General features: G+C 35.3%; 1 pseudogene; it reads left to right on the plus strand.

Annotated features, from left to right (window-relative positions):
• Positions 1 to 9805: 9805 nt before the first annotated feature.
• Positions 9806 to 49497, plus strand: LOC120613482 (annexin A10-like; annotated as a pseudogene).
• The last annotated feature ends 22592 nt before the right edge of the window (positions 49498 to 72089 follow it).

Raw genomic sequence — 72089 nt, forward strand, 5'->3', positions numbered from 1 at the left:
AATGGTGACATTAGAAACTGATGCCATTCTTCATATAGGACGACTACTAACTAGGGCTTCAGTGACGTAAAAGTTATCCAGAAGTTAAAATAATTTTAAGCCAAATCCATCCACATTTTTTTAATCCATGCATATTTGTGACCTATCAGCCAAGCGAAGTTTGGTTTATTAAAGCCATAGGGTAAAGAAACACTATGTATTTTAATAAGAAAATTTTATTTTTTAATTTTAGAAATTGCCTCCAGTTTCACTAATTTCACAGTGTATTTTCCACCAAATAAAGAGGGTTATCCAGCTATTACTGCGCTTTGACTAATTAGAAATATCAAATTCATCACTTAGTAATAAATATTCAAATAGCTCTAAAAGCAATTCTGAAAAGTCTTTAAAATATTTGAATGATTATAGTAATATAGTGTGACCTCCAAAATAACTTCTTTTAAAAATTCACTAGACTATTTAATATACAAATGTACGTTGCAATCTTCCAATTTTTAGCAGGAATAAATCACATTGTCCCATCATTCCTTATCACACTCCGTCTTGCCAGCCAAATACTAAGCGCCTTGTGAACAGGAACTGACTCACCTGTTTGTAGTTCTGCTATTGTGCAAGGGCCAGGGACTGTTGTAAAGCTATAAAGAAAAAGGAAGGGAAGTATGGAATATTAAACAACTGAGCTTTCAAACAAGTTAAATAAAATGACAAGTTCCTCTCTTTCAGCTGAAATGAGCCTGTAGCAGAGTATCATCTGGTGATCAGTCACGTAGTAGTCGCAGCCACGTGGTTCTATTTTAAAGAGGACGCTATTATAACTCCCCCTGCAGGTTTTCATTCACTTTGATTTCTGCTGTGCTCTCAGCTCCTGAAAAATCACCTTTAGACCAGTCTAAATGATTGTAATGTGATTGTTCTCTCAGAGCAGGAGGGAGTGCGTGATGGCACCAGTGCTGTCTTTTCTAATGAGTCATGCTAATGAATGGGGAGTTGTTGCCTAAATTATTCAGAACCCAGCTGGTGTTTCACTCAGAGAAAGACGTTAAGCCTTTTAGAATGTATTCTGTGCTATAGAGCATTGCTTCCTCATGATGGGAAAGAAGATTTTTAGAGATTTGCTTTTAAAAATGTATATATGTATACAAATACGCACACACATTTTTTTAAGTGAGAAGGAAACAATTCTGAAAATAATGTTGAAATGTGTAATGACATCTTTATGTATAATCTATTATTTAATTGGTTTTCCATATTTTTCTATATTTTATACCATTAATTCTAAACGATCCAGCTAATACAGAATATTTGTGCAAACAATAAAAAATTAAAGAAACTCTGCTAGTTAAAAATATTTAGTATCTATAATGCTTGCTTTTATATTTAATATTTAATTATAAATAGCTTATTTTTATCTAATATTTTCTTAGAAACATTATATATGACATATATGATGCTATATGTAACCTTATAAATATGACAATATAGAGTAAGATATGTATATTTTTCCATGATGTCTAAGATTGTATCTCATAGGTCTTTTGTTCTCTTAGTTCCAAGCATTTAGAACTATTTAGATTTCTAATGAGAAATAATACAATGTCATGAAAAAGGAACTAATAATGCCAGCCTGTAAAACTGTCTTGGGAAATGAGGTAGAATCTCATGAAGAAATGATATTTCCAAACAATGCAATTCCGCTTGTTGAAATCTAATCAAACATGAAATATTTGCCTCGAATAAAACCTCTTCAAGAAAGCTTCTTTAAATTCTTTTGTCTTTCACTTAAAGATTCTCTTTCCTCCAAATTTTATGGTATTTTGACTTTTATAATTTATCACTCCTGCCTTGAATTACTTGTGTATATGTATGGTAAAACCAACAATAGTATATAGCATAATTTATTATAATTATTGTTTATATTTACTTTCTTCCAAGAATAACTGAATAAATTATTAACTATGATAAGCTACTACATGTAAAGCTAAATCCAATTAATATTTAAAGTACCTTAAATTATGTGGTAAAAACCTGCATAAAATATGAAATTATTTTACCTATGAACATGAAATAACTTACCTAATTATTCAATATAAGACCTAGAATATTTAAATTCTATAAAACTACAGTAAGGATGACCTACAATTATACCAACATACACATATTTTTTTCAAGCTAATCTCATTCTTTCTTATGATAATATCAGTCAATTCTAAAATTTGACCAAAAATACATGACCACTGTATTAAATACTTAGAGTTCAAAACTGAGAAAATTTCTTGTGCTACTGAACTAAATTTCAAGTTTAAATCTTTAGGATATTAAAGATCATTTTCTTATATTCTCGTGTCCACACTAAAAATACTTTTATTTCCCATATAATCTCAAATTTTCCCCTTGAATGTGTTCTTTTCACACAGATGCATTCTCTCTTAGTTGCTCAGCTTTTTCATTCTCCGTTTTCGCCTTCCACTAATAAGCCCATTCTCTAAAATCCATTCAATTGCAGTTTTTTGGATCAGTGACATCTTGACATCATTTTCAACAATCCTAGCTAATTAGTAATATGAGGGTAATAAGAGGAGGGAGCGTGTGTCTGAGATTTGGATTGTCTAGTAAGTAATTTAACTGGGAATCTGCACATAAATTTTAAGCCCAGTCATAATATTATTTAGTGTAGAACTAAATTCTGGTTGTATGAATTTTAAATACTGAGAAATATCTAGAACTGATACTGATATATGTATCCAAATTTCTAGTTAATTTGGTGAAAAAATATGTGTAATCAAAATTCCAATCATCTATTGAAAACTTTGAAAAGACTAAATCAGCAATGATTTCAAATTATATGAGGCACCTCTAATAAAATAACACCATTCAATCCATGTTTATGTTTCTTCCTGTGAGGGCAGAACAAGATGGATATAAAGCCAATGGTAGCAGCATTGTACTGTGATGAGAGTTCAGATCTTCTGAGTCATGCTGGACCTTCCAGAGAAGTGGTATAATGTGAGAATAAAGAGCCAAACTTTGGACTTCAAATTCTTAATCAAATGTCTGTGGGCTATTACTCTCTTCAGTCATCTATAAAATGAGGTTAAAAATACTTAGCCATTTTATGGGATGGATGTGAACCTTCAACAGAATGGAATGCATCAGGTGAAGCCCTGAGGACTTCAGAGTCACAAAGCAGCAGGAAGAAACATAAGCCAGAATCTGTGTGGGAGACGCACACATAAAATTGCCTCACACACCCTGATTATGTGACATGAAGTCCAAAGCCTTCCTCACACTTCAAAATCTTAGCATCTTATATGGTTGTAATCTTTACACTGTATGAACCTCTAAAGCCACGTAAGTTGTTTCTTTTTTCACCTAGACTCAATCCAAATAACTCATAATTTTTCTAGTTTTTACACAAAAAAATTCCCCATACAACACCTTTTAACAAATATCAATGAAAAATTATGAATACCAGGGAGAAACATAAAGAGTAAGTCTACCTGACTATTCACTCTTGTTACTTGTCATATCTCTTCCCAAATTGTTTCCTGGGAATCCAAATAGTCTTACTTTATTAAGGAGAACAGTTCAACCTCCAAATTTACACAACCATTCACATCAACATTCATTCTCTACAAAAAAAAAGAGCCCAGTTTATAGTACTCATTATTCCTAGATACCTGGTATGGGAAATTAATATTTTCTGTTGACGTGCTACTGGTGCTCTAGTAAGATGCACTGCAGTCTGGCCCATCGTTGGAAGCACTACAAAGGGAGCAGACAATTCTACCAGAGGCATCGGACAGGATTCCTTGTAAAAGACAACACCAGAGCTAAAGCTTGAAATTGACATCTCGAATAGATGCTCCGCATTATCATCAGATGGAAGCAAAAAGTGAGAGTGTGGAGTGGGCGGGGAGGAGGAAAATACTCCAAAAAGCTGGAACCAAGTGAGCAGCGCTGTAAAAGTGCCTTTAGGCTGGAGTTCATGGCTGTGTGCACCATGGTGCGGGAGAGAGAGGTTCAGGAGAAAGGAAATACCATGTGAACCCACACGGATCAGAAAGCACCAGGTCATGAAGCCCACTATTTACTCGTTTAAAATATTTGGCCTGACTCACAATTCCTAGTCTCAGTCGTGGAAATGAGTTGCAGTATGCACCGAAAACATTGCCATTAATAGTAATGAGCCAAAGTTGGAATGTCTTTTTCTATTCTGTACAATTCACAAATAAAGTATAATATTTCACTCAGTTTTATCATCATATACTCTGCCGAGTAGGCAAGAACTTCTGGAATGTCATCAAAGCTGACATACGGCGATATGTTCATATACCTTGATGTTCCAGGGATGTGTCTTTCATGTGAAAATCATCCCCACTGTGGGCCAGAGTAGAAAACAAATATAGAGAAGTACTACTTTGAGCATTAAGGATTTCAGGCATGCAAAACTAATGATGAGTTTATCTTTTAGAAGGACCATTCTGGCAGTGAAAACAAATTGGGCCTACTATGCAGCTTATCGGATAGAACCTAAGAAAAAGTGGTAAAAGCCTGAATTAAGGTAGTAGTAACAGAAATTAAAAGAAGGGGAATCACATGAAAGCTATTTTGAGGATAGGACAGGACAGTATTGCGCAGAAGGACACTTTAGTTGTGGAAGGGTAAGAGAGAGGAACAATATGCTTGTTAACCCATCGGTGACTGTTAGTTGTGTTTAAAGCCACAGAAAACACTTTAAAACTCTGATCAGATCAGAACCAGAGGAGATTAGAGTGGCTAAATATCTTCATGAGAGTTTAGGGCATTTGGACCTGAGCCAACGGAGATCCAAGGACCAATGCCCCAAAGGTAAATGCCTGGCTCAAGGGTATTCCAAGATTTCTGTAGAATTTCCTTCCAGACCTCTAAAAATATTAAATTAACTAGAGATTTAATAATCTTCAACTACACTAAAACTAAGGTATTTCAATGGCACTGAATTGTTCATTAAACAGGCAGCCTGTCAGTCAAACTACTAGCTCGCATAGCTAAGATTTCAAAGTCTAAAACTCTTGAGAAACACAAGTTGTCAATATGACTGTGACTCAAAAGCCACCTGAGAAAAAAGACTAAAATGAGTGTAGCCTACAAGAGTTAAATTTGGAAGATATGGGTTTCTGGACCCATGTGCTGAATTAGCTATAAATAAATGAAATATGATACATTTGTTGATATACTTAGTGATGAGATAATGAAAATAATTTTATCAACATCATGAGCAAAATTGTATGATTTTTTTTTAGTCTGGATTCAGTTCCATATAATACTTTTGAAAGTTTTCTGTCTGTTAAAGAAAACCTTTATTTACTCAGGGGATAGATTCTAGAATCAACTTTGAATCTACGAATTACACACCTTCTTCTCCATAGCGAGTTTCTGAAGCAGTTTGTCTTTTAAAAAGGGAGTATTTTTTTATTCCTCTGTCAAAATCTAAATTCACAAAAGACTAGAAGCACAGATTATACTTTGATTACCTTGTGGTAAGAATTCAAATTGAAATGACAGGCATTATAATTTATTTTGCCTTAGACAGTGATATTATGGCTAAATACATCTCATTTCCAAATCAAGAAAAATAAAATACTTTAATCATATATGCATTATATTTTATGTCAAATCAGAAAGCATCCGCTTTTTCAAAATTTCCAATTTGCTCTAAGAAAAGAAAAATAGGAACATGTATATAAGAAAGGACATTGCTCTAAAAGGCATATATGCTGAAAAACACCTGAAATGGCAGTCTCTGACTCTCAAAAGGTTAAACTACAGTTACTTAACTTAAAATATATCTCAAAAATGAGTAAGTTAAATTACATTCAGTTTAACAAACAATCTGCATTTATTAAGAACATGCCATTTGCCTCAGTTCAAATATGTTTTGTATCTCAACTAAGTTTCTAAATTAGCCACCTCGCAACCTCTATCACTTCTTCCTTTTTCACCCTTTATGTTGTATCACGTATAACTACTGGATCTCAGATAAGAGAGCTTCACTCTCTTGCTTAAAAACCTTTAGTTGTCCCTTAGGAATCATATCCGTGCCACTCCTCACTTTCATCTTTTGCTTCTCAAATAAATCAAATTTCAAGCAATGCTGCTCTCCCATTTCTTACTTATGTGCTCACATGTATCACCGGGGAAATTTCCCCTGTCAACTAGGAACATCTCCCCCACTACACTCTCTTCTGGCTAATTCTTATTTGTCTCTCTGATTTATTTGTCTCTATTCAGTTTTCTTAATACAAAACAATAAATATAATAAATTTTTATAATGATTAAAAGAATCTGATTAGTTCATGGATGTTCGATATTTGTAAAAAAAATAATAATAAAAGGTTTTTATTCATGTTAATCATATATAAAGCCCAGTCATTCAGCCAAAAATCTCACTTAAATTTTTTTTTAAAAGAAATCATTTTAGTTAAGTGACATCATCAGGAAATGAAAACATTTTAAAAGGAATTCAAACTACATAGACAATCATGGTATAGATTGAATATACCTTTCTTAGAATAGGGACATAAAATATAATTAGAAAGATAAGAAGTGGAGCATAGAACAACTATTTGGTACAGCAATATATTATAAAACAATAGTGTATATGACATAGTCAAATTCCCAACTTTAAGAACAGGGAGAGAATCGGAGAACATAAAGGTACTAATTATAAATAAAAATGCGGTGAGTTCTAAGGAATTAGAGAGAGAAATAAATGCTCAGTTTAGACTAACTCTATCAGAGAGACTGGTATGGGGCATAGAGGAATAAATAGAATATGGATGAGCATAAATTTTGAAAAAATAATTGAAAAGAACGGTCAAATTAAGGTAGATGACTATATATTTATAGGTATATCATAAAAAAATAATTATTTTTTTCAAACAATTATTTAATTCAAGAGACAGAATTAAAACTAGTAACTGACTGTTTCCATAGACTTCACAGATCAGTTCAGCCAACATGATCATTAAAAGGTTGGTAGTTGCCAGGGGCTGGGGGGTGACAACTGGGAGATGGTGACTAAAGCGTACCAGTTATAATATGAGTAAGTTCTGGGATCTAATGTACAACATGGTGATTATGGTTAACAATACTGTATTGTATAGTGTACTTGAAAGTTGCTAAGAGAGTAGATTTTAAATATTCTCATCAGAAAAAAAAAGGAAACTTTGTGAGGTAATGGCTGTGTTAACTAACCTTATTATGGCAATCGTTCACAATTTAAACATGTATTAAATCATCACGATGTAGACTTTAAACTTACATAATGTTACATATCAATTATATCTCAATAAAGCTGGAAAAATATGATCGTTAGAAGATTCAGCATGCCAATGACAAAATAAGTAAAAAGAATATTGAGTATGTGCCTTATATAAAATAATGTCACTGACTGGAGCTTAATTAAAGCATAATCATTGGCATAAAATGAATAGAATGATTTAATATGCTATAGAAATAGAATGAATGGCAAACACTTACTAAAAAAATTGTTTCATGAATTACTAAACATGTACAATTTTTATTTTTTACTTTTAGTGTTGAATTCATTTCCAAAACCTTTTAGTGTATTATTTTAGGGACAAATAACAAGGAGGCAAAATTTGAAATGGCAAAGAGATGAGAACTATAAAGAAAGAAAAAAGTAATTTTTACATTATACTATAAAAATAAACTGTACCAATTATCTGTACAAAAAAAACAAAACTATGAGAAAAACTGTGGACTCTCTTCTTTCACCTATAGATTGTGTCTGATAAATCACTGTAGACATTTCTAACTTTCCTTTTCTATAACTTTCAGAGCTTTTTTAATATACAAAGGTATAGTTTTATCTTATAGCACTTACTCTGGGAGAAAATGAGGGGGACCCTAGTCTGGCCAGAAATTAAATGTTTTGTGGTGAATATTTGTGCTTAAAATTGCCTACATAACTTACACATATTTAACAATATGTCTTATTGTTTTCAAATACATTTTCTCTGTATTTTAAAACAGCCCTTTGGCTGACAGCATTGAGAAAGATTTGGTGACCGAGGCAACCAATTGTACTGTCCACTCAAAATTTGTCAAAACAAGTCTTTTAACTCCTTAAATAGGGGAAATAAAAGATTTCTTGTCCATGTCTCAAAAAAAATTTAATTTTCCCAACAAACAAAAACTAAGAAAGAACTACATAGACAAAAAAGATTTAGTAGAAGGCAGTGACAAATAGCAGAAAAGAAAAAAAATATCACATGTAATGGTATGGCTGTTCCTTCAAAAGTTTAAATCTTAAATTTCTCCAGGACTGTAAGATGCAAAGGAAAACACTTGAGGTAAGGAGAACTCAGCCTCCGCATTTACATTAGAATCTGCTACCCAAATGTAGTAAGTAAAAGGAGAATTTAAGTGTGTTTTCTTAAGAGTCTCAGCCAATAGGACAGTGAATAAAGGAGATAAAACTCATGTTTTCACCTAGGAAATAGCTTCTAGAATTGAGGCATGGCTCAAGAGAACAACAAACTTGAGATATCAGAAGCAAATTGGACTTTCATTTGTAAATTCATGAATTTCAGCAATATAAAATGCAGATTATGTTATTTTAATGACATGTCTGTCCATATAGGCATTTAAGAAAAAAGTTTCACTCACATGATATGGCCATATCACAATTATTATATATGGTTTCCGGTCTACTTCTACTAGATCACTTCATGTTTATTAATATCAGTCAAATGGAATTCAAACTGAATTTAATTATTAAACTCAAGTGAACATTGTTCTTAATCCTCCAAAAAACTTTTCATAATTATTTTGGTATTGGTATATGTTTACTTCTTAGACTAGAAATTATGATCCAGTCTTCTCATTAATTAATTGATTTTCTACCATAGACAACAGGCACTAGAAAGTTTCAGCTTCAGCAGAAGGGCACAGTTGAATGCCAGAGTGCTCAAGGCCTGGCACATCTGTCTGCTATGAAAAGGCATTTTTTCCCAATGTTTCTGGGCACACTGATAACAACAAACAGGGGGAGACCTCCTCTTCTCAATACATTTTGATTGGCAGTTCTCTTGTGCTGAGTATGGTCGTATGGTGCCTAGTGTGACTGGCTCTGTCTGAAATAATAGATCATGTGGATTCAAAGCCTAGTTCAATGTTCTGCCATCTTATTATTGGAAAGAGAGAGAATGTAAATGGAATTTCAGTCAGGTTTTTATGTTTTCCTCTGCAGCTGCAAGCTTCAGCTAAAAATCATCTACCTTTTCTATATCATCTAGATTATTATGAATCTCATAATCCAAATTCATATTTCAATTTTTGGGGGCCCCTGATATAGAAAAGAGCTGTGGGGGAAAATACCACTTTTAATTCACATAAACAACATGAATTTCCCCAATATAGTTCTCTTTTTACTTTCCATAAAATACTCTCCAATTCCTAAGAAAATTCTTATTGTTTATAAAGAAGATATATATTCATTTGATTCCCACACTTTTCTAATATTGATTCTAGTATCTAATTTCTTTAGATGAATAACAGATGCCAGTATAGTAGAGGACAATGGATTTTTAAAAATCAACCAAATTCACTTTCTGCAATTAATGTAAAATTAACACGTTTAATAGACTTACGTGTATATCTCGGAGTAATTTAAACATATAGAATATACTTTATCTGGAAAAAAAAGTTGAAATATTTTGTGCAAATTCCTGAAATCTTTTTCTCATGGACTCGTCCCACCAGGTGTAAGGAACCATCATCCGGGCTCCCACTTTGACCCATAATGGATGCCCAAATGCTAGGAGGAGCACTCCAAGGATTCGGTGAACATGATAATTTCTATGATCTTTTACTGTAAATTTTTCACTTTACCTTCTTTTAAGATTGTCATATGGGTGTAAATATTTCATGTCTAACAGAAGACAGATTTTTTAAAGCTGGGCAAAGAAGTAGAAGAAAAAAACAAAACAAAACAAAAACAGTAATGGTAAACAGATTTGTGTCTCTCAAGTATAAATTTGATCTTGATGTTTTTTCCTTAAATCCTTAAACTCTTGCTACTAAATAAAATCCCAAACCAAAAATCCTTGATTTAGGATAAAATATCCTTCTTTGCCCTTGTTTTTTCAGACTGTTTCTTTTGCTACTTACACTTCCGGCTAACTCAAACCTCCTGATATTCCCCCAAATGGATCTGCTTTTCGACATCTCTGGAAACTGGCCCAATAATCCCCCTGGCAGAAAGGCTATTTTCTTCTCCTGTCTACTTTGCATTCAAATTCTCTTCCTTCAAGAATCTCTTTAAATGAGCCTTCCTCTTTAAATCCTTCTTTGGGCACTCCAAACTCAACCAGCTATGCCACCTCCTCGGCACCCTGCTTCTACATCCATGTGTCTATAACCTCATTCTCACGGTGCTTGTTCTTTTTTATCTCACTTGCTCACTGCTCTGTGAGCTCCCAGAGCATGGAGTCTGGCATGTGGCTGTTTAATGAATGGATGTTCAATGAATTAAACTAGAGATTAGAAAAGGGATATATAGAGAAGGGAGGAAAACTTTGGATTCTTTTTTAAAAAATTTAATCTTTATGATATGATATGGTGCTATTAAACATCTCTATATTTTTGTTATGTAAAAGCTGTTTGAAAAGACTGACTCACAAATATTGTGCACAATTTGGTGATGGACAGAGGTGAGGGGGTTTGGGAAGCTGGGAAAATGGGGTGAAGGGTTAAAGAAGTACAAATTAGTAGTTAATAGTTGGTCACTGGGATGGGGAGCACAGCACAGGCAATGCAGTTTTCATTAATATGATGGCTAGTTGGAGGGCCAGAGGAGGGAGGGAGCAATTGGAGAGATCGTTTTATGAACTATATAGATGTCTAACCAATGTACTGTATACTTGAAACTAATTGAAATAAATTTAAAAGAAATGACTCCTGGTGAGTATGAAGGTAAACACTGACAACATAAAGGACACGTTTGTATAAAACACGCAAAGCCTTTCATAAGAAAGGAAGCTCTTAACTTTAAAGACAAGGTCGCCTTTATGAGAACTACTCTGTGTGTGTGTGTGTGCGCCTGTGCATACACACATTTATTCACTTTGTGTTTTATACACTAGTAGAATCCCATAGGAAAACAATAATGGACTTTAAATATGCTCTCTAAAGTCAACTTTAAGAGTTTGCAAAGCTTTCATGCCTTTTAAAATATCAATGATCACTAGTAAAATATACAGAGATAAGGTAACAAAAAGTTATAGAGATAAGGTAACAAAAAGGATTAACTTTTTCTTCAGGAGTCATTTTTGCTTTTAAACTATAGATCAGAGCAATCTAGTCACTGAAAAAATTTGCTCCAGTTTCAATTTTTCTGTCATTGTAATTTTAGGGACAGAATATGTTTTCATTTTGACCACCGTTATTTTCTGGCAGTTTTTTAGGCTGAGGAAATTTAGGAGGTTTTTGTTTTATTGCAGTGTCCACTTTAGCATGTCAGAGCAAAAAAGCAGCTCAAAATCTTCAAAAGTCTATCCATCATGATGACCCTGGTAAATGCAACTGAAAAAGACAACTGCTTATATTTTCCTTGACAACTATTTTTTTCCAGTTTTACTGACATATAATTGACATATAACACTGTGTAAGTTCAAGGTGTATAATGTGATGATTTGATATATGTATATATTGCAAAATAACTAACACCATAAAGTTCAGTTAACTCATCCTTCACCTCACATAATTACCATTTTTGTTGTTGTAGTTATGGTGAGACATTTAGATTTGCTCTTAACAATTTTCAAGTATACAATACAGTACTGTTAACTATAGTCACCATGCTGTACTTTCGGTCCCTAGAACTTATTACTCTTATACCTGGCAGTTTGTACCCTTTGACCAACGTCTCCCTATTTCCTCTACTCCCCAGCCCTTGGTGGTTTCTATGAGTTCAGCTTTTTTAGTACAATATAAGTACAATCATAGAGCATTTCTCTTTCTCTGATTCATTTCATTTAGCTAATGCTTTTATGATTCATCCATGTTGTCACAAACAGCAGATTTCCTTCCTTTTTATGACTAATATTCCACTGCGTGTGTATCTTACATTTTCTTTATCCATTTATTTGTTGATAGATACCTAAGTGATTTGTATATCTTGGCTAATGTGAATATTGTTGAATGTGGAGTACAGTATCTCTACAAGACAGTGATTTCATTTCATTGAGATAAATATCCAGAAGTAGGATTGCTATATCATATGATAGTTCTATTTTTTAATTTTTAAAGGAACTTTTATAATATTTTCCACAATGGCCATACCAGTTTACATTCCCACCAACAGTGCACAAGAATTCCCTTTCTCCACATCTCTTATCTTTTTGATAACAGCCATTCTAGCTGGTGAAGTGATTTTTCATTGTGCTTTTGATTTTCATTTCTGATAATTACTGATGTTGAGTACTTTTCATGTATTTGTTGGCCATTTTTGTCTTCTTTGAAAAAAATGTCTATTCAGGTCTTCTGTCCACTTTCTAATTATTTGTGTTTTTTGTTATTGAGTTGTATGAGATACTTATCTATTTTAGATATTAACTCTTTATCAAATGTATGGTTTGTAAATATTTTCTCCCTTTCTGTAGATTACTTTTTTCATTTTTGTTAATTATTGAAATAGTGGGGGGAAAAAAAGAAAGAAAATTCATTGATTTATTCATGAAGCTGTCTAGAAAATGCTAAAGCAACACCTATTCTATATTACGAAGCTATAGAAGAGCAGATAAATCTGTGATTCATGAGATAACTGATAGTAATCGTGAAAAAGAATGTAGTGGTCAGCTTTCTTTTGAAAGTAGTGCTGGCTGGCTTGCATGTTTCAAAAGATGATACAGCATAAAAACTGTTAAACTTTCAGGTGAGGCAAGTCCTGCAGATCAGGGGGCTACAGAAGAATACTTCGTTAAGGTATTCTTTAAAAATACCTCCTAAGTTTTATACAGCAAATGTAGAAGAGAGGATTTTCAAAGCTGATGAGACTGGCTTGTTTTACAAAGACACTGACAAACATGTATAATGTAAATGGCATTTCTGTTGACAAAAATGTTGTGACCAGAAGGTCAAAGAAACCTAACCCTATATTTTCCCCAAGAGCAATAGTGCAGTATTTACTAATTCAATGCTCATGGTGGCTTTACAGAAAACTACCATGAATAACAGGAATCAACAGTACATCATAAAAGACTATAAAATATATATGGTTCATTATACTAAAAATTAAGAATTATCTAGAAATTTCTGTCCTAATGCAATAGGGAAAGAGAAAAACATGCAATGATTCTAAAGAAGAAATAAAAATATTTATTATTTACAGAGAATATAATTATATATCTAAATATCTAAGCTAATCAACTAAAAAGTTATTTAAAATTATGAGGTTCAATCATTTTTCTGAATATATGGTAAATGTAAAATTCAATATCAGTTATTTAAGCAATTATGTGTTAAGAAACAAAATTTTAAAATGAACAGAAAGGCAAATATAAATAACAAAATAAAGTTTCCTGTCATTTGCAAAAATTCTATAAATCTTTACTATCTTTTAGGGAAAGAAACCGTGACTAATTCAGCAAATATATCATGTTAGCGACAGAAAGACAACTCTTCTAAATTGATTCCTAAGATTATAGTGATTACAATTTAAAATTTTTTAATTTTGAGATTCATATAAAATTATTCTGAAATATCTCTGGAAGGATAAATGAGCAAGAATTGCTATGAACACTTTGAAAAACAGTAATTCAGAGAGGTGGGTTGTGGATAATCTCAATAGAATGACGACAAAAAAAAACGAAGACTAACAATTACACAAATGTGATGATAGTAAAAATAACAATGGATAGAATTGAAAACTCGTCTATGTATTATTAAAATATGTTAGTTTTGGAATGCCCATTACACAGCTAACCGACTCCCTGGAACTCCTTAATGTCCTTTGAGTCCAAGGCCTTAACCAGGCTAGACTAGCCCCATGGTATCATGTTACTCTGTGCCTATTACTGGAGGCTGCCTTTTTCTCACAAACCATAAAGTTCAGTCTTTGGAGCTGATTCTATTTCTCCCTCTCTCCATTTTACAGCTTTCACACCATTTCTCACCTACATAAAACACTCTGCTCTTCCTTTTGTTTCTTCGTTAGCAAAGTCATCTATGTAAATCCTAGCCACTTGCCCTCAATCACTGGAATGAGGACCGGATTCCATCCAGGCTTTTCTGTGGCCCTAAGGCTTTCATTCCACCACCACCTTTCCCCGCAAAAAAGATCAGCTTCATTTTCAACTCATTTCCATTAAATATTTCCTTTTGTCAAAGAAAATTTGCACCACAAAATATTAAACAAGCAAGGAAGAATTTATTCAGTATTATTGCAAATAAGGATCAAGATTTTTGCAATAGAGGAGAGAGACTGAACTCTATTTCTCTGAAACAAAAGGTGGGAGAGTTTTTAAGCATTGGGGTGTGCTGGTGGAAAAGTATTGGAGGACGCTGGCATTCGGGGGCACGATCGCTGTGATTAGCCATAGGTATCTGCTAACTGGCACTTGTGGAAGTTAGGTTTCTCCCTCCAACAAAGACTGGGAGAAAAGGACTCTATGATTATATTTTAAAGGATGGCTCCAAGTCCTTCGGCTGTAAAACTGGCAAGTGGTTGAGAGAGAAGATTTATGCCTCAAATGAGTCAAGAAAAATTTACAATTATACATTTTTCCAAAGTAAATGCTCTCAGAAAATGAAAATCAAGGAAATGTCTAAATTTGAGTTAAGCTGAGGGAAATGTTAAGGCCTTCGTGAACACTCTGTGACTATAATTTCAGCTAAATTCATCTAAATTAGTTGTGCATTCAGATGTTACATCAGTTCAGTGAGTTGGTATATGAGGGAGTAGAAGCCTCACAGCACAGAAACAGCCTCTGTTATGAGAGAGATAGAGAGAGACCATGTTCTACACAAATGAAGGGAGGTTCACAGCATCCCTCAGCAGGATGCACATCCCTGTACTTTCATAGTTTCCTTCTCTTTCTTCTTTCGGAAGTTCTGAACTACAGCAGTTACCTTTGTCTTTAGGCATGTTCACTGTAAATCATATCTCCAACCACAAAATGAAAAAGATATTGTGCCCATTTAAACACTAATCAGCTTGAAGTTCAGGGAAGCCTTTTCTGGTGGGAGAGATGATCGAAGAAAGATTACTTTTTACTCTCCTGCATTTTTTTATTGGATCTTTTAAAAAGAAAATCTGTAGCGATAGCACCAAAATTAGAGATAGGAAGAATGCAGGCTTCATCAAGCGTTACTCTGTGATGTTCCGTCTTGTTGAAGTGTTCACTGCTTTAAAGCTCTGTCAGGGACAAAGCTTGCACACTGATTGTGAACTTTAGCTAATGGATTCTTCCTAACTGCAGAGCAGTAACTTTAATGATCTTCAATTATTATTCTTTTCCAGGCTGTGACAAAGACATGCTGATCAGCATTCTAACTCAACGCTGTAATGCACAAAGGCTGGTGATTGCGGAGGCATACCAGAGCATGTACAGCCGGGTAAGGTCTCTCTGCCTTGACCTCTGTATTTCCAGGGCAAATTCCTGAGAAATGACAACACTCTCAGAGAATAAGTACTGTTATTCTTTTTAGTCTCACAGATTACAAAGATTTCAGACATCATGGTAGGTTCCTATGTCAGTAACATGCTTCAAGGAATATAAGAAAGATATATCATCAAAGGTATCTACGTGTGAAGTATGTTCAGGCTCACAGTGACTCCACCAATCTTTCTCAAAAATCACTTGGCCTCATAAAATAAAAGATCTGCTAGCCTTACACTGCTGGTTGGTCCAATTAGGCTGAAAACGCGACACCAGAAATATCCCCTGTAACAAGCTTTAGGGAAGGCGCAGAAAGAACTAGTGATCACTGGGTCAAAAAGTAAGACCTTGTCCTGTAACTCTCCACCGGTCCTCACGCCGCTCTCAACCAAAGCGAATTCTCTACCAGCTCTTCTTTTCACAGCATGCAGTTACAGAGACCATTAAAAACGAATGGCAGTTAAAAAGTTTAAGGCAACAAAATTATCCTTAATGTTTTAAAGTAACTGCCTTCTAATTTCAAGCAAGTATCATTAAAAATTCCTTTCTTTTATTATGCATTTAAACCACAGATTCAGAACAAAAACTTTTCAGGCCGAAAGGGCCTGAGATAGCAATTACTTTGTCCACTGAGCATTGTCAATGAAACGCTATCATGGAACTCTTCTCCGTTCAGTTAGTCCATATAAACTTACTCCATTTCTAAGCCTCAATCTTTGAACAATTATAATATATAAAATAAAGCATAGCTTTCTGTTTTTGAATTAATTAATCATCCAAAAGCCCCAACTACTAGTAAAATTAGTGGAATTAGGCTATAAAAAGAAACCAGTTATGCTTTTTTTTTTTATCAAGGTGAAACTGTTCGCTTATGTTCCTATAACATCAGTGCTAGTTTTCTTTTGAAAGAGAATATAAAAACTATAAAAGTTATAGCATCAGTAATCTAATATTGTTTTAATATGCATACTGCTATAAGAGAGATCATTTTTCAGTATTTTTTTAACCAAAAGGCTTATAAACATCTTTGCTTTCTATACATTAGGTTAATCTAGGTTAAAACATTATTTTATCAATTTTTACATTATATTAAAACAGATTAAAACAATTAAGAATTAAGAGTGCGGTACTTACACTCAAGGAATGTAAAATCCATTAAACAATTTATACTCTGGTGAAGCACCTTCCACTATGTACATAAGATCTCAGTGTTTGCTAAACTCTGACTTTGCCAGGTAATCCACACCATGTGCGAAAGCGTGGCTCCTACACTAAACTGCCCCAACTGGAGGAGAGGGCGTCATGCGGGCGCCTTTCTTCTGAAACATGTTGTCATATAGTCAGTCATCAAGTCTTGCAAATTATTTTTCCTCTCAAATTTCTTTTTCCCTCCCTTGCACAGTCTGGACTCAGGCCTTCATTGTTTGGGGACCGGACTGACAGGGAAACCTTGCTACTCACAGTCTGGACTCAGGACTTCACCGTTCGGGGCCCAGACTGACAGGGAAACCCTGCTACTCCCAGTCACTTCTCACCCTGTTCTGGCCACGCTGTAGCCCAAATGACTCCAAACTAAATGTCCACTTTCCCACTTTAATCCCTGCATGTTTATCCTACTTCTTGCTCACAAATATCCATGTCAGTGGAATATATCCAAATGCCTGCCAAGGGCATACAAGCCTTGCTTGCCCTGTTTCTGCTCACCTCCCTCTTCACACACCCTCAACGACTTCGAGTCCTACAAATGAACCCATTCGCACTCCCTCACTTTAGTCATAGTGTTTCATCTACCATCAACAGCCCAATTCTCCACTCCACGTGCCGCACACCCACTCAGCTTCCGAGAACTCGATCCTTTTTCCCATGCCACTACTCCCTGAGCAGAGTGGAACTGACTTGTGCTGCTACCGCATCCCTTACATAACGCGGTACCTGATGACACATTAGTGAGCTTTCTACATCAGTTTCCCTGTACCAGACCCTAAATCCTAGAAAGCTAGAATGCATCTTGTTCATCCCTGGAGTTTAGCACAGATGTCTGTCTCGTAAACCGAGATTCCCTAACTAATGTTTGTTGAATAACAATGTGAAGGCACAGCTAACAGCAACTTCTCCTACGAGCAGTCAGTTCTGGGCTGCTCCTGGTAACCTTTCCCACATGTCACACCTGCTCTGGGCTAGCTGCTTCTTGCTGGGCTCCTAGAGCTTCTTATGCATGATGCTATCCCACGGGGCTGTGTTGGTTTTCTGTTATCTCTTGCTGACTGGACTGTCATCTAGAAAATCAGGGACTGGGTTATTTGCTGCTATCCCTCCAGAGCTCAGCCCAGGGTCTGACACAGAAGAGCACTTTACTTATAGAATAAGGGAATCTCAGGAATTATATTCTCCATTTACTTTTTTCTTTAAAAAAGGGGGACATCTTTTTTATTATCCACTTTATAAAGTGAGTTTTTATAAATTGTTTAAATTTCCCTTTTCTCTCATTTCCTGCTCCAGTGGCTCCCAGGTGAGTCTGCCTGACCCTCAGGCAGGGGTATCTGCCCTCCCCTGCTGCTCACTTTCAGAATTACTTCTGTTTCACCAGGTGTACCTTCTGCTACTTTCCCTGTCTGTGATATTTTTAATTTTTGTTAACATGGATAATCAAGACTTGACAGAATTGTTTTCTTAGCTGCTGAGTAAAGTGCAATTCTAGGCCTGCTCCATACTTATTACTTGATATTTAACATTAGTGAGGAGTTGCTGAATTCCATCCACAACTTTGCCTCATCCAAAGCAGAAACTAATCCCTAGACTCAAACAAGAAGCCCTCTGGAATGCCTTTGATTGACGTGCCCATCAATATAATCAATGAGGTCACCCCAGATCTTCCACACCAAAGAAAGTCTATTCTGTTGACTGTGTAATGGAAGCAAGGGAACAATGAAATGCCTCTGAGGCTAGGGAGAGGGACCGTCCATACCTGATTAAGTGTGGTGATCAATGATTCCTGAAGGAGTTCAAATTCAGCATTGAAGCAATTTGTTTTCCAAGTTTTCATTTAAAAACGGGGTGATCCACTCTGAAACACCTGGCCTCTGGACTTCACTCACCCCATGGTGTTGGTTATATAATTAGTGTAGAGGCTGACATGTACGCAATGTGAACCAAGGTTATCTGACTCTTAATCAAGTCTTCTGAAGCTTCTCTGTAATGCTTGTTGTTCTCAACTGAATAAACGCCAGATTTAACAAGGGCAAATGTCTGTACTGCTAATTCCCTCACATCCTTCAAGGCTTTACTCAGTGTCAGCTACTCAAGAGCACCTGAGCTGACTGCTCTATTTAAAACATCACGTGCCCCAAAGCCTGTGTTAGCGTGTCACATCTCTCACCTGCTCTTGTGTTTTTCTCCATAACTCTTACTACCTTCTAACATATCACATAGTTACATATTATGATTAATATTTAGTTTGCCACCTCCCTCTAAAACAGAACCCTCAGAAAGGGAGAAATCTTTGTTTTGTTCACTTATGTCACCCCAGCACTTAGAAGAGGTGCAGGCACATAACTGTTGTTACCTAGTGGCTGAACTGTGTCCCCTCAAAACTTATATGTAGATGCCCTAACCTCCAATGTGACTGTTTGGAGATACGGTGCTTAAAGAGATGCATCAGGTTAATTAAGTCATAAGGGTGGGGCCCTAATCCAATAATACAGGTGTCCTTATAAGAAGAGGAAGAGAGAGGTACCAGGGGTACATGAACAGAGGAAAGGCCAGGTAAGGACACAAGAAGACAGCCAACCGTATGCTAGGATGAGAGGCTTCAGTAGAAACCAGCCTTGCTGGTTCCTTCATCTTGGACTTCTAGACTACAGACTGTGAGAAATAAATTTCTGTCCTTTAAACCACCCAGTCTGTGGCATTGTTATGGCAGCTCCAGTAGACGACTAGAGTTGGTGATCAGTAAAGAGCTGTGAAGTATGTAGAGTTCAGTTTCACTCTTCAGATGCATCTTGTCCTCATCCCCATCACCTCTCAGCTCCATGGTTGAAAATACTGATCTTGAAATATCAACACACCTAGAAAGTGCGAGCTATACAATTTACTTATCTACTTTAGCAGAAGAATCGTCATGTAGCACCAGGAAAGGAATTGTGTCTTTTGCTCTATCTTCACTTCAGTTTAGAAGTCACAGGGTAGATGTAGTTTTAGCCTCAAAAGCTGAATCTTATTATACAGTTTAACATGGATCAATTTTATAAGCATGAATTAAATAATTTGAAATGATACAACTACCTTATCTTTCAAATATATAATGGGTTAAATATACTCCTCTTGGTGAAACTGGGAACTTAACTACAAAATAAATTATTTATTTCAAAAAGAATTTCTATAGAACCAATCAAAATTTTATAGAATCATATAAACCCCTATGTACGTTTGTTACAACCTGAACAATTATTTCTCTTTGACATAACATATATCATCTCTGACAGGGACGGAGGGAGGAAGAGTTAGTGGGAGGAAGGTAAGAAGCGAGGGAAGAAGGAGGGAAAAAGAAAATTTGATGCTGCTAAACCAGGCCTCGTTAGGCTTCAAAACACTCTTTAAAGCATTTCTATAAATTTACACTCCCACATGCAATATGTAATGGATCCCATTTCCCTTAAATTCTCATAAAACTTCTTAGGTTTTGACCAATCTTATAGATGTAAATGGAATCTCATTGTGGTTTTAACTTGCATTTACCCTAATAACATGTAATTCTGAGCACCTTTAGAAAGTTTTCTTTTACAATCTGATTTATACTGCTGTTGATTTAACTCTTTATGTCCGGTGTATTTTTCTTTCAGTAGTTTCTCATTTATTTATTAATTTGTAGTTACTTATATAATTTGGACATTAGTCCTGTGTGTGTGTAGACTTAAAATATTAGCTCTAAATATGTGGTTTAATTTCACACTGCGTTGTACAATCCTGTGTCAAGAACTGTGAAGGGTATGAGACTTTAAGGTATTTACAAGATAGCAAGTTAACCAGCCAAGATGACATAGATATCAGTAGAAAACCAAAATATTGGTAGGAGACTCCTGGGTCAAAGACAGAAGACAGCTTATCACTCACAGTAATGGTTGTAGCCAGAGTGAGATTTTCTGCACTAGTTCCACAAGCCTCAATGCCACAGGTCAGTGCAAAGATGACCAGATAACACCTGCACGTGCAGTGGGCTGCACCACAGAAGAAAACCCAGGAAATTAGAAATCTGAATCACTTATAATGGGCAGAATGCATAGGGAGACATTATCTCTTTCTTTTGAAGCTATTCACTATGTAAACACCTTGGAAAGGTAGTCCAGAGCAAAGGGCTGTCGGTGCTCACTCTGCATGTCATTCAGAAACATGAGACCTTCTTAAAATGTCTCCCCAGCAATATCGCCCCTCATTTCTATGCCACTTTCACTATTGACTCTTTTTTTCTACAAGCACACCAATCCCTAAGCCACTTCTATTATTCTGACCAACAAAAGCTGAGACAAAATCCATCAATTTGAATCAGACAATATTTAATTATCAAAGGGACTCCAAGCAGCGGGAGGAGGCCACTTGATAGTATTGATCCCAACCGTGCCCCCTCAGGGGCCTGCAACCAATCAGCTAAACAAATCCCATAAATCACCAGAGTCTATCTGAAAAAACCAAGTGGCTTTCCCTTTATGTTTTAGTAATGACCTTTCCATTTGATTGACATTTTCATCTAGGTACTCTAGGATGTATTAGTGATGGCATAGACTTCACCTCGCCCCACGAGGACAGAGTCAAGGCTAAATCCACAACAGTCTTGGCCAGTGAATGGAGGCTGTCCTGGACACCTTGTAGGGCCAGACAGTGGTGTGATTGGACATTCCCTCCCCAGGAGCCAACAATATTGCTCTTGCTCCACCACTAGAAAATTTCAATTATTCTAATAGCTGTAGCTTCACCATTTTTCCTACTATTTCCAACTTACATCCAGAACATTCTTTTGGAAGGGTCAGGTGCAGAACGGACAATGGCATCTAAATAAAACTTCAAGAAAGTCATCATATCCCACACACAAGCAGTGTACTCAACTATTCATTGTTCTTATGACCTACAACTATGAGAGTGCATGATAACTTGGGTGGAGGAACCAGAATGGCCTAAAGTCCAATGCCCACTTTTGGGTGGCTGCCAGCCACAGAGTAATCCAACCAGTGAACCCTGAGCCTGACAATGTTAGGAGAAAGAATCACCATGCCCAGGAATGGTCAGGGTAGAATCCCAAATCTTCAAAATATACCTACATAACTAAAAAAAAGGCCTGTTTCTGTCTACATGTACACAATCCAACTCTTCACTTCCGACACCAAATGTGTGGAATTCTTTTTCTCAAATTAAACAATTCTCATACTAACAACCCAAAGTTACCACAGACACCACAGGTTAAGGGCACAGTCTCTCATGATGCCTCTCACTTCAGATGCCAACTGCAAGTCCCAGATTGTCATCCGTCCTTCCACTGACTGGCTATAAATCAGGGGTTTTGCAACCCTCTCCTTGCATTCGATAATGTGCTAGAATGGCTCACAGAACTCAAGAAAGTGTTGTCCTTAAAATTATTGGTTTCTTATAGAGGATACCACTCAGGAAGAACTAAAGGAAAGAGTTGTATAGGGCAAGGTATATGGGGAAGGGTGCAGAGCTTTTGTGCCTTCCCCTGTCAGGTCACCTTTCTGGCACCTTGCTGTGTTCACCAACCTGGAAGCACCCCAAACCTCTTTAGTTGCAGTTCTTAGGAGGCTTCATTACAGAGCTTTAACTCCTTGGTCATTGGTGAGTAAGTCTGTCTCCACCTCCTCTCTCATCCCTACAGATCAGGGACAGGGCTGAGGGTTCCAACCTATAACCATACAGTGATGGTTCCTCTGGCAACCGGCCCCTTCCTCCAAGATGATCTCATTAGCATAAATTTAGGTCTGGTTGGTAGGGGCTAATTATGAATAACAATAGATGCTCCTCTCCCTCGTATCTGAAGACCAAATATATGTTTTTATCATGTCACAGCAACTTTCTCCCCTCCTCATGGTCATTATCCAGGAGGGACAACTGCATCCAGTGACCAAGCTGCCTTACTAAGCTGTGTACATCAGAAGGAGGCGAAGGAGTCAGAGTCAGAAATCTTATTGAGTTTATCAATTATTACCAGTACCAGAAGCCTATGAATGGTGGGGAGCATCAAATACCTTAACTATCAATCTACTGTTGAGTAGCTTTGTAATAAAAACTGTACATGGTCAGACTGTGAGTAGTCTGGAGAGCCAAACACATGCCACAGATAATTTCTAAGACCATCTTCCAGGGCTGTGCAGGAGCAATGCCCTACGAACTGTGACTTTCTTTACCATGAATAAGGCAAGGCAACTTCTGATGGGCTTGCAAATCTGGCAGGCAGTGGTAACCTTGGGTCGGACACATAAAATGCTTTATACATAGCCAGAGTATGATGGTTTATGTGTTGTGCTGTCCAGTATGATGATGGATCTAGGTAACAAGGATGTTATCTGGACACGCAGGCTTGATCAGCAGCTGGATGACAGTTGGTCTCCTCAGGCAACAAGCCCTTACTGTAGAGATCTACAAGAACGACACAAAGTTCCTACCGGCAGCCACAGTTTGTTTCCACCGGTTACAATCCCAAAGAAATCCCCCTTTTCATATATGATCTGTAGTTTCAAAGTGTTAAATCAAAGGGATAAGTCTAACAACCCAAAGTCAGTCAAAAGATAAAAAGGTTATCAAAGGTAGTGAGTACTGGCTAGAACTATGAGAACAGCCTTGCTTTCTGCACACACAACAAAAGTTGTCCATGCTCGGTCGGTTCTACGTGGCTATTGCTGAGTTGAACAGCCACAACAGCCCGGAGGACACTATATGGTTTCTGTGTGTCTGAACCATCAGTGCAACAGGTCAAGGTGTTTAGGGCAACTGACTGAAGACTCCAGTGACTTAGCAGATTTTTCAACTTGCAGAGTTGGGGTTAAAGTCTTTGAAAAGAAATAGCTGCCATTTTTCACGTAAAGACAGATGCTCCTGTGGTTGGGCCAGTTGTTTTCTTCAGTGTGCTATTTCCATTGGAAAAGTGAGACTTGTTGATTTCTCCCCTACTTGTTAGTCACTGAGTCCAGTTTCCCCACAACAATGGCACTATCAAGCACAAGAGTCACAAGTCTCCACAGATCAGACATTGAGTTTTAACAAGAGTTCAGTAGCAAGCCAAGAGCAAATAGCAAGCTGCTTTTCAAAAGTGATGTCCCTGGAAGTTGTATGAGAAAGACAATGAGTTTAAGACACCAAGAGACACTTCTGGGAGGCTGCCACCTCTCACCGCAAGTTCTGCTCAGCAAAGCACATGCCACAGAGACTTGAGCAGAATGTGACCACTGGGATAATGGGGCCTTCCCTATATGTGGCTAAGGTAGAAGCACTTCCCTATATGTAGCTCTTTTCCTATCACAAGCATCCCTTTTGGTACTTATAAGCCTTCACAGTAGAAACGAATAAAACATAAACACTAACTATATTCAATAATAGAAGTTAGTATAATAGTAGCATCAATCAGCCCCAAAGAGCACCAATCTCAAGTTCCTTTAGCTTCCCTTCTCCCACTGCAAACCTTGCCCACATCCATTATTTGAATTTGAGTTTCCCAAAATTCAACCAATAGGCCCCCCAAAAGTGGTGACTTGGCAGCTATGTCCAACAAATTCTTAAAAACTTGAGACCTCCTACCCCCAGTGTCCTTTAGCAAGTCAGAAAATTGTGAATGTCCTTTGTCCACAATGGGACAGAGTGACCTTTGTCTCATCCCTATTATTTCACTCCTAAAAGCAGCAGAGGTGAAGGTAGAAGGGAGGGAAAAACATGACGGGGGATAGAACATTAGCATCAATAAGCAAAATATGTTTTCTGTGTTTCAGCTGTACGCACCTCAGTAAAATAAACTTTGATGTTTTGGGGCTACAAAAGTCCTATATCAGGTAGCAAGTTCATCACTGCCAACACCATAAGTCTCAGCTTTGTACACTCTTGATTCAGTGGCAGAGTCATGTTTCTTTCTCGCCACAGCCTGGGGGTTAGCACCTTTTGACTGATTTGGAGTGGGCTCATATTTAAGTTTTAATAAATTTGTCTTTGAAATGGATTCTGTAGCATTCGCTGCCCCATCTTCATGATGATACCTCTTCAGTTTTTACCTGGCATTAAGATAAAGGCTAGGGGAATTTTCCAGGCAGCATATTATTGTTATTGAATATTGTTATTCTACCTTGTTTCATACTCCCCAAAATAATCATTAGTTTGCTGTTTTAGAATGCTCCCTTAGTTTTACTCATAACTTTCAACTTTGTTATTTTTCTTCTAATATCCCACTCCATATTTCTGAGGTCAATGTCATTTTTTTCCAAAAGGACAGTCCCTTGTGTTTTTTTTCCCGGAAACAAAAAATAATTGTTGTTATTTCAGTCTCTTCCTTAAAAATATGTTCATTTTTTTCATTGCTGAATATTAGTTGAGATGGTTATAGAATTCTAGGCTTCATTCTAGTTATTTTTCCTTAGGTCTCTGCAGATATAATTTTAATTTTTTTCCCCCTGATCTCTTTAGATGCTTTAACTTCTCTCATTAAGAATATCCTTTGTAGGTTACTTGTTATTCTCTGGTTGCTTTTAAGATCTTTACATTATCTTTGGTATTCTGCAGTTTAACCATGTTGGTGTACTTTTCCCTAAATAGCTAAGAATTCCCATATTACATGGTATTAGAAATAGCATCTCCTTGGCAGTGTCTACATTCTCTCCTGCTATAAATCCTATTTGACAAAAGTTTGTTCTTGTCATTCAGTCTTCTTAGTCTCGTAACCTTATGTTCATATAATCTATTTCATGTCTGTATCTGTGGAATTTCTTGTCATTTTTTTCACATTTTTTTTGTAATTTACTAATTCCATATTTACTTGCTTATTAGTTACTCTTTAAAATATGTTGCATTTTAATAATTCTAGTTAGTTTTTAATTTACAGAATTTTATTTGCTTCATTTTGAAGTCTTATTTTTTTTTCATAGTGTTCAGACTGTTATTGTCTCAATTCACGGAGTTCGAATTCTACTATTTGTAGAGTCCACCATCTATCCCTCTGGACAACTGATTCTAAGTGTATATCTTAATATTCTCATTATGAGACTTCATAAAGTGGGGCTAATTTTCTTCAGTGAGAATCATTTTTTTTTTTTTTCCTGGAGAGTCGGAGAATTTCTCTAGATTTATTTTTCATTGGCATCTTCCTGGTATCCAAGAGAATCACTAGCTCACGATCAACTTTCATGATTTCTCTTCATGGAGGTCTCAGTTCATATGAAAATTCAAGCCCAAGGGAGACACAGGTTTATTATTTTGAATTCTCATGGAAAACATTCAATTCAAAATCCAGGTAATGAGAAGTGAGCTTTCTGCCCATCTCCCAGTGCTGAACGGTACACATGTCCATCTGCAGATGGGAATCTATGTACAGGGAGGGCTGACTTAAGTTATATATGGACTCGCCACTGTACAATGAGCCCTGCCCCTAAGCCCTCAGCCTGTTCAAGGATCAGTTGTATTTTTTTTCCTAGCCCACACTTTTACTGAGAGTATAATCCTTCGAGGGTGCCAACCTCATATAGGTTTCAGACTTAGTTCTCTGTGCTACATTGGCCCCGTAAATGTTCTTCTGTACTCATGTAATGTCTCACATCAAGCACTAAAACCCACAACAAACAGATCTCAAATCAACCCCTACTCTCCCCAGTCACCTGCAAGGTCATTGCTAAGGTCAGCTCGTTTGCTCATCCTCTGGTGTTCATTAATCTCCTTGTTTTGACACATAGGGATTTCTCTTTCTTCTGAGACCAAGTGTACTTTCGATGTATATGAACTTTTGTTATATTTTATTGTTGTTTTGGAGGGGAGAGTTTCAGCTTTAATACACTGATTCTCCAGAAGACCAAAATATTATCGTTATTATCAGATGAAAAGTAATCATTCAAATTTCCATTTAAATGTGAATCATTCATAAATGGTGAAAACATCTGTAAAGTGAAGCTGTTCAAAAGAATATTAACTTATCACTGCCAAGTGAGAAAGCAACTTGCACAAATGTTTCTATAATACGTTATAAAATTGTGCAAGCAGTTATATAATAAATGTTTCGCTGAGTAGAACTAAGACAAATTCTGAGTTATTCTTTATATGGGCCTACATCATTGAGTATTTCAACAGCAAGTATTAATTTTATGATAATAGGCAAAGGCATGTAAGTTAAAAAGCATATAAAACTGTTCCCCTGAGCATATCCAGATATGCAAAATGTTAGTCCTATTTTTATTCCTTGCCCCTGATTACACATAATTAGATAAAAGAAAGAGGAACAAGGAAGAAACTGCCATTTTAATTTCAGTTTAAATGGAGTGGTCAGAAGAGCTGCAGCATGGGGAATCTGCAGTTTAGGCAGCAGCACAGAACAGCTCAATTTAAAAAGCAAGGACTCATTAGTTTAATGCAGGGCCAAGCTGTGATCCCCACAGAGTCCCTTTAAGGCAAGTCTTTGGCAAACAAGAAAGCAGAGGCGGTCAGGCTGGGGAAAGTCACACTCCAAAGGTTGCCTCTGCAAAGCTATTTATATAACTCCAAGTGAGAACTTCAGACTCCGATTAGAGAACTTATTTTAAAGGCTCCTCATTGAACTAGTAACGTTTAGCTCTTTAAACATACAATTCAATATTTATCTTCCCAACTGAAAGGAACATCTCCTGTTAGATGTCCTGATAATATATTATTTCCACCGCTATGGCACTTAGCACTTTGTGCATTGCAAGGAAATTGTAATTCCTGTGTTTCTGCCTCCTCTGCTAAATAAAACTGCTTAAGGATAGGGACGGTCACTGGTTTATCTCTGAACAACCAAGAGTGACTCCAAATCAACAATCATTGAATTACAAGTGATCCTCATTCGTTCCTTTATTTTATGCCGATTTTGTGCTTACTCTGCAGCAGTCACAGTTCTATGGGTCAGTGAAGGAGCCACGAATAGAACAGGCCAAAAGCCCTGCCTTAATGGAGCTTACATTCTACTGCGGTGAGACAGATAAAAATTAGTAAAATGTGTCAGGTTAGAAGGTAATAAATGCTGTGGAAAAAAAGAAGTGTGGTGAGAAATGTAGGAGGAGTTGGGGGACCAGCTGTAATTTTAAACAGTGTGACAAAGGCAGGGCTTCATGAAGAAGGCAGGGAGGGGCGAGCCATCTGAATATCTGGGGAAAGCACATTCAAGGAAGAGGAAAGGGCAGAAGAAAAACCCTGAGGTGGGAGCAGGTCTGCTAGTCCAGAATCAGCAAGAAGCCCAGTGTAGGTGGAGCAGAGAAACCAGGAGCCAGAAGAGGAGCAGGAGATGAGGGCAGAGGAGTGACCCAGAACATGTCACGTATCTTGAGAACTAGTTAAGGACTTGGACATTTGCTTTATCCTCAGAGCAACTACACAAAAGTCATTGTCATCTATCGTGGAGTTCAGAGTGGGACATGGCATTTCAAGTAGAGGAATGACTAACTTGTTTTGTATTTTACAGAATCAGACTGTCAGACATGTTGAGGGGAGACTGTAGGGTGAAGGACAAAAGGGAGCCTCATGTGAAGGCTATTCCATTAATGTAGGAGAGTGATGGTGGTGGCATGGACCAGGGATGTAGCAATCGAAGTGGTAAGAAAACATTAGCTTCTAGATGTATTTGTAAGTTAAAGGCAATAGAATTTACTGACAATTGGATAGTGTAAAAGTTGTGAGAAATACAATTTAATAGATAAACTTTTCCACTTCTGAGTTGGAAAGAGAGGGATAAAGAGAAAAGAGAGATAGAGAGATAATCTAGTATTAGCCATTTTTGATCTGCAGAAAATTATTTAAGTTTTTGGAAAGAAAACAGACATTTATGACTGCCTATACGCACCAGAAATATTTTAAGAATTTCATCTAAGTTAAAGATTTTAATACTTAGATCAAGTTTCTAAGGTAGGTGCTGTTATTATTTTCACTTTACAGATAAGGAAGCAGACACAAAGCGGTTAAGTCTCCTACTTGCAATCCCACAGCTGGAACTTTGCACAGCCAGGATTCAAACCTAAACGCTCACCTCCAGAACCCGTACACTCTAATGGCTTTAGATGATATCTGATACTGTTTCTTTCACTTAAATTATATAATTTTATTGAAATCTTTTATAAATTCAGTTTACGATAGCCATGCACACACGCACACACGCACACAAAAACACACACACATGCAAACAAAGATATACTGAGGCCATCTAGTGGCGGTGCTAATCTCAGTCTAGAGTGGAATACCTACAGAGATATTTAGTATTTGTATACAAAGTAAATAAAGTTGTAATAAACATTTGGGAGGGACAGTGACCAAAGAAATATGACTAAAGATTAAATAAAAGACATTTGCAATGCCCAAGTAACCTTCAACTTGAACATTTCCTTTATCCTTTAAATGTCAGTAAATTAGGGGTTTTCTCCTCCACATTCGCTCATTCATTCGTTTAATCTTTCACTTGTTTCGACATTTAACTCTATATTAAACTTTATATTCTGCACATTTTGTGTACTCAGCACTGTGCTTCAGTTAAATGATGAATTTAAAAAAATTTATGAGAAAGTTCATGTCCTGATAGACTTTTGGGGAAAATAAATGTGAATAATATGGTCATTAAAATCTAGTGTAATAAATGTGAAGACAGAGCAGTGCTGGCAACGGAATAATCAACTTCACTTAGAATTAAAGAAAGTCTCATAAAAGAAATGATAATTCTAATGTTTCTACCTTTCCATCAACTGCCAAGTACCATTGATCTGTTTGCATTTAAACCTTTAGAGTACTGCCATTAAATTTGAATGTCCATAAATGTCACATTCACCACCTATGTGTTATGTTCATCACCTTGCTGATATAGGACTAGTAGCTTTCTATGGCCTATAGGATAACTTTAAAATCCAGGCTCCATCACTTGATGAATTATATGGAACTTGCTACTTAAACTCTATGTGCCACAGTTTTCTCATCTATATGTGAGGATTATAGTTCTTAAGTCATAAAGTTTTTATAATGAATTGTTGCAGTTATTCCAATATTCTGAATTCTGTCCAACAGATAGTAAACAGTTCATATTAGTAGTTAATATAATCATCACACTCTTCTTCCTGACCTATTGAATTTCCATTATTAGCGCCTCTCCACTCTGAACTAGAAGGGGCAGAGCAATAATTGACATCCAAAGTCTCTTTTAAAACATTTAGGTTTTAAATAAATTCAATGTTTATTCAGAGCTAGCTTATCCCTTTCATATGCACAGTCTACTCTATCCAGACCAGAGCCTTCTCCATCCTTAAATATTCTCGTCGATATTGCCTATATCTCTACCTGATTAAATCCCACCTCTTCTTCCAAGGCCTAGCTCATGTCTACACTTTCCATGAACTCCATTTTATTGATATCATCTTTTTTAATGAATTTCTATAATTCTATGAGTCTCAGTACACTGCCCATAAGATCCTTTATTTTTCCCTTTAATACAATACTAGATCATAGCTTTAAGTGTGTATATACTGGTTTTTTTTCACTTCGGTGATGTTCACTTGGAGTAAAAGAACAAGCATCCCACCTCCAAAAAGGATATTATATTAAACTCATATAAATAACTTTACAAACTCTTCATTGCTCCTAGAATTTCCACATGGCCCCCATCCCCAGCCCTATTAAAGAACCATTACTTCATGGCACCGATATTAATGTTGGTTTTATAATCTTTCTGAGGTATACTAGTATGGGAAAAAATGCTAAAAGCTACTAAATTGAAGACATCTGATTCCTTTCAATAGCTTTTTCAAAAAATTTTACATGAGAGAATCCATTAAGAAATGTTTTGTATCTTAGATTTTAAAACAACAAAGTAACTAACTGAAAATTATGTAAGGAAATAATTCTAAGGGCACAAGTCTTTTCCTACACAAGAGACATCACATTTTTGGAAATTTAGAAGGGGTAGACAATAAAGTTAAAATAGCTAATATTAATTAAGATCCCTATCTCTGTGATGAATAGCGAGAGAATCATTTCAAGAAGCCATAATAACTTAGTGAATTAACAAAACATAGGCTTACAGTTCCGTTGTCACCAAACACCGCCCTGGTTCCCGAATTCCCACAGGAGCAAAGGTCCACAATCATCACACAGTTCTGTGCTGTAAGTCTGACTTAATACCAGTCTTCTCCCTAGGTGGGTCTTTCAGTCTCTTCAGAGTGATTTACTCACACCACAGATGCAAACACACAGACACAGGATTACCCGCGACCCTACACTTGTCTTTTACCCACTGACTTGCCTTCTTGAATGGCGTACGGGTCATTCCACAAATACCTAAAGAACAGAATACGTACAGGTATCTGTACATGCTTGATAGACGGCGTGAAACAGACTTCTGACCGAAGAGCAGGAGACAAGGGGACGCCGCACGAGGTAGCCAGGTGTTTCTCATAACAGGAATCACCTGCGGTCCTTCAGTCCCGCGAGATCCTCATCCACCCGGAAGAGTGAGTTGACGCACCTGCACTGCAGGTCAGGCCTGATTCCGCCGTTCTCTGAGCGGCTCTTGATACTCAGCGCAACTCAGCGCATCTCAGCGCGTCCACTCCCGGCCCCTCCACATAGCAAAAAGTCAAACAAACAAACAAACAAACTCAATATTGCCGCCCTCTCTTCTCTTCATTTTACATACTATCATATACATATATATGTATATGTATATGATAGTATGTAATATATATATATGTATATGATAACAGAGAGAGGGACAGAGGGGGAGAGACGGAGAAAAGGAGAGGGAGAGAGGGAAATTTTAAGCCATTAGCTCGGGGTGTTGTACAGACTGGCAATCTCAAAATCTGTATGGTTTGGGCGGGCTGGAGACTCAGGGGGGAGCCACAGTTCAGCCCCAAAGGCGGTCTGCAGGCAGAATTCTCTCTTCTTGAGAAGAGGTCATTCTGTTTCTATTAAGACTTTCAACTTACTGAATGAGGCCGATCCACATTATGGAAGATAATCTGCTTTACTCAAAGTCTACTGATTTAAATGTTAATCTCATCTAAAAATACCTTACAGAAATATCTAGAATAATGTTTGACCAAATAGCTGGATACCATGGCCTAGTCACGTGGACACATAAAATGAACCATCACAAATGGCTTCTCTATCTCCTATCATAATGTTGCTTGTTCTTTCTTGTCTAAATATGTTACACTTCCCTAATCATATAAATCCATTTTAATCTCTTATCTGAATTATTTTAACCCTCTTGTACTACTGCTTTAGGATCTTATAATGTGAAAAAATTTGATACTGAAAGTCTTAGAAACTATATTAGCTCACATTGTTATCTGAGTTTGTGGAAAATAATCTTGAAAGCAGAGAATCTATGTCGTATTTCTCCCACACTTACTACCACATCTGGGAAACAGTATTAAATAAAAAACCTGTTGAGTAACTGCAAGCCGTCATTCAAAAATCATTTATTGAGCTTCTGTGTACATGAGAATATAAACCCTACAAGCTCTTATGTTCATATCTGTTTTATTTCTTGCTATAGCTTCAGTACCTAGAAGAGTGCCTAGCTCATAATAGCACTTAACAACTATTTGGTAAAGGAATTAGAAAAAATCAATGGCAAATAATGACAGAATTAAATAGAACATAAGCTCCATAAAAGAGGAGATTTTATGCTTCTTTTTTATATTCCAAGTACCTGACATAACTCTGGACATAATTGCTCATTAAGTGAATTGCATTGACCCTAGCAAAAATTCAATAGATTCTCTGTATTACCAATTTACCACCATGTGGATAAATGCTTTTATTTGCTGAAAGAGAAAATCACTGTATGGGAAAGGTGCTGTCAGATTCTACTAATCAAAATAAAAATTATAACTATTTTGTTTTTATTCTATTAAAGCTTATTATGCCTTACTAAGATCTTTCAGTTGAATTCTATTATTGAACCACCTCAGATCTAAAATATTGCATATTTTAAAGTAAAACTGAATATACTCTATACATTTTAACAAGAAATGATAAATTTTAAACATTTTTTAGATAACTTTGTAACCCTACAAGAGATAAATTTAACATATATGTTTTAAAATATCCACTCTACACTAATAAAATAAAAGTCTGAATAAGATTATTATCAATTTCACACTTTTATATCTGTCTCCCAAAGACAACAAATCAGCATGCTTGTTTTTTTCTATAAGTGTTTAACTTTCAATATTTAAATGAATGTATTAATGTGGCTATTTGAAGAAAGTACTAAGGTTACTTAGATTATTTACACAAGATTTTTGGAAATAGTATAACCAGGAAACCCATGCTAAGAAAGACTGATGTAAAATAAATAAAATAAAATACATATTTATTTAAGGACTAATGTTTCATTAATTCTACACAAGAAAACTAAGAACTTCTAAAAACTAAATGTTTTTAGGTTATAACTTTTATTTATTTTTGTAATGAGGTCAAAAAGGATTGGGGTTGAGATTAGGGAAAGACTATTGTTCCATATTCGTATGATAGAGTGTCCATGTAGATGATATAACATCTCATGGAAAGATGTGATTACCTCAGTCATTTTTCAAACTCTCAAGTCCATCATCTCATGTAATCCATGGATATATGTGTGAATCAAAACCAGACTTGTTATTATGTGAAATGAGATGGAAAAGGACATTTTACTAGAAGCCTTTCTGCAATTATTCCATTTATCTTGTAAAATTGGTAACTGATATAATGAAAGTATTGACTTTTTCCTTCATAGGACCTGATCGGTGACCTGAAGGAGAAGCTCTCAGATCACTTCAAAGATGTTATGGTTGGCCTCATGTACCCACCGCCATCTTACGATGCTCACAAACTCCGGCATGCCATGAAGGTAGTGGACTGATCCAAAAATATACCTGTAACAGGTACAGGCCAATATTTTGGTAGAGAGGGAACTGTCCTGTGGTTGCTACCTGTGATCAGGGAGGAGGAGGGAATATCTGAGAAGAGATGAAATAACAGAGATGTTGTGGCCAGGGGAAGAGACCCTGTTAGAAAGAGGGGGACTCTGGAGATTAGCTTAGTTTTCTTGTACAAACTCAGACTCACTGGACCAGTTAAGCTACCAAAAGAAAAATGTAAATAAGCTTCGGGGGCTGTTCAGATTTGTCTCTCTTTGGTATGTATTCGTGTATGAAGGGAAAATGTTGTCGTGAACCTCTTTAAATTATTTGTAAAATTAAGTAAAAATAGGATAATGAGTCAGATAAACTCTAGATGACATCTTTATTTGGATATTTTTGTGGTCTTAAATTAGTCCTTTACAAAAAGTATTGCTCAAATGTATCAAAATTTTACTTCTGAGGGTTTAGAACCATTCTTCCTCACAGGAAAGTCATTTCTATGAAATAAATTGACTACAGATTTGTTAGAGATTTTGTTGGCTAGGTATGGAGGACAAAAGCCTTGTACATCTTTTCAAATGTTGTTATTAAACACCTGCAGAACTGTTGAAATCCTTCCAATACGATGCCTGCCAATGACCAGATTACCACAATCTGTGAACAATGCGTGACAGGAAAGAGGAAAGGAGAAAAAAATTTAGGGAACCTGGATTTTGATCATCATATATTTGCAGATCAGAATAGGCATTGTATAAAATTCACATGAGTTTCAACTAATAGTTTTATTTTTAAGTTGTATATGTCAATTTCTACCTCTTGCAAAATTATGCGACTAAAAACTGTAAGAAGGAAGTCATAGGTTACCGTTTAGATGAAACTGGAATATTTTATAAAATATCTCATAGAATGGTAAGGATTATTGAAATTTTCCAGAAAAAGATGTGTTGTCTTTAAAATCACTAACAGGAAAGAAAATATGCATATGGCTGTAACAGACAATAGAAAGTATCCAGTCCAAATGTTTAGGCAAATGGTACAAATTCCACATCTAAGGAGATGCAAGATGAGGTCCCTGAAACATTATTGAGAAACTAGAAGACTCAGGTTGTATTTTCAGCTTTCCAAAGAACTGATATCCTAGCAGCAAAAAAAAAAAAAAAAAAAAAAAAATCATTTTCATGAACATTGTTTAAACATCTTTTTTCCACATTGTTTAGAAATGCCTATGCTGTTTTACTCTAAATGAAAGAACAGAGTTTTGGATAATATTATCTTTCTCAGGATCAAACAGCTGGTAAATAGTAACACCAGCAATAAATTAGGACTATTTTGATTCCAAATATACTTAGTTTTGCCTCTGCCACCTGTCAGAATTCCAGGAATGCTGTATCCATTTATACTACATAAGGTGCACTATTATTCCCAATACAAATACTCTCGTAGTTCTCTCTTGCTCTGTCTTTCCAGGGAGCAGGCACCAAAGAGAACTGCCTCAGTGACATATTAGCTTCAAGAACAAATGGAGAAATTTTCCAGATGCAAGAAGCCTACTGTTTGTGTATGGAAATATACATATGTACATATATTTTATACACATATAAATTTCATATTTTTCAAGTAACACAAAAACATTCCAGTTTATGTATTTTAAGGAATTGTCTAAGATACTCATATTTGAAATATCACTTACTCAAGACTAATTAACTCACTAAGAAAATTGATGGTTGGGGTATTAAAAATGAAAGTTTCCCAGACAATCAATTAAGCAAATTTTCTAAGAAAATAATTACAAGTTTCTATGAGGTGAACTTTTACATTAAGATAGGCAAATGCTCAGCACAAGGGTTCGGGGAGCATTATACCTCTTACCCAGGAGAGACCAGGTACGCAGACAAAATAAAGCGAAGCACAATAAGCAATCAGCAGGTTCTACAAATACGGGTAATGACTTCAGGTCACATAAATTTCATGATCACTGTAATCTACCTCAAAATCAGATTCTTACACATTTTAAAAATGGAAAGGCTATTTTCATTTGCAAAAAGGTATAATGCCTTATGTTCCATGCCATCATGTATAATGTGATATTGAATGTCAAGAAAGTGTTTCAGACAGTCAGCTATATTGCATTTGAACAAGAACAAGACTTTCCCAAGAGGAATGAAGTAAGAACCTTCACTTAAAATATTAAAATGAGACAAAGCACTTGGGAAAAGCTCTGGGCTGAGCAGTACTCTATGGTAATAGAATGTATAATTCTGAATTTTGGGAATTAGAGAATGTGGAATGACTCCTAATGTGGTTTTTCAACTTTGGAATAAAGATAATTGTTTTAAAGAAAATAGACACATGACTACATTTCTGTTAGGTGTCAGATTTCTTTGGTGAACTATTTATTGGCTTCATCTGAGTAGAAGGTAGTAAAAGACAAAGAAATGTCAACAGATTGATTTTATTACCTGTATTTTCCAGTCACGATTGGAGAAGTAGCATTAGTTATTCAAAGCACATTGATATATGGTTCTGTAATAAGTCATACCTTTAACATGGATGTTTTCTTATTCAGAATACAGCAGCAAACTTCAAGAGGACATTTACTCAGAGACCTCAGGACACTTCAGAGATTCTCTTGTGAACTTGGTCCAGGTAAGATACACCAATTTCCCACCTAAAATAGATATGTTTCATTTTCAAAAAACAGGACAGAAAACTTCAGTTTATTCTATTTTAGCAGTAAATTCTATAAAATAACACTTACTGGATATTAGCTAAATTCAAGACACCGTAATAGAAACATGAGCTGGGTATAGAGACAAACAAATATGAATAATATACCATTTCTATTTTGCTATCTTCCTCGTCTGGGGTAGATTTACATGTCCAACCAAACACAGGAGATGTGGTTTCCTTTAATGTGTTTAGTGAGATTAAAAACTTCATACTGTACTTTACATATATTTTGTATGATTTAACTAAAGAATGGATAAATATGTTAGCCAGATTGGAACACAAACTAACAATTACATTTCTTGCCAGGAAATATGGATGTTAATTCTGTGTGTGTGTGTGTGTGTGTGTGTGTGTGTGTGTGTGTGCGCGCGCGCGCGCGTGTGTGTGCTCGCACGCGCGTGCACGCACCCCAGTCATTGTCAGTGTAGAATTAGGAATAAAGAAATACAAAAGAAAGCACTGCTGAGGAAGCCAGGTGTTAAGTGCCCTACATCGACGGGAGTAGTAATTTGTGCTGATTGGAGTCCTACAAATAGTTCAGTTAAAAAAAGTGCCAGAGTATCAAGCAAATCCACTGACTTTTCGATTAAATTAAAACTTTCGAATTTTAAAAACAAAATCAAGAATTTGCTTGATTGTGTTTGGTTTCAATTTGTTTTGATTTGGATTTGCATGATTTGGCTGCATAGTTCATAAACTGCTCATATCACCAATCTCAATTTATGAAGTCCTATTCTGCGGATTCTAATCTCTAGGATTATAACATCGGTTTATCATTCCAACTATTAGACTAGTGCCACTTACGTGACTATCAAAAAATAACAACATGAGAGCAGATAGTTTGGTTCCTTACAATCCAACTTGAGATTCTGTGTAAATCATAGAAATATGCTTATTCTAATTTGTACGAAGTTAAAGTCATTATAAGAAAAATTTTTAATAAAATTATTATTTAAAAATAATCTCGGCCTATTAATTGAATCTTTTCTAACTTAAATGTCATAAGATTAATTTTAATTAAAACATTCTCTCAACTTAGAAGGGTCATTATTTTTTAATTATCAAGTAATGATGCTACGTAATATAAATTAAAACAACACTTTCCAGTCAGAAATTCATGTTGATACTGTTAGCCAGATTGTACTCCTCTATTCGGAGCAGTTCGTACTGCTCCGAATAGAGGAGTAAAGCTAACAGTCCCATTGTAAATCCATGAGCTGCATTCTACTATCATACAAGTTTTTATTTTCTTAACAGCCAAGCAGAAATTGATTTTAATTATTGAATAAAAATATGTTTGTCTAGTAGGGGGGAAAAGTGTGTTTCATTAGGACTACTTTGCATTCTATCAATTCAGCTTCTCCTTCTGCCAAATTCTGCTTCTCTTCTCTCCCTCTCATAGGTGTTGATCCCAAGAACATTCCATAATAAACAAGATGCCTGCTGATCTGCATCACAGTCAGCTTCCCAGGGAACCCAGCTCTCTCTATGCCTTCCTTATGGAGATGGGGAACTGAAGTCCAGAGAAGTTAAATGGCTTGCCCAGCAATGCATATCTACTGAATGAGAGGGCTAATATGAAAATACCTAATGACGCCGTCCTTCCACTGTTCAGTTTAATTACTCCTACCTCCAACCCCGTTTGATTCCATTCCAGTTCTACTTCTATTTGGTAAAACCTCAATGACTGATACACAAACAACCTCTTAGAATCTTAGAATAGGTTGAGCTATAAGCCACCTAAAAGTAACTGACATTTAAGAATCAGGATCACAGTGTATTTTCAGAAAGCAAGCATTCTTGTATTTCAGGAAAAGAAACACACTTCTGAAAATTAAACATGAGAGAAAATAAATCAAAAGGGGGAAAAAAATCAATGAACAATGTTTTCTCTTGATGTGCTAGGACAATCGATCTTGTTCATAATTGCAGTTCCTTTTTTTCTGCAATTAAACAATAGTGATTTATTATTGATAGAGTATATGAGTATGTGTTTGTATTAATAGTATTATCTGCATAGACACATATTTTAAAATAACATGCAACAATTGATTTTATCACTAGGTTTTACCTAATTTGTATTACGACTTAACAGGATAAAGTATAACTTCTTAAATTGCATTTCTAGAGGTCGAATCTTAAGTAAGTGTTCGTGTTTATTCTTAACACAGCTTTCCAGTGTAGTAAAATTTTCCTTTCAACATAGAATATCAAAAATGAGGGTAAATAGAGACCTAGATTTTATCAGAAGCCAAGGAAAATTAATAAGGGTTACTTAAAGGTTATATAAAGTTTCACACTATATTTCCCTTAAAATTTAAAACACAACTTGCATATTTAAAATAATACATATTTCAGAAATTACTTCACTCGTAGTAGAAAATGGAAGTAAAAAACTTTTGAAAGGATGTATCTTAGTATAATCTCCCTTAATAATAGTCTTTTTGAAAATTAAAAGTCCTATATAATTCATACCTCTTAGTAAGATGTATAATTTATCTTAAACTTTGAAATATTTTGAAGATTCCTCATTGACTCTTGACTTCTACACAAATGGCTCTCAGGAGTTTAAAACTCCTGATTTAGGATTTAGATCAGTAAATTTAGAAGATTAGAAAAAGATATAAAGTGAAACAGGAAATTGGAAAAGTTCATCACTTCTGACCACTGTCTGTGGCATATGTCACTTTAGAGAGAATCTGTCTAAATATTTTACTAAAAGGAAATAGAATTCCTTCCTAAAGGGTTGTGAAATTGAGAGCTGAGGAGTTCCAACTAGACAACTGAGAAGTGCTGCAGGGTAAACAAATCTCTTCCATCCTCTCACTGGGATTATTATTCTCTCTGTCCCTGTCTGTCTGTCTATTATCTATCTATCATCTATCTATCTAGATTTATAGATATATAGATAGCCTCTGTAATACAACAAGGTGTGTGTGTGTGTGTATATGTATATATATGTATGTATATGTATATATATGTACACACATACACACACACATATGTTTTTCTTGGCTATGTTATAAGTCAGTTTTATGTCCTTGAATTTATCATTTAACTTTCTTGTGATTCAGATTAGAGGTTTATTCCGTAATTAAGGTATGTGAACTCATTCTTTTCTCAATGCCCTCCCCATACAAATATTCTAAAATTCTTCAGTTGTCTTAATTACATTCTCTACCTCCCTCTGCATGGTCACTTTCAGAATCAAAAGAGACTGTCCATGGCTTTCATCTTTTTCACATCACAGATATTAAGACACACCTCTTTTTGTGAATTGATAGAGACTGAGGGAATTAGAGCACTGGAGAATGCAGGTATTCATGAAATGGTAAGTGGTGAAAATTACTGTCATATTTTCTGGGAGAGAAGATCTTTCACTTAATCTATATTTTCCTACAGGACTATTTCTAAGAAGGAAACAACTCAGCCAGAACACATTCTTCTCAAAAACTAATACCAATCATTACTCTGGCTCACAACATTTCCTTTGTGCTTTTATTAAACTAGATTTACAAGAGATCTAATTATCTGTCAAATAGTGAAAAATTAGTCACTTAGAGATTAATTAATCAATATGTGCAAATCACACTGGAGTTGATAAACGTTTTCACAGAGAGAATGGAAACTACTCACCTGAATGCTTACTCCTCATCTTGGCTATCAGGATTCTCCTAGGACAGTGAGGCCTCTGGGGATGTTATTGCCAATGGCTTTGGGGTCACCCGTAGTCAACTTACCTGCTCCAAATGTTTTCAGCTGGACTTTAATTCCCTTTATTTCTTCCTTTCACATTTTTATTTTGCCAATTCCGTACTCATTTTATACCATTTCTTGGACATGTACATCAATTACACACACTTTGAAACTATCTTAAGCTTTTTTTTAATGACAAAATCAGGATGACTCTACCTTGGTTGAAAAGCCAAATCACAAACTTATTCACATTCTTTTAATTTACCAGTCTGCTTTAAGTGCACTTGGCAGTTAACGAAGAAATAAACGGATGGGCACCATTTCAAGTCCAAAATCTTATCTTTCAAAAAAATTTTCAGATACACAGAACTGCAGAAAATTCTTAAATGTTTCTCACAAACTTTACAAGGACACATATATACTTAGCTATATAGTTTGATTGGAAATCACTAAGAAAATGTGAATGATTTAAATAAAGCCACATGCATAGTTAAGATTAACAAGGGAAGGATTGTAGATACAGACAAGAACAGAATCAAAAGTTGAGTACTACGACTTTCCGGTATTAAGAGATAGAAGAGTAAAAGGGGGAACCAATGCACACGATTGAGAAGGACTAACCAATGAAGTGGAAAGAAAGAAAAGTGCAAGATGGAAGCCCAGTGACGAAGGTATAGTGAGGGAGAGAGAGATTGCTTTGAATCCTACTGATAAGTCAAATAAGGTGAAGACTAAGAATTACTGTGATAAGTTTATGTTATTATATAAATGGCACATGTCCATAGAATGTATAGCATATTAATCGCTTTTAGTAATTTGTTGCTTTGTGTAAATTAAAACCATAAGAGAGTGACTACAGGAGATTGTCTGAAAATAATGAGTTCTTTTGGCTAAGAGTACACTAACCAAATCTCAGAGATAGAAATAGGACTGAAATCAAATAATCATCTTTTTCTAACAATCGAAGTTTGGGTAATTGACTTATTATCTGTAAGCCCATTTAGTTCTTTATCTTTAAGGAGAAAAATATATACCTCAACACTTCCATAATTTGAAAATCAAATACCACCATGATCCTACCACTCAATAAAATTATGTTCACTCTAAACGTTGTCTTCTATTATATATATAAAGCTCATATATATATAAAGCATATATATATAGAGAGAGAGAGAGAGAGATACATAAATAGACTTTAAAAATAAGAATTGCATGTATGCATTCTTAGTCACCTGACATTTTAAGGAAATGAAATGAAACAAAATAAATACATCTGATAGACATATCAATTTCCCCTTATCTCTCCAAATTTAGATGATTTAAATGTGGATTATTTATCTCCATAATGGATCTATATCTATCTATATCTATATCACCTATATCTATCTATATCTATGTCTATGTCTATATCTATATGTATGTATGTACATATCTATCTATCTATCTATCTATCTATCTATCTATCTGTCTATCTATAACATATATCTCCTACCCTCTAGATATTGTCCCAAAGAAAAGGTTAACTGTCTGATCACATATCTCTCCTACTTCTTTCTCCCCTTTTGTCCTTATAATCCTTAGGGACCAGAGGGTCTTGCCTTGGCTAGTCCTCCTTCCCACCTTCCATCCTGTTTGAAATAGACATTCCTTAGGTCAATTTGGCCACACCTAACCTTTATATAATAAATAGATGGGGTAAAACAAATTTATAAAATATGATCACTCACAAAATTGGGATTTTATGATTATTTTATTGTTGCTAATACCCTATTTTATAATTCATAGACTGAATATTAACTCATTTTTTTTCTCTCTGGACTTTTACTCTTAACAATGTTAAATCCCATCTTACCACCCACAGCCAGGCGGTGGATGCCTTTTTTGATAGGGGAAAAGATACTGCACAGGGATTTGGAAAAGTGGAAAATGTTTCAACATCTTTGAAATATTACCACTACTACTAAATAAATACAAAAAGAACTCACATTAAAAAATATATTTTATAAAGCATTCAATAAATGGACTATCCAACTCTAAATAATGTTTGAACTCTCTTAGGAATTACCAGTGTGTTTGGTGGTTCACAGATTTTTGTCCCAATAATTCTATACAGGTTGTCAATTAAGAACAATTACAAAGGGAAACCTGTGCTATTTTACAAGGAGCCAAAGAGGAAGGATATACAGACCCTGCTATGGCTGCTCAGAGAGCTGTTAACTAGAACCAGCTCTCAAAATGACTCTAAAGAACCTTAGTTAAAGTGGTCTGGAGCCATTGTGGCACTAGTGCCTGTGCGTATGATGTTTCAGGTCCTGTGGGAAGCCGGTCAGTAAAAGATGGAACACAAAACCATCCTACAAATGATCCTAGGCAAGAAGAGTTATCAACAGCTGTGGCTAGGTAATTATTAATCAGGTTTCTTTGGGGATACTTAACTAATTATATAATAAAAAAACAAGCACTTATAGGGCTGGGGGAATGTTACATAGAGGAAAGCTCGTTATCTCAAAGGTACTGATTTTGAATTATGTTGGTACAGACATGCCTCAGCTAATGACATTACTAAGGAATAAAGTTTCCCTATAATTTTATTTTTTCTAATAACTGAATTATATAGCCTTTAAATACTGAACCTTTTAAAACTATCTCTGTTTTGGATGGAGAATTTACTCAAATATATTAGCTATTTCCTATTAGGCATGTTATATGTTGCCTCGAAAAGAATACAGTAAACATAGCTTGATCAGTCCATAATGGGGCAAAGTCATTATTACTGACATCACAATTGATGGGAAACTGTCTTGTTGGTCTTAGAGGTGCACTCATATTTATCTGAACTGTGACTGTCTCCAACTGCTGCACCTTTCTGTTTCTCTTACTTAATTTTTTTTCCGACATATGTAAAATACACAAAAGTCTATTAAAAAAAATTAAAGATAATCTACTTCAACCCAACCCCGCCCCTATGCTTTATTTACCTTCACCATGTACAACAATTTAATCAATATTTGTATTTTAGATTTATAATATTTACAAAATTTCCATTAATTATATCAATTCGTTAAAGTTTTTCAGGAATCTAAAAATGTTTCTGGGCAAGACATAGTAGATGCCATTAATGAATGTTATGATGGATACTTTCAAGAGCTTCTAGTTGCAATAGGTAAGTAATGGTTTATTTGGTGTACACCTGACCTTTTAGTGCACAGCAAATGCTGACTGGCTCTAAAGAGGCATGGGTAAGCTCTTGATTGAGTCGCTCTCCCCTGAGTGTAATTACTTAGAAAGGATATTAACTAGACTGAAGACAAGTACTGATCCAACGCACTAACCTGGCAACCTGATAACTTCAGTGAACTAACACCCTTCCCCGAAAGCTGGTTCAACTTGCGTACCAGAAAACATTGAGTTCTCAGATGCTCTCTCTTGGGTAATTGGGATCTCACACCTTTAAATTTATTTTATATATACTGACTTCCAGTCCCTTGTTAAAGAGCAGATAAATGCTAGTGACATAGATTCCTTTTCTCCATGAGAAAAAGAAGTTTTTTTGTTTTGTTTTGTTTTGTTTTTTGTCACCTTCTCTACTAAATTTGCCCTTAGGAATAAGTCTTACTATAAAAAAGATTTAAGTTGTTACTTTAGTAGTGATTGCTGCAGGCTATTGTGGAGAGGTATGCCTTCAATATCTTCCTAAGTAAGAAAGGTATCCCTCTATAAAAGGGAAAACAGTAGGAGCTATTCATAAAAACTACTACTGAACTACCCATGCTTTACCTTGTGCTGTGCTCTGACTTGACAGCACACATCACAGGGAGTGCAAATGAGGGGTTATTGTGAAATATCTCCATAATAGGCACACATCAAATAATCACTTAGATATTTGCTGAATAAATGAATATTATGACTTTTCCATTCCTAGAATGACATAAACCTACATGGGAGTGGGAGCTGAGAGATAACAGAATTTTTATAGTTTATTTTGTAAAGGAGTTTTGAGGTAGGATTTCATATAAAGGATTTAGTGGGTTCTATGAAATCTCTAAAAAAGTATACAAAATATGAATATCTGTATATTTATTCTGAGAATGAAGTGCATATATTTTGGCAAATTCTCTTTCCTGTACAGACGACTGCCACAAACAAAGCAGTGGGCACGAGAGAGGAGAGAGTGGACATCAGAAATCCCAGAAAACAATTGAACTGATTTGTTCATTCATTCAGTAAACATTGAGTATTTACTATTCTGGTTATTGATTTAGGTGCTGCAGATGGGACAGTAAAACAACAATAACAAAAGCAACAACAAAAATCCCTGTCCTTTTATATGAGACATTTATATTCTAGCAGCAACTCAGGAGTGCTTACAGGGTCCACAGTTATAAAGTAAAAGATGAAGACACGGTCTCACAATCTAAAATAATCACTTGAACTATAGAGAAAACATTGTTATAATGATTTTATTTTTGCCTAGAAGTATAACTTTGCATACATTACTCATTCATTCATTAATTTATTTACTTATTTAAATAAACACTATTGAATGTCTGTAATCACCAACTGACTTTCATCAAGGACTAGGCTCTAGGCTGTTCTAATGCTGTAGTGGTTTGGGTAGATGACTTATAACACTGGGACAGACCTATTATGGTTCATTCAATTTCTCTTAAGAGACCTCAGAATTGCTCACAAGCCTACAAAAAACTAAAACTAGTGTTTGGGAAGATGAACCATATTCATGAGACCGTATCACATTGAATCTTACAATAATAAAAATCTATAATAGTGGTGATAATCTGGGTCTTTTGAAGCTTTTTTAAAATTTTTAGTTAAGAAGGACATATTTTTCTTCATTAGGCTATATGAAGGAACTAAGAGAGTAACAAAAGGTAGAGATAAATAAAAATCTGAATGAATCATTATAATTGTTGCTTTATATTTTTATGTATGTTATGGTTTCACCACTATTCTAAAGGTTGAAATTTAATACAATGAGGGAATCTCATATAGAACTCACAAAGTATCACTCTTCCAGGATTGTAACAGAAAAAAAAGCATTTTCATTGTTTCTCAAATTTTAAAGAAAATGTATTTTGTCACTCTTAAACATTCTTCTTTTCTCTATGATTTTTTCCAGTTCTCTGTGCGCGAGATGAGTCAGCCTATTTTGCTTATAGACTATATTGTGCAATCCATGTAAATATGGCTCATATATATTAAAAATTTCTCCAGAAATCATGTCTACCCTCTCAAAGAGCTAGCTTTACTTCCATTATTTAAATACTGATTTTCATTTTTGCACTCATATGCAAATATATTCATTTAAGGAAAAATATGCTCAAATATTATACGCCAAAATGAGACCCATCACATAAAAATAATGCTCTGCTTTCTGTATCAAATCAAGGTACCTAAGAAGTATGATTCCTTGGGGCCTATCTCCCCCATGTGCTTTAGTGTTTCTTAGCAACTGAAGGAACCAGTAAATCCAAATTCTTTTGTATCTTGCCAAATACTCTCACCTCATACCTATGCAAGTACAGAGCATATGGTATCAAACAGAAAATGTCAAAACATTACAAACTCTCCGTAGGAAATTTTGATGTTCCTGAAGTTTTAAAACACAAAATAATGTCAGTGGTTTTAAATATAAGGTGTTATTTTTTAAATAACACTTTAAAAAAGATAGACAACAATAAACTCTAAGCTAAATTTGTAATCAAATCAGAATGTTTTTCATAATTTAGTGTGATTGCCTATCTTACATACTTTGTTACATTCATTCGTAAAGAAACTAACACTTAAATGCCTAAGACAATTCACAACTTATCCATAACATACATGAAATATATTTAGAAAAAGAAGAGATCTGATACAAATCATTAAGAATGTCATAGTCTTGAAAACTCACTGAAAAATGTTAAAAACAATCCCCTAATGCAGAAATTTTAATTGTCAGTGTTTTATCCTCAAAATTTTTTACAGACGAACATCGTAAAGTAGCCAGCATACTGTAATAGTATGCAACCATCAAGAATATTTCTGTTATATATCTGTGTAAAGAGTATTTTTTATTTATGTACAAGAACCTATGCATCCTCAGTACACAGAGGGAAGATCAATGCTCATTGTCCTCCGTTTCTCTTTTATTCTATTTCCAAGCAGGAAAAGTTGATTTGATTAGAAAATTATCTAAAACAGTGTGTTGGTCAGTGCTATTGGCTGCCTTCAGCCATTTCCTTCTCCCATGAGGAATAAAGGTCCCCTCGTGGGTGGCCTCAGGAAAAAGATCACAACAATTGCTCTGATTCGTCATACCCCAAAGGGTCTAGTTATTCTAGTAATAAGTAAACGCTATATCCCTGCTGTGTGTGTTGCAAAGCAAAAAGGAAGGTGTGTGTACTCACAAATGGTTTGCAGGTAAAGAGGAAGATTGTATATTCGAGTATTCAAACTTTTAATATATGAGGCCGTTAAATGTAAAATCTCGGTCAAAGCTATTTCACCACTCCTAATCAAAGAAAATCTCTGTGTTTTCCTCCAGTAGACTCTTAGCGAATGATATGCAACTTAAATATGGAAACTTGGGTAGATCGTTCATTTTAATCACCTCAAATAATGAAAAGCTTGTTAGCGGGTCTGCACCTAAAACATTTAGATATCAAATAGTTTATGCTTTCTGGCCACTAGATGTCACAATTACTCCATTTGAAAAAAATTTGAACTTTATTCGTAAAGCAGCATCCTTTCTGGAGCTAGTACACGGAAATTGTTTTCGTATTTTTTAGGATTTGAGTTTAAATCAGCAAATATTTCAAGTACCTGGAATTTGTATTTTTACACTTTTTAATAATAAACAGGCAATACAGCAAAAATATAATTGTTGTCTAAGACATATCGATATTCATCTAACAGAGTTCAAAATCCCTCCTACTCCCCTTCCCTGCCCCCGCCACTAAGAATTTTTATGGAAAGGGAGCAACTAATGATAGAATCAAGGTGAAACGATAAGGGCCAGCATCAAGACAGTGACACCGGAAATAGAGGTTACAGAGTATTTAATAAGTAAAATAGGTAGAATACTTCATTGTACTACACAGTGAAAGAAAGGAAGACAGAGGTGACTCTGAGAATCTGACAGGCCCTCCCCAGATGGTGAGGCCAATGTTTGAGGAATACAGGACTAGAGCAAATTGCTATGTAGAAAAGGTGATGAATCTGTTTTAAACAGATCGACTGTAAGGTACTGTTTTCTCATCCCCCCTCTCCACTTTCTATATCTTTTAGGACTGTAGTTTCCATAACAAAACCTTAATTAGGATCCTAATTGCCAGCGTGAAATTAACCTGATGACCATAAGGAAACAATACAAAGAGAGATACGGAAAATCCCAATTTCATGATATCAAAGTAAAGCTCTCACACATGATTTATTTTGAGCCATAGTTTTTCCTTTTTGAAACTGAAATAAGACATTTAATTTAAGTAACTTCATGTTAGAATTTAAATATTAAGTGTTCTGAAGGGGATGATCTACTTCACACAACCTTTAGAGCATCAACAGCGCTGAGGAAACACCCTCACGTCAGTGACAGAACTTACTCCTCCTTCATGTGTTTTAAGCAAAAATCGTTGACATAGTCACGTCAAACATTCATCCCCTACTTGTGTAATTGTGCTTTATGAGCTAGATTCTCAAGTAGAATCAGCACTGAAAAAAAATACATTTTGTAAGAAGACCACATTAATTGTGAAGAGGCGTCTTAGACCACTGTGGTTGTCTCTCATGTTTTCATGGATGGCAGGGTAGATGGTCAAATCCCATAAATCGTAATTTAGAGGAACTTAACATTATGATAGTTATGTAAAATTCTATATAACCCTATCCCTTTAGCCCTTGAAGGGCAAAGAACAGTGATTCATAAATAACTAAGCCCGTTTCATTATTCTGACATGTCTAAACTTTACCCTGGATTTTGATAAAACCTAGCAAAGCATTATCAAAATATATAGAACCACCTATGAAATATTTGATCCCTTTTACAAGAAAATTATAAAGAATTTCAAGATGGCACCAGCAGAACATTTAACCAGGCACAGGGCCCTGAAAATATAACAACTTCTATTTTGCACATACCTATGCTGTTATCTTGCTCACATTGTTTTCCAATGAAATTTTTAATTGCATAAATAGCTTTTTAGTTCATTGAAAGGGTGGTTCAGAGGCAACTCGACAACCCAAAGTCAAAGAGACCACAAAAACTTCAGAATCCTAAACTTTTGGTGATGATAAACATTTATCTTTGAGCAATGCATGTCGTTACTCTAACTGAATGAATACACTAATTCTAATACATTTGCTGCAAATAATTTACTGCCTCCTCAAAGTCTACTAACATTTACATAGTAATGCAACTTTACTATGTGGATTTAAAGCAATAAATTATAATTACATGGCTTTGTATAAGAGAACATTAATATGATAGTTGAGTTTTAACGAAGTTTTTAGAATTCCATTTATTTATTACTATCATTGTTTTAAAAAAAACTTAGAAACTATGGAAGACCATGGAAAGAAGATAAAAATTACCCTAATTACCACAGATAACCAGTAATAAAATTTGTTGTAGGTGCTTTCTGTCTTTTTAAAAATATATATATACATTAATATGCTTTACTACGAAAGGAATTTTTTATTGTATAAGTTGGAAAGCACATAAACTACCCTGCATTATTATATGTTGCTTTTTAACTTTTCACTATTATACATAATATTATGGTGTATTTTTTTTAGAATAAATCTTTGTGCTCATTAATAATTGATAACTATTTCCCTAGGATATATTTATTAAAGTAAAATTACTACACTAATGAACATAAATATTTTTATGTCTTTTTAAGTCATATTGCGAATTTGCCCTCTAGTCACTACACTGATTTATAGCAATATTAAGACACCTCTTTCTGAAGTTATAGAGAAGATTTAATTCTACTGTAATTTATTCTTCTTATAAATACACATTAGAGTTTGATCGACTTTATACAAACCACATTCTATTGACTATAACCACGGTATTATTTTTTAATAACTATCACTAAAAATAGTTCTTGGGACACATTAAATCTTTAGATGAAGAAGTAAATAATTTTGGAAAAGCTAATGACCCATAAATCTTTCATCTGTAGTTCAGAGGAATTATGGTTCTTTTTAGAAATACTATGACATTTTATTTCAAATAAATTTTTTTTCAGAATTTTGTTTCACAGCACTACGAGAAAGCTCTGCTTGCCATCTGTGCTGGGGATGCTGACAACTACTAAATCAAGGTCAGGCTCTGGAGGACTGGCCACTCCTCTTTACACATGTCAAAATAGAGATTTTGTCATAAATTTGCATTGTTAGTGGCATTATAATAAAACTATAGAATATTCTATCTTGAAAATTTTTCTAAAGCAATGAAAACTCTATTGACAAATCCAATGAGACTGAATTTTCATTTACTATCTAAATCAACAATTCATTAAGTTGTGTATAATGGAATAAAAAAAATTATTGCATTGAATTAAAATTTATTTAAATGTGAGCTATCAACTCCCTCTAACAAGAGATTGCTTATGGCTGTCCTTAGCATGCTTCAGGAGAAAACAGTGCACGGCCATCCTCCATAGAAGAATTTTAAACAAGACTCTTGCACAAATGCAATAAAGCTAAAGTGAACATCTAAGGCCAACTTTAAAAGAAAATAAAGGTATAAAACAGCAAAATGTAGTCAGATACATGCCTCGTGCGGCAGCCCCTTTCCCATATTCGTCAGTGAGTAGTCTGGTTCACGCTGTCTATCAAGCATGTACAGATACCTGTACATATCCTGTTGTTTATGTATTTGTGGAATAACCGGTACGCCATTCAAGAAGGCAAGTCAGTGGGTAAAAGACAAGGGTAGGGTCGAGGGTAATCCTGTGTCTGTGTGTTTGCATCTGTGGTGTGAGTAAATCACTCTGAAGAGACTGAAAGACCCACCTGGGGAGAAGACTGGTATTAAGTCAGACTTACAGCGCAGAACTGTGTGATGATTGTGGACCTTTGCTCCTGTGGGAGCTCGGGAACCAGGGCGGTGTTTGGTGACAACGGAACTGTAAGCCTATGTTTTGTTAATTCACCAAGTTATTATGGCTTCTTGAAATGATTCTCTCGCTATTCATCACAGAAATAGGGATCTTAATTAATATTAGCTATTTTAACTTTATTGTCTACCCCTTCTAAATTTCCAAAAATGTGATGTCTCTTGTGGCAAGAAAAGACTTGTGCCCTTAGAATTATTTCCTTACATAATTTTCAGTTAGTTACTTTGTTGTTTTAAAATCTAAGATACAAAACATTTCTTAATGGATTCTCTCATGTAAAATTTTTTGAAAAAGCTATTGAAAGGAATCAGATGTCTTCAATTTAGTAGCTTTTAGCATTTTTTCCCATCCTAGTATACCTCAGAAAGATTATAAAACCAACATTAATATCAGTGCCATGAAGTAATGGTTCTTTAATAGGGCCGGGGATGGGGGCCATGTGGAAATTCTAGGAGCAATGAAGAGTTTGTAAAGTTGTTTATATGAGTTTAATATTATAATATCCTTTTTGGAGGTGAGATTCTTTTAATCCAAATGAACATCACTGAAGTGAAAAAACCAGTATATACACACTTAAAGCTATGATCTAGTATTGTATTAAAGGCAAAAATAAAGGATCTTATGGGCAGTGTACTGAGACTCATAGAATTATAGAAATTCATTAAAAAAAGAGATAATATCAATAAAATGAGAGTTCATGGAAAGCGTAGACATGAGCTAAGCCTTGAAAGAAGAGGTGGAATTTAATTAGATACAGGCGCTGGCAATATCAACAAGAATATTTAAGGATGGAGAAGGCTCTGGTCTGGGTAGAGTAGAATGTGCATATGAAAGGGATAAGCTAGCTCTGAATAAACATTGAATGGATTTAAAATCTAAATGTTTTAAAAGAGACTTTGGATGTCAAGTATTGCTATGTGCCTTCTAGTTCCGATTGGAGAGGCCCTGATAATAGAAATTCAAACAGGTGAGGGAGAAGAGTGTGATGATTATAGTAACCACTAATATTTATTGTTTACTATCTGTCAGACAGAATTCAGAGTATTAGAATAACTAACAATTCATTACAACAACCTTATGAATTAGGAACTATAATCATCACACTACATATAGATGAGAAAAATGTGGCACTTAGAGTTTAAGTAGCAAGTTCCATATAATTCAACAAGTAGATGGAGCCTTGATTTTAATTTAACTGTTTTAACTGTCTTTTATATGTTATCATGTAGGTCATAGAAAGCCACTAGTTCTATATCAGCAAGGTGGTGAGCATAACACATAGGTGGTGAATGTGGCATTTATGGACATTCAAATTTAATGGCAGTAAAGGTTTAAATGCAAAATGATCAATAAAGGTACTTGGCAGTTGATGGAAAGGTAGAAACATTAGAATTATCATCTCTTCTGTGAGGCTTCCTCTAATTCTAAATGAAGTTGATTATTTCGTTGCCATCACTGCTCTATCTTCACATGTATTACATTTTATTTTAATGACTATTATTCACATTTATTTTCCCCAAAAGTCTATCAGGACATGAACTTTCTCATAAATTTCTCTAAATTCATCATTTAACTGAAGCACAGTGCTGAGTATACAAAATGTGCTGAATATAAAGCAAAAAAAATAAACAAATGAATGAGCAAATATAGAAAGAGAAAACCCCTAATTTACTGACAGTTAAAGGGTAAAGGAAATGTTCAAACTGAAGATTACTTGGGCATTGAAAATATCTTCTATTTAATCTTTAGTCATATTTCTCTGGTCACTGTCCCTCCCAAATATTTATTACATCTTTATTTACTTTGTATACAAATACTAAACATCTCTGTAAATATTCCACAATAGACTGAGATTAGCACCGACACCAGATGACGCCAGTATATATTTGTTTTGTAATAGTGCGTGTGTGTGCATGCGCGTGCACATCGCTATAGTAAACCGAATTTATAAAATATTTCAATAAAATTATATAATTTAAGTGAAAGAAACAGTATCAGATATCATCTAAAGCCATTAGAGTGTACAGGTTCTGGAGGTGAGCATTTAGGTTTGAATCCTAGCTGTGCGAAGTTCCAGCTGTGGGATTGCAAGTAGGAGACTTAATTTCTTCGCGTCTGCTTCCCTACCTGTAAAGTGGAAATAATAACAGTACCTACCTAACAGGCTTGATCTAAATATAAAATATTTAACTTAAGTGAAATTCTTACAATATTTTCGGATGCGTATAGGCACTCGAAAACGTCTGTTTTCTTTCTAAAAACTACTAAGTAATTTGCTGCAGATCTAAAATGGCTAATACTAGATTATCGCCCTGTCTCTTCTCTATTTCTCCCCATCTCTCCACCTCAGAAGTTTACCTATTATATTGTATTTCTCACAACTTTTACATTATCCAGTTGTCAGTAAATTCTATTGCCTTTAACTTACAAATACATCCAGAAGCTAATGATTTCTTACCACTTCGATTGCTACATCCCTGGTCCATGCCACCACCATCACTCTCCTACATTAATGGAATAGCCTTCACATGAGTCTCCCTTTTGTCCTTCACCCTACAGTCTCCCCTCAACACGTCTGACAGTCTGATTCTGTAAAAATACAAATCAGGTTAGTCATTCCTCTGCTCAAAATGCCATGTCCCACTCTGAACTCCACGATAGATGACAATGACTTTTGTGTAGTTGATCTTAGGATAAAGCAAATGTCCAAGTCCTTAACTAGTTCTCAAGATACATGACATGTTCTTGGTCACGCCTCTGCCCTCACCTCCTGCTCCTCTTCTGGCTCCTGATTTCTCTGCTCCACCTACACTGGGCTTCTTACTGATTCTGGACTAGCAGACCTGCTCCCACCTCAGGGCTTTTCCTCTGCCCTTTCCTCTTCCTTGAATGTGCTTTCCCCAGATATTCAGATGGCTCGCCCCTCCCTGCCTTCTTCATGAAGCCCTGCCTTTGTCACACTGTTTAAAATTACACCTGGTCCCCCAACTCCTCCTACATTTCTCACCACACTTCTTTTTTTCCACAGCATTTATTACCTTCTAACATGACACATTTTACTAATTTTTATCTGTCTCACCGCAGTAGAATGTAAGCTCCATTAAGGCAGGGCTTTTGGCCTGTTCTATTCGTGGCTCCTTCACTGACCCATAGAACTGTGACTGCTGCAGAGTAAGCACAAAATCGGCATAAAATAAATGAACGAATGAGGATCACTTGTAATTCAATGATTGTTGATTTGGAGTCACTCTTGGTTGTTCAGAGATAAACCAGTGACCGTCCCTATCCTTAAGCAGCTTTATTTAGCAGAGGAGGCAGAAACACAGGAATTACAATTTCCCTGAAATGCACAAAGTGCTAAGTGCCATAGCGGTGGAAATACTACTATATTATCAGGACATCTAACAGGAGATGTTCCTTTCAGTTGGGAAGATAAATATTGAATTGTATGTTTAAATAGCTAAACGTTACTAGTTCAATGAGGAGCCTTTAAAATAAGTTCTCTAATCAGAGTCTGAAGTTCTCACTTGGAGTTATATAAATAGCTTTGCAGAGGCAACCTTTGGAGTGTGACTTTCCCCAGCCTGACCGCCTCTGCTTTCTTGTTTGCCAAAGACTTGCCTTAAAGGGACTCTGTGGGGATCACAGCTTGGCCCTGCATTAAACTAATGAGTCCTTGCTTTTCAAATGGAGCTGTTCTGTGCTGCTGCCTAAACTGCAGATTCCCCATGCTGCAGCTCTTCTGACCACTCCATTTAAACTGAAATTAAAATGGCAGTTTCTTCCTTGTTCCTCTTTCTTTTATCTAATTATGTGTAATCAGGGGCAAGGAATAAAAATAGGACTAACATTTTGCGTATCTGGATATGCTCAGGGGAACAGTTTTATATGCTTTTTAACTTACATGCCTTTGCCTATTATCATAAAATTAATACTTGCTGTTGAAATACTCAATGATGTAGGCCCATATAAAGAATAACTCAGAATTTGTCTTAGTTCTACTCAGCGAAACATTTATTATATAACTGCTTGCACAATTTTATAACGTATTATAGAAACATTTGTGCAAGTTGCTTTCTCACTTGGCAGTGATAAGTTAATATTCTTTTGAACAGCTTCACTTTACAGATGTTTTCACCATTTATGAATGATTCGCATTTAAATGGAAATTTGAATGATTACTTTTCATCTGATAATAACGATAATATTTTGGTCTTCTGGAGAATCAGTGTATTAAAGCTGAAACTCTCCCCTCCAAAACAACAATAAAATATAACAAAAGTTCATATACATCGAAAGTACACTTGGTCTCAGAAGAAAGAGAAATCCCTATGTGTCAAAACAAGGAGATTAATGAACACCAGAGGATGAGCAAACGAGCTGACCTTAGCAATGACCTTGCAGGTGACTGGGGAGAGTAGGGGTTGATTTGAGATCTGTTTGTTGTGGGTTTTAGTGCTTGATGTGAGACATTACATGAGTACAGAAGAACATTTACGGGGCCAATGTAGCACAGAGAACTAAGTCTGAAACCTATATGAGGTTGGCACCCTCGAAGGATTATACCCTCAGTAAAAGTGTGGGCTAGGAAAAAAAATACAACTGATCCTTGAACAGGCTGAGGGCTTAGGGGCAGGGCTCATTGTACAGTGGCGAGTCCATATATAACTTAAGTCAGCCCTCCCTGTACATAGATTCCCATCTGCAGATGGACATGTGTACCGTTCAGCACTGGGAGATGGGCAGAAAGCTCACTTCTCATTACCTGGATTTTGAATTGAATGTTTTCCATGAGAATTCAAAATAATAAACCTGTGTCTCCCTTGGGCTTGAATTTTCATATGAACTGAGACCTCCATGAAGAGAAATCATGAAAGTTGATCGTGAGCTAGTGATTCTCTTGGATACCAGGAAGATGCCAATGAAAAATAAATCTAGAGAAATTCTCCGACTCTCCAGGAAAAAAAAAAAAAATGATTCTCACTGAAGAAAATTAGCCCCACTTTATGAAGTCTCATAATGAGAATATTAAGATATACACTTAGAATCAGTTGTCCAGAGGGATAGATGGTGGACTCTACAAATAGTAGAATTCGAACTCCGTGAATTGAGACAATAACAGTCTGAACACTATGAAAAAAAAATAAGACTTCAAAATGAAGCAAATAAAATTCTGTAAATTAAAAACTAACTAGAATTATTAAAATGCAACATATTTTAAAGAGTAACTAATAAGCAAGTAAATATGGAATTAGTAAATTACAAAAAAAATGTGAAAAAAATGACAAGAAATTCCACAGATACAGACATGAAATAGATTATATGAACATAAGGTTACGAGACTAAGAAGACTGAATGACAAGAACAAACTTTTGTCAAATAGGATTTATAGCAGGAGAGAATGTAGACACTGCCAAGGAGATGCTATTTCTAATACCATGTAATATGGGAATTCTTAGCTATTTAGGGAAAAGTACACCAACATGGTTAAACTGCAGAATACCAAAGATAATGTAAAGATCTTAAAAGCAACCAGAGAATAACAAGTAACCTACAAAGGATATTCTTAATGAGAGAAGTTAAAGCATCTAAAGAGATCAGGGGGAAAAAAATTAAAATTATATCTGCAGAGACCTAAGGAAAAATAACTAGAATGAAGCCTAGAATTCTATAACCATCTCAACTAATATTCAGCAATGAAAAAAATGAACATATTTTTAAGGAAGAGACTGAAATAACAACAATTATTTTTTGTTTCCGGGAAAAAAAACACAAGGGACTGTCCTTTTGGAAAAAAATGACATTGACCTCAGAAATATGGAGTGGGATATTAGAAGAAAAATAACAAAGTTGAAAGTTATGAGTAAAACTAAGGGAGCATTCTAAAACAGCAAACTAATGATTATTTTGGGGAGTATGAAACAAGGTAGAATAACAATATTCAATAACAATAATATGCTGCCTGGAAAATTCTCCTATCCTTTATCTTAATGCCAGGTAAAAACTGAAGAGGTATCATCATGAAGATGGAGCAGCAAATGCTACAGAATCTATTTCAGAGACAAATTTATTAAAAACCACTTAAGTGTGAGCCCAATCCAAATCAGTCAAAAGGTGCTAACCCCCAGGCTGTGGCCAGAAAGAAACATGACTCTGCCACTGAATCAAGAGTGTACAAAGCTGAGACTTATGGTGTTGGCAGTGATGAACTTGCTACCTGATATAGGACTTTGTGTAGCCCCAAAACGTCAAAGTTTATTTTACTGAGATACGTACAGCTGAAACATAGAAAATAGATATTTTGCTTATCGATGCTAAAGCTCTCTCCCACCTCATGTTTTTCCCTCCCTTCTACTCTAACCTCTTCTGCTTTTAGGAGAGAAATAATAGTGGTGATACAAAGGTCACTCTGTCCCATTGTGGACAAAGGACACTCATACTTTTCTGACTTGCTGAAGGACACTGGGGAGTAGGAGGTCTCAAGTTTTTAAGAATTTGTTGGACATAGCTGCCAAGTTACCATTTTGGGGGGGCCCAATGGTTGAATTTTGGGAAGACTCAAATTCAAATAATGGGTGTGGGCAAGGTTTGCAGTGGGAGAAGGGAAGCTAAAGGAACTTGAGATTGGTGCTCTTTGGGGCTGATTGATGCTACTATTATACTAACTTTTATTATTGAATATAGTTAGTGTTTATGTTTTATTCGTTTCTACTGTGAAGGCTTATAAGTACCAAAAGGGATGCTTGTGATAGGAAAAGAGCCACATATCGGGAAGTGCTTCTACCTTAGCCACAATTATCCCAGTGATCACATTCTGCTGCAAGTCTCCGTGGCATGTGCTTTGCTGAGCAGAACCTGCGGTGAGAGGTCGCAGCCTCCCAGAAGTGCCTCTTGGTGTCTTATACTCGTTGTCTTTCTCATACAACTTCCAGGGACATCACTTTTGAAAAGCAGCTTGCTACTTGTTATTGTGACATGATAAAAATATATATTTGGTCTTTGTCCCCAGTTCCTGGCACAGTATCTAAAACTTTGTAATTTACTGATAGGAGTAAGAGGAGCTTCTATTGTTATTCATATAAGCCCCTTCCAACCAGACCTAAATTTATGCTAATGAGGTCATCTTAGAGGAAGGGGCTGGTTGCCAGAGGAACCATCACCGTATGGTTATAGGTTGGAACCCTCAGCCCTGTCCCTGATCTGTAGGGATGAGAGAGGAGGTGGAGACAGACTTACTCACCAATGACCAAGAAGTTAAAGCTCTGTAATGAAGCCTCCTAAGAACTGCAACTAAAGAATGTTGATAAACATAACATGGTGCTGGAAGGTGACCCGCCCGGGGAAGGCACAAAAGCTCTGCACCCTTCCCCACATACCTTGCCCTATACAACTCTTCCCTTTAGCTCTTTCTAAGTGTTATCCTCTATAAGAAACCAATAATTTTAAGGACAACACTTTCTTGAGTTCTGTGACCCATTCTAGCTAGCACTTTATCGAATGCAAGGAGAGGGTTGCAGAAACCCCTGATTTACAGCCGGTCAGAAACACGGATGACAATTTGGAACTTGCAGTTGGCATCTGAAGTGGGAGGCAGTCTCGTAAGACTGTGCCCTTAACCTGTGGTGTCTGGTAACTTTGGGTCATTAGTATGAGAATTGTTTAATTTGAGGAAAGAATTCCAAACATTTGGTGTCAGAAGTGAAGAGTTGGATTGTGTACATGTAGAGAGAAACAGGCCTTTTCTTTTAGTTATGTAAGTATATTTTGAAGATTTGGGATTCTACCCTGACCATTCCTGGGCATGGTGATTCTTTCTCCTAACATTGTCAGGCTCAGGGTTCACTGCTTGGATTACACTGTGGCTGGCAGCCACCCAAAAGTGGGCATCGGACTTTAGGCCATTCTGGTTCCTCTACCCAAGTTATCATGCACTCTCATACTTGTAGGTCATAAGGACAATGAATAGTTGAGTACACTGCCTGTGTGTGGGATATGATGACTTTCTTGAAGTTTTATTTAAATGCCATTGTCCCTTCTGCATCTGACCTTTCCAAAAGAATGTTCTGGATGTAAGTTGGAAATAGTAGGAAAAATGGTGAAGCTACAGCTACTGGAATAATTGGAATTTTCTAGTGGTGGAGCAAGAGCAACACTGTTGGCTCCTGGGGAGGGAATGTCCAATCACACCACTGTCTGGCCCTACAAGGTGTCCAGGACAGCCTCCATTCACTGGCCAAGACCGTTGTGGATTTAGCCTTGACTCTGTCCTCGTGGGCTGAGGTGAGGTCTATGCCATCACTAATACATCCTAGAGTACCTAGATGAAAATGTCAATCAAATGGAAAGGTCATTACTAAAACATAAAGGAAAAACAGAGTAGACTCTGGTGATTTATGGGATTTGTTTAGCTGATTGGTTGCATGCCCCTGAGGGGGCACGGTTGGGATCAATACTATCAAGTGACCTCCCCCTGTTGCTTGGAGTCCTTTGATAATTAAATGTTGTCTGAGACAAATTGATAGATTTAGTCCGGGTTTTGTTGGTTGGAATAACAGAAGTGGCTTAGGGATTGGTGTGCTTGTAGAAAAAAGGAGTCAATAGTGAAAGTGGCATAGAAATGAGGGGCGATATTGCTGGGGAGACATTTTAAGAAGGTCTCATGTTTCTGAATGACATGCAGAGTGAGCACCGACAGCCCTTTGCTCTGGACAACCTTTCCAAGGTGTTTACATAGTAAATAGCTTCAAAAGAAAGAGATAATGTCTCCCTATGCATTCTGCCCGTTATAAGTGATTCAGATTTCTAATTTCCTGGGTTTTCTTCTGTGGTGCAGCCCACTGCACGTGCAGGTGTTATCTGGTCATCTTTGCACTGACCTGTGGCATTGAGGCTCGTGGAACTAGTGCAGAAAATCTCACTCTGGCTACAACCATTACTGTGAGTGATAAGCTGTCTTCTGTCTTTGACCCAGGAGTCTCCTTCCAATATCTCGTTCTTCTACCAATATCTATGTCATCTTGGCTGGTTTCCTCGCTATCTTGTAAATACCTTAATGTCTCAAACCCTTCGCAGTTCTTGATACAGAATTGTACAACACAGTGTGAAATTAAACCACATATCTAGGGATAATATTTTCAGTGTACACACACAAGACACAACTAATGTCCAAATTACATAAGAACTACAAAGTAATAAATAAATGACAAGCTACTGAAAGAAAAATACACAAAAAATGTAAAGAGTTAACTCAACAGAAGTATAAATTGGAATGTAAAAAAAAAATATTTCTAAAGGTGCTCAGAATTACATGTTATTAGGGTAAATGCAAGTTAAAACCACAATGAAATTCCATTTACATCCTTAAGATTGGTCAAAACCTAAGAAATTTTATGAAGTGGGAACCATTACATATTTCATGTGGAAGTATAAATTTATAAAATTGCTTTAAATAGTATTTTGAAGCCTAATGAGGCTTGGTTTAGTAGTATTGAATTTTCTTTTTCTCTCCTTCCTCCATCCCTTCATCCCTTCATCCCTTCCTCCAGCTAATTATTCCTCCCTCCCTCCCTTGCGGAGACTATATATGTTATATCCAAGAGAAATAATTGTTCAGGCTGTAACAAACATATACAGGTTTTATTAAACCTACAAAACTCTGATTGGTTCTATAGAAAATCTTTTTGAAATAAATATTGTTTTTTGGCAGTTAAGTTCCATTTGCAACTGCCATTTGCAATAACATGGATGGACCTCCTGATAATCATGCTAAGCGAAATAAGACAGAAAGATTTGAAAATCACATGGTATCACTATATGTGTGATATAATCCTAAAAGCAACATATGAACAGGACTAACAAATAGAGACTCATGGACATGGACTATAGACTAGTGGTTACCAGAGGGTAAGGGACGGGGGAGGGGGTATGGTAGATGGGGTTAAAGGGGTCAAATATATGGTGACAGAAAGAAATCTAACTATGGGAGATGAACACACAGTGTAAATATATATATATATATGCCTTACTGTTAAAGTGTATAGATGAAAATTATTGGATTTTGTTAACCACTGTCACAATAAATAAATACATACATACATACATACATACATACATACATACATAAAATTTAAATAAATAAATGAATGTCATGTATTAATATTAATAGTGAAAGCATAGTGTCAAAATAATTTTTCAAATAATTTTATAATCATCTGAAAACATCTGTCATTTAAGTGAAGCCAGCATATCTAGAGGGGTATGTTAGAGAGATGTCTTATCTTTGCAGGCCCTATAATCAGCATACTATAAGCACTTTCAAAAATAGAAATGATTCTACAAATTTAAGCTTTATTATTGTTCTTGCTAAAATGAAAAGTCCTCTGAGAGCCTGTAAAAAAGGACCAAATTTTCCTCACATTCTCCTCTTCAATGTCTTTACCCTTTAGTCCATGAGTGTGTCTAATTCCGGGAATATCATGGTCCTGTACATCAATGGAATGCATGTTTCAAGAGTGCAGAGTTTTCTACAGTCATATTCAGTTGTCTCCTTAGTAAACAGACGTGAGAGCAAAGATGGAAGCAAAGAGGCCAAGTAGGAGGCTGTTGAATAAAGTTGGCAAGTGATGATGATGGAGCTTGAACTGGGGTAGTTGTATTGGAATTGATGAGTGGTGATCAGATAATGAGTATATTGTGAATGTAGAGCCTAAGTTTTTTTTATTAATTAATTGTTTGTAAAGTATGAGAGGAAAAGAGACACCAGGGACAAATCCATTTGTTTTCTTTTTCTTTTTTTCTTTTTTTGTGCCTGAGCTAGTAAGGATGGAGTTTTTACTCACTGAGTAGACACCTGTTTATGAATCTAGGGTTCAGGTATACATGCTGGGTTGAAATATAAATTCAAAGAAGACTCTGAATACATTGTAATTAAAACCGTTATATTGGATACAATGACCACAGGAGTGACTACAAATAAGAAAGAGAAAAGTGTCAAGAATTTAGCCTTGGGACATTCTTGGCAAAGGCGATCATCAAACAACATTCATATATCTAGTAAGATGACAAGAATTTGGCACAGAATTCAGGCACATGGAGGTCACTGCTTACCTTCATTAGGTAGAGTGGTTTGGGGTGAAAACTCAGAGTAGATTCAGAGACAATCAAAGGAGAGGAATTGGGTACAATTAATACAATACACTTTTGAGGATTTTTACCATGAAAAAGAGAATTTGGCAGTAACTGGTGAGAGAAGTGGCATTATGAAATTTTTTAGCAGGGTAGAGCTGTTTACAAATAAAGATTATGCTGAGTTTAAGAGAATATATTTATATTTCCACTTGTGAAACTTTTGACGTTTCTTAAGTTCAGTCATAAATTTTATGAATATGCACATATATGTATATATTCATATATGTATATATGCACATATACATATATTCATATATGTATATATGCACATATACATATATGTTTATACATATATGTATATATGCACATATATACATATATGTATAAACAAATTTGGCTTTAGTAGTAGATACAAACAACCTCATCTGTACAAGCAATTCCAGGGTTTTTGAGTGAGAGTTGGATTCAAGCTCTGGCATTACTACTTAAAACTCTTAATATTAGCTCATCGTTTTTGGGTGCTTTTTATGCTCCAGGTTTTCTTAGTGCTTTACCTCTCACTTAATTTTCAAGAGACTCTTATAATATAGGTGCTATTATCATGCCCATGTTACAGGTAAGAAAACTGAGGTACAAAAAGATTAAGTAGATATCTTCAGTTATATGAATCCTATGGAATAAAGTTAGCTCTGACCTTATATGTAACTACTATTCTACTGTCCTGTTTGCCCAGCACTTACATTCAAAGCAATCTGGCCTTCCTTTCAGCTGGAACCTCCATCTTCCAGGAATTCACCAAAGTGACCAACACAAAGGGAAAGAAGAGAGGCACTCACTATAGGTTAACCAGGCCTTTTAAAAAACATGGAGTTGTTCCTTTGGCCACATACATGTGAATCCACAAGAAAGGCGATATCGTTGACATCAAGGGAATGGGCACTATTCAAAAAGGATGCCCCACAAATGCTACCACAGCAAAACTGGAAGAGTTTACAGTGTTCCTCAGCATGTGGTTGGCATTGTTGTAAATAATCAAGTTAAGGGCGAGATTCTTGCCAAGAGAATTAATGTACATATTAAGCACATTAAGCGCGCCATGAGCAGAGACAGCTTCCTGAAATGTGTGAAGGAAACTGATCAAAAAGAGAAGAAACCCAAAGAGAAAAGTATCTGTTTCCACTGAAACTCCAGCCTGCTCCACCCAGAGAAGCTCACTTTGCGAGAACAAATGGAAGGAAACCAAGCTGCGGAAGCCATTCCCTATGAATTCATGGCATGATGGGTTTATAAAAATAAAATAAAAGACCTCTAAAACATAATAATAAAATAAAAGCAATCTGTAGGTGGTATAAGGGGGTTTTAAAATATTTAACGACATGCTCATATATAACTTCAAGGAAGAAGTTACTCATTTAATTTTCCTAATTTAATACATATTAGCTCAAAAGAGGCTTCAGTAAAAGTTGAAGCTATAACCAGCATGATTCATAACTTTTGTTCAGTCGAAGTGTGTAAAGTTCAGACAATGTAGTCTTGTGACAGTAAAAAGCAATCTAGAGTATGAGTAACCTTTTATTAATATTTGTTCAGTAAGTCATACTGCAAATAAACAAAGTCAGATTTCTCAGATGGAAGTTTTTCTTCCAAGAATACTATCAATCTGGAAAGTCTGCTTTAAAAAATAATCTTACCTAATCAACATCCTCTGTTCTCATGGGAGGTCTTCGCAGCCTGCAATCACTCCTGGATAGAATGCTCTGAATTTGTTTCTGATTTTCTGAGTGCTCTTCCTTCATTACATGTAATTCACTGCTAAACACCGAAGCATTTATTCCTAACTAAAAGGCAGAATGTCTTGTTGCCCACAACTAGCCACAGCCGAGTTGCTGTTATCTGACTTTGGTACTCCTGAGCCATTCTGATGGTAAATTTATGAGTAAGAGCATCTTTGTAAAGATATTACTGCTAATTTTATATCTCTTAATTTGATTCACAAAAAGAATTTATTCTTTGCTTTATAATATGAAGTCAGGAAATATGTAGGATAATCATACTTGGCACTTTGACCTCTTTTTTTTTTTTTCTGGTGGTAGAAATGGTTTTGGAGTTAAGCAGGATCCTATTTCACCATTTCCTGACTTTTCACGCTTGGGAAAAGTATTTAACTTAGAGAAATTAAGTCTCAGTGTAGTCATGTGGAAAATGGGGATGATATTGCTTTCCTTGAAGGTTGTGAAGATTAAAAATAATATATGTAAAATCACTGAGCAGAATATCTGGTGCCTTCAAGAAGAATTTCAAAACCTTTGCATGCTAAGTGGTATTCTTGTGAAAAGGTTTGCTTTGACGATTAAATTAGACAAGATATGCAAAGCTCCTGATGTAGAAACTCAAGATATTTTAATAATAGTTGCTTCTCTATTTTAAGTATAATACATATTGTTAACTTAGGTATACATTTTCCTATAGGTCAATAAATATGGTAGAAATAGGAGAGTTGTCAAAGGATAGGAAAAGGAATAGGATTAAAGTTCACTTAGAGGCAAAAAGAAAGGGTATAATGAAAATAATGCATCAATAGTAAATACAACGCCACTATACAAAAACGGAGAGATCAGTTAATGACAAATAGGACAAATTTCACTAGAAGAATCAGGGCAATATATTTGAAAGAGGCAATATATTTCAGTGATAAGAGCTTGAGCTTTAATCACATAGAGATGCCCGAGGTTGGATTCTGCCTTGGGCAAGTATGTTTGTTTGCTTGTTTGTTTGTTAACAATCTGTAGTGCAATTCCTTCCATTCTAAGAGAGATTATAATAACATTTTCCTGAAAGGTGATTTATATCTGCATAATTAATAAAACATTTCCAGGCTTGCCTTAATCATTCAATGAAATCTAGCTTTCAATAGTTAGGCTTACAATCAAGCACATGAATAAAAAATACTTATGCATCAAAGGTAAATTTACTTTCTTAATGTAACTAACCCACTTGAACTACTTTAATCATCGAGGGCCATCTAACTCCATAATTCTAGAGAGTAATTTTAAAGCATTACATATGCTTTTATTTCTTACAGAAATATAACTACTTTTGTATGATTCTTGAGTCTTGCTTGACTTATATTTAAATTTTCTGGGTTTTTTTTCCCTGTCTTTATTGAAATATAATAGACAATTAGTTGCCTGCATTTACATTGTACAACTCAATGAGTTTTTTTTCAATTGTAGTTTGCCTACAATAATATAAGTTTCAGTTGCATAGCATTGTGCTCAGATTCCACATAATTCATAAAGTGATCACCCCACTAAATGTAGTACCCCTCTTCCTCCTTACATATTTATTACAAATTATAAACAATCTTCTCCATGCTACACCCTACATCTTCATGTCTATTCTGCAACTATCCATTTGTACCTTTTAATCCTTTTGCCTTTTTTTGTCCCCCTAACCCCACTCCCATGTAGTATCCTTCTAAATATTCTCTATATCTCTGAGTTTATTTCCGCTTTTGTTGTTGTTGATTTTGTTCTTTAGACTCCACATGTACGTGAAATCATGCGATATTTGTCTTTCTCTTTCTGACCCATTTCATTCAGCACAGTACCCTCTAGGTCTATCAAGGTAAAATCTTTTCCTATCCTCTTCCTTTTAGTCTGTGTGTGTCTTTTAATCTGAAGTGAGTCTCTCATAGGCAGCGTATGTAGGGGTCTTGTTTACTTATCCACTCTATCTTTTGGTTGGAGCACTTATTCCTTTTCCATTTGAGGTATTTGTTGATAGGAATGTAGTTTTTACATTCTTTATTCTTGTTTCTGATACATGTTTTTCTTCTTAAAGAAGTCCCTTCAACATTTCCTGTAATACTGGCTTAGTGTTGATAAATTCTTTTAGATTTTGGCAAAAGACATTTTTGCTATTATCTAGTTCCTCTGATGCCTCAAGGAACACTACTAAATTCTGCTCGTTGAGGAGATTTATTTTTTGCTTCTCTAGTCAACATCATCAACTCTTAGACAGTGCAGTTGCTTGTTAGAATGAATGTGATTTGGGCTGGTCTCCCTACGTAGAGGACCATTTGCTTGGTTGCCACCCTTTGATAACATGTCATAGGGAAGGGCCCATTCCATTACATCCTTATATAACTGCACAGGAAGGGAGTTATAGGGCCCAGTGGGATGGCAGCCTTTGTTCACATATATGATCAGTATTTCTAGTGGTCTCCCCCTGTTGTGTCTTCTTGAATATAGAAGAAAATTCTCTCCATTTCCCTCTGAGTAGGATGATGATATGACATAACCCAAGAAGATGGGTATCTCAAGTCTCAAAATAAATTTATGTCCTTCTGTAATAGAAACAATTTCAATGAAAGCCTCCAATAACAACAACAAGCCAAGAATTATTTTCAAATGATGTACCTTGCAGTTAGGTCAGGTTAGTTTCTAGTCTGAAATACCAGCAGTTATAGCTGAGTGTCATTAATGGGCTTTTGCCAAATACTCTGGTCAGTTTTTGAGGGACAGTTCCCAAGTTATTTGAGTATGGGAGTCTTAGGAGCCTGGTTTAGTAGGGTCTGAAAGGGCTGGATAGAGCTATAGTTGTTTGAGGGTCTAAAAAAAAAACTGCTTTTGCCCAAAGTCCTAATCAAATTTAGGAGTTTGTTTGTTTGTTTGTTTGTTTTGCTTTTTGGTAAATTTAAAAGTAGAGGCTAACAAACTTCTCAGAGGTTTGTATGTGATTTCTATAGAAAAAAAAACAACCTAATTGATTTTATACTGCTTTGATTTTGGAATTGGCAGGAACAATAACTTATTTTTCGCTGTCTGAGAGACACACTAGTGAACCTCATCCAGGAAAGGTCTCGTCCTTGCTGAGCCCTCTACTGTAGTTGGATTAATCACCCATCCTCTAAGGTCATTTGACTAACATGTACTTATAATTAAATTTTAGCTTAGCGTTTAAATTGAGATATAAACATTATATCATTAATATAATAGATAGCCATACTTTTCAATTAATTGCCTTATTTTTCTCTAATATTCAAAATGTATAAAGAATTCATACAAATCAATAGCAAAATCAATCTAATTAAAATTGGCAGAGGAACAGAATAGATATTTTTACAAAGAAGGCTTATTATACATCAGAAGATGCTCAACATCACTAATCATCAGGAAATGCAAATCAAAACTGCAATGAGATGTCTCCTCACATCTGTTAGAAAGGCTATGTGGAAAAGCAAAGGCATAGCAAGTGATGGAGAAGCTATGGAGAAAAGGAAATTCTTTTTCAGTGTTGGCAAAATTATAAATTGGTGAAGCCATTATGGAAAACAGTATGGAGGTTCCTCAAAAATTTTTTTTAAAAAACTACCTTATGATCCAGCAATTCTACTTTTGAGTATATATCTAAAGGAAATTAAAGCAGTATATCAAAGAGATATCTATAATTCCATACTTATACAGCATTGTTCACAATATCCAAGATATGGAAATAATCTAAGTGTCTTTCAAAGTATGAATGGACAAAGAAAATGTGGAATTTGTATATATAATGGGATATTATTCAGCCATGGAAAAGAAGGAAATTCTCCCATTTGTGACATGGATGAATCTTGAGGACATTATGCTAAGTGAAATAAGTCAGAGAAAGACAATATTGTGTGATATCACTTACATGTGGAATCTAGAAAAGCCAAACTCACAGAAACAGAGAGTAGAATGGTTGTTACCGGGGACTGAGGGCAGGGGAAATGAGAGATATTAGAGAGATATTAGAGAGAAATTAGAGAGATATTGGTCAAAGGATATGAACTTCCAGTTACATGTAAGTTCTGGAGGTCTAATGTATTGGGAAATATATCTGTTTTTCTCATTAGGTATGGTCGTGGCAGGAGAATTTAAATATATTTGTGAAAATGCAGTAAAAGTATATTTTTCCATACATCTCAAATGAATGCAAATTGGCTTGGAATTTCTTCATGAGTAGAAATGGAATTAGCCAAATTGGTCACAAAATTATCATCTCCCTTAGCTTGTTGCACAGTTTGAATAGTTAATATCATATTACGTACTAGTAGTGGCATGGGGTTATTATTTATTAGGAATTCTATAACCTACAGTGAATCTCCAGGATTCGTCAGCTTTTTACACAGGCCATTAATCGAGAAATATGTGGGTCATGATATACCTGCATCTAAAAGATCTTTAATTAAAATCAAAATTTCTTTGCGCACCTCAGGTATCCAACCCCAGTGTATCTTAATTGTTTTAAATTAGACACTTGAGTGGGCTAGATAATTTTAAAGTTCCCATTTACTGTGCTCTATAAAAAGAACAGATTTGCAGGACCTTTTCCTCCAATAAATTAGGTAAGAGTCTTTCATTGGAACAATACTTCTATTCTGATAATACATTCTGACAGGTTGAAACAACAATACAAAAGCCTTGTTAATAAGTACCTACTTTTTAAGTCATACTTTACCTGTATCCTCTGTACTTGCTCATCATTACTCTTCAATTTAAGTCTATTGAATGTTAACTTTTCATTTTGAGGCTTTAGGATGACATTCTACTGGGTACCAGTGTCCAGCAATCTAAAGTCTCTTCACCACCCTCGGGCTATTTTACCCACATCAGAGTAAAAAAGCCTTGATTATTGGGAGTTGAGCCAAATGACTTTGATCCACCTGCCATCAAGAGTCCTAATCTTCTCCTCTGTTCTACACAATTTTATTTGACATTAACTCAGGGGACTATAAATTCCTTTTTGTACGATAGTCAGATTTTTAAAAATTCTTTAAGGCAAGGAAAAATGGAGCAAAACTGTCACACAACTTGAAGAATTGGTGTGCGGTAGATCATTTAATCTTTATATGGCGATTACATAAGATGCTATGGAGCCAGTGGGACTACTACAAGAGTTACACAGCAAGCCGCTCCCAGAATTTGGAGTACAGAGTTACTTAGTTTATAAGTACCTGCTCATTCTTCAAGGCTTAGCTCATGTGTTTCTTCCTGTGGGAGTAGATTGAACATTAACAAGGAAAATTTTGAAAATAAATAAATATCACCTATCACTGAAAACTAAGAAACAAAATTTATATTGTTATTAAAAGTATTTGAAACTACAAAATTTATTATGCATATTATCCCTAAAAAAATATAATAATTTTAAAATTCTAATGAAAGACATCATTATTAAATAAAACATTAAGTATGCTATCTGGCTAATATGAATTTTATATCCCTGTCTTCACTGATATTCTTTGTATTGCTGGTACATTATCACAATATTCATTTTTAATAAGATTATACTAACTAATATGGTTGTCTTACTTAGAAGTATATCATGAAATTCATATTTCATAATTTTTGATATCTTTTGAAATTTTTTATTTCTGAATGATACAATATTAGCAATTTTCAGTACTTGACTATCAGCTTAGCATGGTATTTCAAAGAGATTAGATAATTCAATAAAGTTAACTGCTAGAACATAAATTATTAGAGAAAGAGCATTTAAAAAAAGAAAACCTGTGTAATGACATATAATTTGTGAACAAGAATTTTATACTCTCGCAGTATATAAATGAGCACAAATAATATTTTGATATGATTGTATTTGTAATATAAAAAAGTTTCTTTTAGTCATTAAAGGATTCATGCAGAATATTTCTAAGAATAGGTACATCTTTTATTTTATACCTTAGTTTAATACTATACATTGAATTATACGTACGTATATGTATAATTTGTTTATTTGTTTGTTATTTCTGAGACATTAGTCTTTTTTGACCATTAAACTTGGGCTGAAACATAAGCTCTTGGGTCTCAAACTGCCAGCTGTCAGACCGGAATTTACACCATCACCTTTCCTGGTTATGAGGCTTTCGGTCTTAGATTGGAACTGTATGTTAGCTCGCCTGAGTCTCCAGCAGGCCAACAGCATATTTTAAGAGTTCTCAGTCTCCATAATTATGCAAGCCAATTACTTACAAAATCTCAATCTCTCTCTCTCCTTGTATACACACATATACACTTCCTGTTGGTTCTGTTTCTTTGGAGGGCCCGGACTGTACAGTGGGATAGAAGTGTATATAATTCTTGATAACATGTAGTAGAAAATAGACAGATTGGGGTGCATTCTGAAGAAACCCACTGGTATGAAAAAAGTCTTCAAATCATTTCAGAAATTAATCAAATGAATGATTTAGCCTGGATGGAAGTAGACCAAGAGGAGAAATATGGAAAGTGATGTGATAAAGAAAAGGACACCTGTTACTTGATCTGATTGAATTGTGAGGTTGGAAGAAAGAATGTAATTGTTCTGAGTTGAGCCAACATGAGATATAATAGTACAGCTTTCATGGAGGCAGGAATTCATTTTTAGCTGTTGAACTCATATTGTTTTGTTATAAAGATATAAGTTCTTTGCTGTTACGAGCCCTTAAAAGTAGAACAAATGGGAATACTTCAAAAACTTCTAAAAATTAAAATGTTTCTTTACAACTTTTCCACCTACATAATTTAGTGAATCTCCTCAAACTGTTTAGATGATATAGTGATTTATATATTTAGCTTTGTTTTCTCTTTCAGATTATCCTCAAGGATAAATGAACTTGTAATTTTTTTTCTAGATTTATTGGTATTTGTTTCCTGGATGAAAATAAATTCATGATCATATATTATTGTGATTTTTTTAAAAATGTGGACTAATGTAGAAAATAAACTATATCTGCCAATATTTTTTTATTTTAATGACAAATAGAGCATACGAAAGTAATTTTATCTGCTAACAAACGTAGGTTAGATTAAAGGAATGGTGAGGGCTATAAATTATTTATGACCTCAATTACTGTTGTAAGTTCTAGACTTAGATAAGCACTTGTAAATATACATAAAATAAAATGATAAAAAATATAACATTTTGTGGTTATATGTAATATTAGCTGTAACTAGAAAGAACTTTAAATTTTCTATTGAAAGAAAAAATTTGAAATTATTTTTTTATCTCTTTAAGACAGACTACAGGCCCTTCCACTGCTTCTGTCATTTCTTTCTTCATTTAAAAATGTAATTTAATTTTTAGATTTAGAAAGAAACCTAAAAATTACCAAGACTTGACGAACTCTCTTCATATGTGAGAAAAGTGGAAATTTCTGACTTGCAAGAGTTTACACAATTATTCCTCCAGTGGTGTTAAAACTAGAATTAATGAGCAGTCTGTTTTCTCTTTACTACTCTGTTCTGACTCTGCAAAGTGAAATACGCTGAACTACATGTGCATCCCGTGGACTGCCTCATACACCAGTTACTCCTCATCAATCTTTCCTCTTATTTAGGTCCACATCTCTGGATTCTTGTTTATGCACCAACATATAACACAGTCATTTCCCGGTTGAGAACCAAATAACTGACAGAGTTAGAAGTAATTGTTTAAACTGAATTCTAATTTGAATTGAGTTAAATTATTTATGTTGTAAATTAGCTGAAGTCCATTTAACTTCGGGTTTCAAGAAGCCTTGTGTATAATACACCCCGATTTTTTGTTTTTGTTAATATTACAAAGCTTATTCTTATGAATCAGGATTTTTACTTGATTCAAAGCTAACCCTCGTCTAACCCTGTCTACCTTAAGAGCTAATATATTACTAATCTGGAGGTAAGATGTACTCAAAATGTTTGTGTTAGAAATATTTTCATTTTATAGTACTGACTTTTTCTTTCTCTCTGTCTGTTTTGAATGTTGTAAGTTATATTTGAGTTTCTTTTCTTAACATTAGCACAGATTATGTTCTTGAACACATATTTTAGCTGTTAAAAGTAAAAAAAGATCAGTTTTTGTGTTTAAATGCAAAACTGACAATCTTAGATGTTTAATGAAACCATTGCCAGGCTGTGAATCCTTAAGGAAATATATAAATGAAGAAAAAATGTTCCAACATTTGTCATAAACGTTTGCTAATGAAGACAGCCTTTAAAATGTGACTTCTTTCAATTCCCTCTCATTCTTTAAAGAAAAACACAGTAGTTTTCCTATTCCGACAGTATATTTTCTTTGAATAGTATATGCATGGAAAACTACCAACGTTGCCAACATTAAGAAAATGTTCCTTCTGATGTATTCTGCAATCCTTCTGTTTGCCACAAATTAGCTTGAACAAATTCAAAACTTCCTGTTTAAATTTGTTCCTCAAAGCAGATAAAAGCTTTTAGCGGTAGAATTAGAACTGTCATGACTACGTGCTCTTGGTGTAGTAATGCCCAGTATGAAGATGTGTCTTTCAAGGGTTCTCTTTAATAATTACCACAACTCTAATTTTTATCTCTAATTTCCATCTTCCGGCGGCTCCCATAAATTCATATGAAAATAATTGTTGAAATGTTTTTAAATGCATTTTCAGATCTCTGTGGTATGTTATTTGCAATTTCTTTTTGATATTAAAGATTTTGTAACAATAGCTAGGATCTAAATGATTTATTATATAGTTTTATAGAGAATATATTACTTCCTATGACATAATTTCACAGAGAATTTCATCTAATTTTTAAAGATCCTATACCACTGTCTTTCTCACTATTACTGTCATTCTTAAAGATTTCTTATATTAACAGAAAAGGATGTTACACTTGACACATTTTAAGGTTTTTTTGTTC

This window comes from Pteropus medius, unplaced genomic scaffold, assembly GCF_902729225.1.
Source record: "Pteropus medius unplaced genomic scaffold, Ma_sr-lr_union100, whole genome shotgun sequence".
NCBI classification, from domain to species: Eukaryota; Metazoa; Chordata; class Mammalia; order Chiroptera; family Pteropodidae; genus Pteropus; species Pteropus medius.